This window comes from Ovis canadensis, chromosome 11 (assembly GCF_042477335.2).
Source record: "Ovis canadensis isolate MfBH-ARS-UI-01 breed Bighorn chromosome 11, ARS-UI_OviCan_v2, whole genome shotgun sequence".
NCBI classification, from domain to species: domain Eukaryota; kingdom Metazoa; phylum Chordata; class Mammalia; order Artiodactyla; family Bovidae; genus Ovis; species Ovis canadensis.
Genome location: NC_091255.1, coordinates 14,720,490 through 14,792,578, shown reverse-complemented (window position 1 = coordinate 14,792,578; position 72,089 = coordinate 14,720,490). Strand labels below are relative to the sequence as shown.

The 72,089-nt window shown below is 39.7% G+C and overlaps 1 protein-coding gene across 1 annotated transcript; it reads right to left on the bottom strand.

Moving 5' to 3' along the window:
- Positions 1 to 41,964: 41,964 nt before the first annotated feature.
- On the bottom strand, positions 41,965 to 70,855 carry LOC138447135 (phosphatidylcholine transfer protein-like). The gene is made up of 6 exons (XM_069602534.1): positions 70,646 to 70,855; positions 52,283 to 52,397; positions 48,616 to 48,695; positions 46,801 to 46,972; positions 45,791 to 45,858; positions 41,965 to 44,691 (listed from the first exon to the last, which is right to left on the bottom strand). The coding sequence occupies exons 1-6, from the start codon at positions 70,775 to 70,777 to the stop codon at positions 44,638 to 44,640; spliced, it is 621 nt and encodes a 206-aa protein (XP_069458635.1). The 5' UTR covers positions 70,778 to 70,855; the 3' UTR covers positions 41,965 to 44,637.
- Between the last annotated feature and the right edge of the window lie 1,234 nt (positions 70,856 to 72,089).

The following is a 72,089-nucleotide window of genomic DNA, read 5'->3' as shown; positions in this document are numbered from 1 at the left end:
GCAAAACTGCAGGACGGAGAAGGATTCTCTTCAATCTCACTGAGAAGGTTGTTGGTAGGACTCAGTTCACCCCAGCCTTTTGGGCAGAGGGCCTCAGCTCCTGACTGGCTACTTGTCAAAAGGTCGCTCTCAGGTCTTTGTCACAACATCCTCTCCAGACAGTAGATCACAAATGGCAACTTTCTTCATCAGAGCAAGTGAGGAGTGCCAGAGGAAGCAAGAAGAACATCACAATCTTTCACAACCTATGCTCTGAGTAACATCCCATCAGTCTCTCTTCTTACAGCAGGTGCATTCTGATCTGTTCTTCGGTGATTACTCAACCCCACCAGCAAGTTACAAACTAAAATGAGATGTGAGGAAACAGCCTCCCTAGCAGTCCCTATCCAGGAACCTGGCACCTTGGCTTCACAATCACATTTCTTAGCTTGTAATTGAAAATGAATGCTGTTTACAAGAGCTTGAAGTAGCTGGGAGGAGAGAGGAGCGAAGCAGTGAAGTGGAGGGAGAGCTCCTACTTGGATGCTTTCAGCAACACAGCAATTATGCAACACAGGCCTGAAATCAGGCTCCCAATGGGCAGTGCTATTCACTGTCCCTGGGAAAATGAAACTCCACATTCATTAGTAAGCAGAATTCATGACCACTTAGAAACAGACCCTCCTAAGCTTTTGACATAGAACAAAAGTTTCTCTATGTCCTTCACTGAACTCTAAGTATCATTTTTGTCCTCCTTGGTTTCCATTGGCTTTCTCCCAGTTTATGAACCACTAGAAAGGAATCGAGTAAAGTGGATAGGAGAAAATGGGCTTAATCACTGCCTCCACCCTCATCAACCTCCATATCTGTCCATAGGGGAATCATGTTTTCTTAACTTCCAGGATCTTGGTCTGCAAATGAAAAGCTCCTCTCTTCTTATCCTGCATTACCTCCTGCCTCTTTCCCTTTAAGTAGCTACATCAATAACACCTTTCTACTGTGTGGACTTCTAGACAGCCTGTATAAGTCCTTCAAAGATGTCCAGACAGAATGAAGAAGCAAAAATAATTTCTGTAAAAATTTTAAGTAATAGAATTAAGCAAAAATAACAAAGACCAAACAATTCTAGTTGCTAAAAATTCTAAAAATTTGATGGAAATGAAGAAGATGATGGGTGACTAAGACAGGGAGATCACCTTCCTTCCCACAGATTCATCAAAAATTCATCTAAATATGGAACAACTCCTACAGAACAACGTCTGAATACTAGCAGAAGACACTAGACTTCCAAATAGGCAAGTCAATCTGCTTAGAATGAGGTAGGGCAAAAGATAAAGATAAAAAGGAGACAAAGGATTTCAGGACAGGGACTTGTGCCCCAGGAAGGGAGTCATGAAGGAGTAAAAGTTTTCAAGCATTTCCCAGTACATCCCAACTGTGGCTGCCATATCCCTCCTTCTCCCTAGCTGGATTGAACAGGTGAGCCCTAATAAGCCTTGGTCTTTGCCCCATCGTGTCTGGGCAGGGGACAGTCACTGGAGGATGACATACAAGCAGAGCTGGGCTCAAAACCAAAGTGGAACACTAGGGACTACGTGACTGAAGGGAAAAAGAATTAGCACCAGCAGCCACAGGTTCAGCAGATCAAATATCCACAATTAGTGTGACTGTGGACATTAGGGGCAACTGTAGGGTTTGGGAGAAGGTACGAATTGGAGTGGGCTTCCCAGGTGGCACTAGTGGTAAAGAACTCACCTGCCAATGCAGGAGACATATGAGACACGTTCAATTCCTGAGTCGGGAAGATCCCTGGAGGGGGCATGACAACCCATTCCAGTATTCTTGCCTGGAGAATCCCCATGGACAGAGGAACCTGGAAGGCTACCATACATATGGTCACAAAGAGTCAGACATGACTGAAGTGAGTTAGAATGCACACAAAATCTGGAGTAAGGCCAGAACAATGACTGAGTGGACTTCAAACTGCCCGCAAGAGGGGCACACAATATTTCTTCCTAGAAATATTGGAGGACTTTAGTGTGAGTTTCCCTGAGTGTTCTGGGCTCTTGAGGATTGCTTTCACCAATAGTCTTGGGGTTTTGTCTTCTGTACTGGGTAGCTTCTAATATCTTGGTACCACAGTAAGGGGTTGGGCCTGGACCCTTGAGGTAGGAGACCTGAGTCCAGGACTTTGAACCACCAGAGAACTCCTGACCCCAATGGAACATTAATCAATGAGAGCTCTCCCAAAGGCTTCCATCTCAACACTCAAGACTCACCCAAAGGGAAGCAAGCTCCAGTGCCAGAAGTCCCATGCCAGTACATCAGCAAAACAGGAGCACATCCTTACACATTAGCAGATAGGCCATACCAAAGCCATCAGTTCAATTCAGTTGTTTAGTTGTGTCTGACTCTTTGTGACCCCATGAACCACAGCACGCCAGGCTTCCCTGTCCATTACCATCTCCCGGAGTTCACCCAAACCCACATCCATTGAGTCGGTGATGCCACCTAACCATCTCATCCTCTGCATCTCCTTTTCCTCCTGCCCTCAATCTTTCCCATCATCAGGGTCTTTTCAAATGAGTCAGCTCTTTGCATCAGGTGGCCAAAATATTAGAGCTTTAGCTTCAACATTAGTCCTTCCAAAGAACACCCAGGACTGATCTCCTTTAGGATGGACTGGTTGGATCTCCTTGCAGTCCAAGGGACTCTCAAGAGTCTTCTCCAACACCACAGTTCAAAAGCATCAATTCTTCAGTGCTCAGCTTTCTTTATAGTCCAACTCTCACATCCATACATGACCAATGGAAAAACCATAGCCTTGACTAGACAGACCTTTGTTGACAAAGTAATGTCTCTGCTTTTCAATATGCTATCTAGGTTGATCATAACTTTCCTTCCAAGGAGTAAGCGTCTTTTAATTTCATGGCTGCAATCACCATCTGCAGTGATTTTGGAGCCCCCCAAAATAAAGTCAGCCACTGTTTCCACTGTTTCCCCATCTATTTCCCATGAAGTGATGGGACCGGATGCCATGATCTTGGTTTTCTGAATGTTGAGCTTTAAGCCAACTTTTTCACTCTATTCTTTAACTTTCATAAAGAAGCTGTTTAGTTCTTCACTTTCTGCCATAAGGGTGGTGTCGTCTGCATATCTGAGGTTATTGATATTTCTCCCAGCAATCTCGATTCCAGCTTGTGCATCATCCAGCCCAGCATTTCTCATGATGTATTCTGCATATAAGTTAAATAAGCAGGATGACAATATACGGCCTTGACATAATCCTTTTCCTATTTGAATCCAGTCTGCTTTTCCATGTCCAGTTCTAACTGTTGCTTCCTGACCTGCATACAGGTTTCTCAAGAGGCAAGTCACATTGTCTGGTATTCCCATCTCTTTCAGAATCTTCCACAGTTTATTGTGATCCACACAATCAAAGGCTTTGGCATAGTCAATAAAGCAGAACCCTTAAACACCTCAAAACACACTACTGGATATGGTGCTGCCTTTCAGAGAGACAAGATCTAGCTCCATCCACAAAATATAGGCACAGATCTCACTATCTGGGAAACCTTCACAAGGCACTCAAGCAACTCCACCCGTAGGGAACAGACTCCACAAGAGAAACTACAACCTTCCAACCTGCAGAAAGGAGACCCCAAACACAGTGAATTAAACAAAATGAAAAGACAGAATAACATGCAGCAGATGAAGGAACATGGTAAAAACTCACAAGATCAAACAAATGAAGAGGAAATAACAATTCATCTGAAAACATTGCAGAGTAATGATAGTAAAGATGATCCAAAATCTTGAAAATAAAATTGAGGCACCGATGAATAGACTGGAGGCATGGATTGAGAAGATGCAAGAAATGTTTAACAGAAACCTAAGCAAATTAAAGAATAAACAATCAGCAATGAACAGCATAATAACTGGGATTAAAAATATACTAGAGGAAACCAATATCAGAGTAATTGAGGCAGAAGAATGGATAAGTGAGCTGGAAGTTAGCATAGTGGACATAACTGAAGCAGGGCAGATTAAAGAAAAGAATAAATAGAAATGATGACAGGTCTCAGAGACCTTTAGGACAACATTAAGCGTAACAACATTAGAATTAGGGGTACCAGAAGAAGAATACAAAAGGAAAGGGCATGAGAAAATATTTGAGGAGATTATAGGAAATAGATGGGGAAACAGTGGAAACAGTGTCAGACTTTATCTTTTGGGGCTCCAAAATCACTGCAGATGGTTACTGCAGCCATGAAATTAAAAGACGCTTACTCCTTGGAAGAAAAGTTATGACCAACCTAGATAGTATATTCAAGAGCAGAGACTTTGCTTTGTCAACAAAGGCCCATCTAGTCAAGGCTATGGTTTTTCCTTTGGTCATGTATGGATGTGAGAGTTGGACTGTAAAGAAAGCTGAGCACCAAAGAATTGATGCTTTTGAACTGTGGTGCTGGAGAAGACTCTTGAGAGTCCCTTGGATTGTGAGGAGATTGAACTAGTCCATTCTGAAGGAGATCAGCCCTGGGATTTCTTTGGAGGGAATGATGCTGAAGCTGAAACTCTAGTACTTTGGTCACCTCATGCGAAGAGTTGACTCATTGGAAAAGACTCTGATGCTGGGAGGGATTGGGGGCAGGAGGAGAAGGGGACGACCGAGGATGAGATGGCTGGATGGCATCACGGACTCAATGGACGTGAGTCTGAGTGAACTCCGGGAGATGGTGATGGACAGGGAGGCCTGGCGTGCTGTGATTCATGGGGTCACAAAGAGTCGGACATGACTGAGTGACTGAACTGAACTGAACTGATAGTAAAAAACTTGCCTAAAATGGGAATGGAAACAGCTACCCAAATCTAGAAAACCTAGAGAGTGCCATACATGATAAACCCAAGAAGAAACATGCCAGGACACATATTTATCAAGCTAACAAATATTAAACACATAGAAGAAATATTAAAACCAGCAAGGGAAAAGCAACAAATAATGTACAAGGGGATCCACATTAGGCTAATAACTGATCTTTCAACAGAAACTCTGCAGGTCAGAAGAAAGTGGTAGGATATACTTAAAGTGATGAAAGGAAAAAACCTACAACCAAGGTTACTCTATCCAGCAAGGATCTCATTCATATTTGAAGGGGAAATCAGAAGCTTTACAGACAAGTAAAAGTTGAAAGAATTCAGCACCATCAAAACAGCTTTAAAACAAATGCTAAAGGAACTTCTCTAGACAGAAAACAAAATATGAATTAAAGGTTTACACAAACAAATCCAAAACAATAAATGGTAATATGATCATACATATCAATAATTATCTTAAGTGTAAATAAACTATGTGCTCAGTCAAAAGAAACAGATTGGCTGAATGGATACAAAAACAAGACTGAAAGTGAGGGAATAGAAAAAGATTATGTGCAAACAGAAATCAAAAGAGGGAGTAGTAATACTCACATCAGATAAAATAGACTTTACAATAAATACCACTACACACACACACAAAAAAAAAACAAAGAAGAATGCTATATATATGATAAAAAGATAATGATAAATAGATAAAAAGATAAATCCAAAAAAAGATACAGCAATTATAAAAATATATGCACCCAAGATAGGAGCACCATAATACATAAGGCAAATTCTAATTAAAGGGGTAATCAACAATAACAATAACACAGAAATAGTTGGAGACTTTAATATACCACTCACACCAATAGACAGATTATCCAGATAGAAAATTAATAAAGAAACATAAGTTTTAAAAGATACATTGGATCAGTTGAACCTAATTGATATCTACAGGGCATTTCATCCAATTACAGTAGATTTCAGTTTTTTTTTCTCAAGTGCACATGAAACATTCTCCAGAATAGACTGCACCTTGGGTCACAAATCAAGCCTTGTCATATTTAAAAATACTGAAATCATTTCAAGCATTTTAATGGTCACAACACTATAAGATTAAACACCAACTACAGGGGAAAAAACTATAAAAAACACAAACACATGGAGGCTAAGCAATATCCTTCTGAAAAGCCAATAGATCACTAAAGAAATCACTAAAGAAATATACCTAGAAATAAATGGCAATGAAAACAAGACAATTCATAGCCTACAGGATGCAATAAAAGCAGTGCTGAGGGAAGTTTATAGCAATACAAACCTATCTCAATAAACAAGAAAAACATCAGATAAACAACCTAAACTTACACCTAAAACAACTAGAAAAAGAAGAACAAAGAAACCCTCAAAGTTAGTAGAAGGAAAGAAATCATAAAGATGAGAGCAGAAATAAATGCAAAAGAAATAAAGGAGACAATAGCAAAGATCAATAAATCTAAAAGCTGTTTTTTGAAATGATAAACAAAATTGAGAAACCATTAACCAGATTCACCAAAAAATGAGTTGATGAGAGAGAAGACTCAAATCAATAAAATTAGAAACAAAAAAGTTAGAAAATACAGCTCAGAACTACAAAGGATTGTAAGACATTATTATGAGCAGCTATATGCTGATAAAATGGACAACCTTGAAGAAATCGACGAGTTCTTAGAATAGTGAACCAGTAAGAAATAGAAAATATGAACAGCCCAATCACAAACAGAGAAATCAAAAGTACAATAATTTAAAAAAAAAAAGTCTTCCAATAAAAAAAAAAAAAAACTCAGAGTCAAATGGCTTCATGGACAAATTCTACCAAAAAAGTTTGGAGAAGAGCTAACACCTATACTACTCAAACTCTTCCAGAAATCTGAAGATGAACAAAAACTCCCAAAGTCATTTTATGAGGCCACCATCACCTTGACACAAAAACCAGAGAAAGTTGCCACACACAAAAAAGATAAAATTATAGGCCAATACCACTGATGAACATAGATGCAAAAATTCTCAACAAAATTCTAGCAAACAGAGTCCAACAACACACTAAAAGGATCATACATCATGATAAAGTGGGCTTTTCCCAGGGATGCAAGGATTCTTCAGTACACACAAATCTATCAATATGATACACTATATTAACAATTAAAAGATTAAAAACTATATGATTATTGCAGAGAAAGCTTTTGACTAAAAACCAATTTATGATAAAAAAAACTTTCCAAAAAGTAGGTATAGAAGGATCATTCCTCAACCTAATAAACACCATATACAACAAATTCCCTGCAAACATTATTCTTAGTGAAGAAAAGCTGAAAGCCTTTCCTCTAAAATCAGGAACAAGATAAGGGTGACCACTCTTGCCACTATTATGTAACACAGTTTTGGAAGTCTTAGCCACAGCAATCAGAGAAGAAAAAGAAGTAAAAGGAGTCCAGATCAGAAAAGAAGTAAAACTATCACTGTTTGCAGATGACATGAATTTATACTATACACAGAAAACCCTAAATATTCCACCAGAAAATTACTAGAGCTAATCAATGAATATAGTAAAGTCACAGGATATAAAATGAATACACAGAAATCCCTTGGTTTCTTATATACTAACAACAGAAAATCAGAAAGAAATTAAGGAACAATTCCACTCACCATTGCATCAAAAAGAATAAAATATCTAAGAGTAAATCTACCTAAAGAGACAAAAGACCTTTGTGCAGAGAACTATAAAGGCTCTGACCAAAGAAATCAAAGATGACACAAATAGATGGAGAGATATACACCATATTCTTGGGGTTCTCTAATAGCTCAGCTGGTAAAGAATCAGCCTGCAATGAAGGAGACCCTGGTTCAATTCCTGGGTGAGGAAGATCCCTTAGAGAAGGGAACGGCTACCCACTCCAGTATTCTGGCCTGGAGAATTCCAGGGACGTATAGTCCATGGAGTCTTAAAGAGTCGGACACCACTGACCGACTTTCACATTCACTGTGTTCTTGGACTGGAAGAATCAATTTTGTGAAAATGATTGTATTACCCAAACCAATCTAAGATTCAATGCAATCCCTATCAAACTATCAATGGTATTTTTCACAGAACTAGAGCGAAAAACTTCACAATTTGTATGGAAACACAAAAGACTCAAAGCAATACCCAAAGCAATCTTGAGAAAGAAAAACAGAGTTGGAGGAATTAACCTGCCTGACTTCAGGCTATACTACAAAGCTACAGTCATCAAGACAGAATAATACTGGTACAAAATCAGAAATATAGACCAATGGAACAAGATAGAAAGCCCAGAGATAAACCCATGCCCCTATACTCACCTTGTCTTGGAAAAAGGAGGTAAGAACACACAATGGAGAAAAGACAGTCTCTTCAATAAATGGTGCTGGGAAAGCTGGACAGCTACATGTAAAAGAATGAAACTAGAATATTTCCTAACACCATACACAAAGCTCATAATAGATTAAAGACTTAAATGTAAGTCAAGAAACTATAAAGCTCCTAGAGGACAACATAGGCAGCACACTTCTTGACAAAAATCACAGCAAGATCCTCTGTGACCCACCTCCTAAAATCATGGAAATAAAAACAAAAATAAACAAGTAGGATCTAATTAAATTTAAAAACTTTTGCACAGCAAAGGAAACTATAAATAAAGTGAAAAGACAACCCTCATAATGGGAGAAATTAATAGCAAATTAATCAACTGAGAAGGGATTAATCTCTAAAATATACAAGTAGTTCATTCAGCTCAATACCAGTGAAACAAAGAACCCAATTAAAAAGGCGGCAGAAGACCTAAACAGACATTTCCCAAAAAAAGACAAACAGATGGCTAATAAATGCATGAAAAGATGCTCAATGTCACTCATTATTAGAGAAATGCAAATCAAAACTACAATGCATTTACAAATGCAAATCAAAACTACTACAATGACCTCATGCTGGTCAGAATGGCCATCATCAGATGTACAAATAATATATGCTGGAGAGGGTGTGGAGGAAAAGAAACCCTCTTGCACTGTTGGTGGGAATGTAAATAGATGGAGAAGAGAGTGAAGAGTCCTTAAAAAACTAGGAATAAAACTACCATATGACCGAACAATCCCACCATTGGGAATATACCCTGAAGAAAACATAATTGAAAAAGATACATGTATCCCAGTGTTCACTGCAGCACTGTTTATAATAGCTAGGACATGGACACAACCTAGATGCTCATCGACAGATTAATGGATAAAGAAGTTGTGGTACATATCCATGTATACAGTGAAATATTATTCACCCATAAAAAGAAATGCATTTGAATCAGTTCCAACGAGGTGGATGAACCTGCAGTCTATTACACAGACTGAAGTAAGTCAGAAAGAGAAAAACAATATATTAATGCATACACATGGAATCTAGAAAGACGGTACTGATGAACATATCTGCAGGTCAGCAATGGAGATACAGACTTGTGAGAGAACAGACTTGTGGACACAGTGGAGGAAGGAGAGGGAGGGACGAATTGAAATATATACATTATCGTATATAAAATAGATAGCAGTGGGAATTGGCTGTATGATGCAAGGAGCTCAAACCTAGTGTTCTGTGACAATGTAGAGGGGTGGAATGGGACTGGAGGTGGGAGGGAGGTTCAAGAGGGGAAATATGTATACCTTTGGCTGATTCATGTTGAGGTATAGTAAAAGTTAACACAATATTATAGAGCAATTATGCTCCAATTAAATATTTTACAGAAAAATTCTAAAAATTAATTTGTTCTAAAAGCTCACTCTTTTGTTAAAAATGGGTGGAACACAAGTAAATTTAGTGTAAATAAAAATTTAGTGTAAATTTAAAAATAAAGTGTATATTTTTATATCATCTTTCTGCTGTAGGTTCAAATTGAGATCCTAGGGCTTAGGACTGTTGCACCGCCATTCATCCATTCAGCAGAGAGGTTAAATGCTCTGTGTTCTCTATGTTGAGTGCATAGCTGGGAACAAGACAAAGTTCCCTTCTCTGTTGGAGTCTTTATGCATATACAAGGGGGACCATGAAATGATCCAAGTATTCACAGGATTTAGAAATTGGTTAATATACATTCACTGTTATTAGGTATTATCTATTTCTGTGCTTTAACTCTAGATATCCCTTTTACCTCCTCAGGTTTCAAAGGAAAGTCTCTGCATGTTTTTCCAAATTTTTGTCCAAATTCAACGTTTATCACAAGGCATTGGCTTACATGATTATGTTGACTGAGAAGTCCAAAAATATTTTGGAAACTGTTTTTAAGTAATTTAATTTTTTTATATATGAGAATATGAAAGACACTGGACTCATAAAGTCTTTTGAAAAAATAAAAACAGAAAACTTCTGTAAAGCAATTATCCTTCAATAAAAAATAAATTAATTTTAAAATATATACATCTGATAGCCTATTCTGTCACATCTTTCTGAGCATAGAGTGCCTCATTCCTGACCTCCACTCTAAATTCCTTATAGCATTTGTTGAAGATCAGCAACTGAAGCTAGTACTTCATTCTTGTAATAACAGGTGGTGCCAGTTAATAGTTTGTAATACTCCCTCAAGATTATAAATTGGACCGTGGTTTTGGAGACACGTCATGATCAGTTTGTCCCATGGTGCTAGGAATGCTGATTCCTAAGTCGGGCAAAGATTTCATTGATAGGCCACTCAGTGTGCTAATATCAAAATAGTTAGTATACACACTGGGCAACTTGGGTCAGCTGTCTACTTCAGATATATATATCTACTTTTTCTCATTTTGGTCTGCTAGAATCTCCTCTGTTTGAGCATTCCTTTCAGGAGATTTTGAAGTCAGCAGTCCTCTTTATAGACCAGTTTAGTGCAGGGACCTTTTTTGAGTGGAAATATTAATCAAGAGTCAATTCCCTTCAGTGTTGCTGTGCAGGAGCAAGTTAAGCATACCTGATAACAGTCCTTCCATCGAGGTGGGTGGTGATGTCCAACTCTTGTGACCCCATGGACTGCAGCCCACCAGTCTCCTCTGTCCATGGGATTCTCCAAGCAAGAATGCTGGAGTGGGTTGTGATTTCCTTCTCTAGGTTGGAGATAGTCCTTTAAATGTTGTCTTTTTCAGTATGAATAATCTGCTGCTTGCAAATCATAGGGTTTCTGATCATCCAAATTTAGATTAATGAGATAAACTTCAGAAACAAACTTGATTGTCCTTTAAATAATTCAGTTGAACTTTACAATACTATAACAACTGGGAAGTAACTCTTAGTAAACTGCAGACCTTAATTAACAAAATTCAATGATTCATGATTCAGCAGGTTGCACGAAACAGGGTGAGTGGGGTGGTGGAAATCTGAGACAGCCAAAGAGGGCAAGGTAAGCCTCAGCCCCTGTTGCAGGCGGTCTGACTCACTGTCCCCAAGTGACTCTTGAGGAGGGTCTGCTGGCAAGAGGATGGCCCAAGTCCTGCATGCTTCAACCCCCTTCCCAGGGACTCCCAGCCCAACCCTCTCTTCAGGCCTTCCCCTCCAAAGTGCCTAGACCTGCCCTACTCTGTGGCGGTGCCTTAAGGCTACTGCCTTGATCTGGACTTTCTCAAGAACAAGTACTTGAAGTACATGGGGAAAAGGGCCACATGCTGAGGCAGGTGGTTGTGCAGCATGGGGCCTGGCCTCGGCTTCCTGCCAGGTTATAGCCCTGGCTCCTGGTGGATTCCTACCGCAGCTGCTGCTTTTGCCCGTGTAAGGCACCGGGCTGCTTGTGCCGGCTTCAACCGGCTTGTGCAGCACAAGCCGTTAGACATCAGTCACCACCTTGAGGATCAGAAGGCCACACCCACTGGCCTGGACTGCCTGACTGCCAGCATAGCAGGCTTCACATGCTCACTAGTAAGTGAGGGGCTGCCGCCGATGACGCCATGGGGACAGGGATTGTCCACACCTCTGCCACCCAGTGCTCTTCAGCTGAGCCATGTGTGGGAACAGATGTCCAGAGAAGATGTAGCAGCTAGAGGAGCAGGTGAAGCTGATCTCTGTGTTCTGAGTGAAGCAGTTGATGCTGCAGAAGTGGCAGCCCATGGTGCAGCTCAAGAGCCGGACATTCATAGGCACCCCGCAGAGCCGTAGGGGGAAGTGAGCTCTGCCTGGACCTCCCTGAGCCCCCCAGGAACCCAGTGGAGTGTGGGCACCTGGGTCCAAGAGCAGGGCTTGGGCATGCTGGAAACTGAGGCAACTTGCTGCTAAGGTTGCTGTGCTAGATATTCAGCTCAAGAAAATCCTCCAGGAACCGCTAGCAGCTCATGCATGGCAGGCTGACCTCCAGCCTCATACCTGGCCACCCCCAAAAGCCCAGTTCCTGCAGACACCGTTGGGGTGGCGGAGGGGCCGAGGGAGGTGGAGATGGTGACAGCACAACTGCTGGGTCCCCTGCAGAGTGGCCCCAGAGTCTGCAACCCTATGGGGCAGGGCCTGGTAATGTTAGCAGGGCTGAGAGTCCCACTGGGTAGTCATAAGGTGGTGGAGACAGTAGGTATGCATTGCCTACTGCACACACCAGCAACATCCACCTGGTGAAGATCAGCATCACAGAGCACAGCTTGCCATGTGGTGGCAGGCGAGTCACAATTGGCTGGGTCAGATAGTGGAGGGTCCTTTCTTATTCCTTTGAGTGCTGGGTTCTAGCCCCAGCCCTAAGTCCTTCAACCAGCTCTCAGAGCCTTGGTCTCTTCATCTGAGAATAAAAGGACAGTTGTGCAGTTGACTCAGTGCCTCTAGCGACCATGTGAAGAAACTGGGTGTCTGTTAAGTGAATGTGCTTATGTCTAGCACATTGTAACTGTTTAGAAAACAGGAGATATTTGGGGAGGTCCCCAAGGCTGTTGGTTGCTGGGCAAAGAATCATCTGTTCAGTAAGTGGCAGGAACCAGTCTTAGATCATGAAAAGGAAGTGTGTTGTTCATGTAACTTAGTTACAGCTTCAGGCAGAGTTGGATCCAGGCGTACAAGTACAGTCAGGATTCTCTGGCTCCCTCTCTTTCTTCTTCTGTGCACCCTGGAGGTTCTCAGACAGGCAAAAGTGTCTCCACCACTCTGGACATCTGTCCCTGCAGCTCAGTAGAAAGGGAGCCACTCAATCCAGATAGCACCAATAAAATTCCCAGAGGTGGTCCTTCTTAACTGACTTGGGTCATATGCCCATTACCAAGCTAATCACTGTGTCCCTCACTGACCAGGCTAAGGTCCTTGGGTAGAAGAGCCCCACCCTAGTCCTGAGGGAGGAAGGGAGTGCTCCCTGGAGGAAGTGCTGAGTCCTCATGCCAGAAAGGGCATGTGGAATGTGCAGAATGGCAGCCGCCCCACCACTGCCACCCTGAGGCCCCTGGGAGAAGCTGCCAGAATGGTTCATAATAATGACAGCTGCTCTTTATTGAACACCAGCCTGGTGCTAAGGGCTCTGATAAGTGTTCCACCCATGGAGGAGCTATGCAGTCAGACAACCTGGGTTAAAATTCCACTTCTTACTGTGTAACTCTGAATAAGCACTTCATCTCCCAGGCCTCAGCTTCCCTATTTGTGAAATGATATGTTAGTGCATACAGTAAGCACTTAGTCAGTGCTTGTTGCTATTTCCACTGATCATTTTTCTTTTTATCTCAGGTTACAGCTCAGAGATTTATTCAGCAAGCAAAGGAAAGTACACCCTCCAGGCATGGGGCGGGCGGACCCCAAAGGAAAGAGGCCTCAATCTGTCTTGGCTTTCTCTTTTTATACATTTTGTTTCCTCTCCCACCCCATCCCCCACCCCCACCCCCCATCCAGTTTACTGATCATTTTAAGGTCACATATTTATAGCTGAGAAAACAGACTAGAGGAGAAGTTTTACTTGCCCTTTATCACGCAGTCAGGATTCAAGCCCAGGCCAGCCAGACCCCCCAGAAGGATTCAAAGGTGGGGCCTGGATCCTCACCCCAGACTTGAATGTCAGGCCAGAGCCCCATGGAGGGACCAGAGGGCACAAGCTGGAGGGCAGGGAACCAGCTCTGTTTTCTTGATTCCCCTGCTATTCCTGGCCAGCTCCAGACTCCACCCTTCTGTTCTGTGTTTATATTAAACAATAAACACCCAGCCCTAAGACTCTGGCCCCCAGCCACAGACCCCACCTGGCCCAGCTTCAGAATTTTTGAGAGTCAGCCTCCATTCCAGACTTGCCTCCGAGGGCAGCCATGGGGCCTCCTACCTGCAGGGTACACAGACGTGGCTATACCCCCACCCTGTGCAAGCTGGTGTCTCCAAAAATTCAATCTTTGGTCCCACTTAACTCCCTCTCACTGTAACCAGACCCAGTCTATGCCTTGCTTGGGAAGAACAGTTCAGTTCAGTTCACTTCAGTCGCTCAGTCGTGTCTGACTCTTTGTAACCCCATGAACTGCAGCACACCAGGCCTCCCTGTCCATCACCAACTCCCGGAGTTTACTCAAACTCATGTCCGTTGTGTCCGTGATGCCATCCAACCATCTCATCCTCTGTCATCCCCTTCTCCTGCCTTCAGTCCTTCCCAGCATCAGGGTCTTTTCAAGTGAGTCAATTCTTCACATCAAGTGGCCAAAGTATTGGAGTTTCAGCTTCAACCTCAGTCCTCCCAATGAATATTTGGGACTGATTTCCTTTAGGATGCACTGGTTGGATCACCTTGCAGTTGAAAGGACTTTCAAGAGTCTTCTCCAACACCATAGTTCAAAAGCATCAATTCTTTGGCACTCAGCTTTCTTTATGGTCCAACTCTCATATCCATACATGACTACTGGAAAAACCATAGCCTTGACTAGATGGACCTTTGTTGGCAAAGTAATGCCTCTGCTTCTTAATATGCTATCTAGGTTGGTCATAACTTTCCTTACAAGGAGCAAGTGTCTTTTAATTTAATGGCTGCAGTCACCATCTGCAGTGATTTTGAAGCCCCCAAAATGAAGTTTGTCACTGTTTCCACTATTTCCCCATCTATTTGCCATGAAGGGATGGGACCAGATGCCATGATCTTAGTTTTCTGAATGTTTTTTTAAAATTAATTAATTTATTTTAATTGGAAGCTAATTACTTTAGAATATTGTAGTGGTTTAGCCAACTTTTTCACTCTCGTCTTTCACTTTCATCAAGAGGCTCTTTAGTTCCTCTTCACTTTCTGTCATAAGAATGGATGGCATCACTGACTCGATGGATGTGAGTTTGAGCAAGCTCTGAAAGTTGGTGATGGACAGGGAAGCCTGGCATGCTGCAGTCCATGGGGTCACCAAGAGTCAGACATGACTGAGCAGCTTAACCAAACTGATATTATAATACAGTGGAAATGAATTTGAAAATGTAGATGAAATGGATTCTTTTCAAGAAAAATACAAATGAATAAAATTAATAAAAATGAGTAGATATAAATAGACTAGTAGCTTTGAAGAAAATAGTAAAAGTTGTAAACAAACCTCCACTTCCCCCCCCTCAAAAAAAAAAAAAAGAATGGTGTTATCTGCATATCTGAAGTTATTGATGTCTCTCCTGACAATCTTGATTCCAGCTTGTATTTCTTCCAGTGCAGCATTTCTCATGATGTACTCTGCATATAAGTTAAATAAGCAGGGTGACAATATACAGCCTTGAGCAGAACAGGCATGTGCTAATTCACTTCAATATCTTCTCATCCTCCAAACATGTATTGAGTACTTGCTATTTGTCAGACTCGTCCAGGCATTGGGGACACAGCAGTGAACAAGACAGATAAAGACCTTAACAACAAACAAGAGACCACTGGAAGCAAGTGAAGAAATATCATTCAAAGAACACATGTTTGAAGCAAATAAATCAAGGGCATGGAATGGCTGGTGTTTGCATGGAGTTGTGGTCTGGGTTCAAATTCTGGTTTCCATGTACTCAGGCTCTGTGCCTTCTCTGTGTGGCATTTGCAAATTAGTGTTCCTGGCAGTCTGATGTCACCAGATCAGTGTAAGTTTAAAAGCATCAGTTGGTGCTGAATGTTCAGCACGGTACCAGGTGCTGGAGGTAATCAAAGTTTAGCTGTTGGCTCTTTGAACCAAGATGTGAAAGGAAAGAAACAGCCAGATGCCTGCTTGACAAATGCTTGGACTACTTTTTCTTTCAAGTCAGTAAGCTCAATGGATAGATCAAATGTAGGAGGCAGGGAGGAGCCCAGCCTTTCTTGCTGCAGCCAAGGGCAGGGGAGGTGACTGGCAGGCTTCCCCTCAGGCTGGCCAATGTGGGTGGGTAAGGTAGAGGCCTGGAGACCCTACAAAGTTTCCTTCACCCTTTATCTCTCAAAGGCACCACAGAGAGAGAAGGGGCAGTGGGATGCATGCATCCATGGGGTCTCTCCAAGGCTTTGACATTTCTCATGATTTTGTTTGAAACATTCCTATGAAAGCAATTCTTTGTGGAAATTTTGAAAAGTACAGAGGATTCTAGAATACAAAGTAAAGTGTCCATACCCCTTCCCCCCAACCACCAAAAATCCCAAAATCAAAACCCTTGAATCTAATATCCACTGAAACACAATCTTTTTCTCTCTAAAATAATCCTAATTTCTACCAAATATAGCAAAATTTTGATGAATTTTTTTTTGCAAAATAATTCTGGTTTCAGTACTTGGCCTGATGAGCTACAGAAGTGTAATTGATCATACAGGCTGTTTTAAAACTGGTTTTGTGGGAATCTTTTACAAGGAAACTCAAGAGTGAATTTTTTAAATGTTTATCAAGGCCAGGAAAGCCACACTAAAGGCTTGTCACAGATTCCACCTGAGATAACTACAAATTTGGGCAAATTCCTCCATGTTCAAGGTACCTCAAATGCTTTAGGATTCTTGTACGTGTTGGGAGATGAACCTCCTAATTTACATGATTTTTAAAGTTGTTGGGAACCTAAGAGTTTCCAATCAAAGGAAAGATCAGTTACATAAAAAAGACAAAACTTTTGATTCTGCTTATAAAAGGATAATTTACCAAATTGTTGTAAGTCATAATTAGCTTGAGAGGAAATCTCTCTTTATATCTAGAAAACACAGATTAAAAGTCAGTAATATTTCACACAGAAACCATAAATTTATAATGACATTTCAGTTCCCACAGTCCTATATAAGTGATCCTTTTGGTTAATAACTTTATAAAGCCATCAGATTTTCCATTAGAATTCTTTAATTTCTTATTCAGTTCAGTGGTACGATCAGAAAGTTGTCAGAATCTTGTACCTGTCAAAAAGTCCTTGCTAAGTGTCTTCTTTTCTTTTCTTTGCCTTTTTAATTTTTTTATTTTTTTTAATTTTTATTTTTACTTTATTTTGCTTTACAATACTGTATTGGTTTTGCCATACATTGACATGAATCAGCCACGGGTGTACATGAGTTCCCAATCCTGAACCCATCTTCCACCTCCCAGTTCAGTTCAGTTCAGTTCAGTTCAATCACTCAGTCGTGTCCAACTCTTTGCGACCCCATGAATCGCAGCCCTCCAGGCCTCCCTGTCCATCACCATCTCCCGGAGTTCACTCAGACTCACGTTCATTGAGTCCGTGATGCCATCCAGCCATCTCATCCTCGGTCGTCTCCTTCTCCTCCTGCCCCCAATCCCTCCCAGCATCAGAGTCTTTTCCAATGAGTCAACTCTTCACATGAGGTGGCCGAAGTACTGGACCTTCAGCTTTAGCATCAGTCCTTCCAAAGAAATCCCAGGGTTGATCTCCTTCAGAATGGACTGGTTGGATCTTCTTTAAGTCCAAGGGACTCTCAAGAGTCTTCTCCAACACCACAGTTCAAAAGCATCAATTCTTCGGCACTCAGCCTTCTTCACAGTCCAACTCTCACATGACCACAGGAAAAACCATAGCCTTGACTAGACGGACCTTAGTCAGCAAAGTAATGTCTCTGCTTTTGAATATACTATTTAGGTTGGTCATAACTTTTCTTCCAAGGAGTAAGCGTCTTTTAATTTCATGGCTGCAGTCACCATCTGCAGTGACTTTGGAGCCCAAAAAAATAAAGTCTGACACTGTTTCCACTGCTTCCCCATCTATTTCCTATGAATTGATGGGACCGGATGCCATGATCTTCGTTTTCTGAATGTTGAGCTTTAAGCCAACTTTTTCACTTTTCTCTTTCACTTTCATCAAGAGGCTTTTTAGCTCCTCTTCACTTTCTGCCATAAGGGTGGTACCTCCCACCCCATATCATCTCTCTGGATCATCCCCGTGCACCAGCCCCAAGCATCCTGTATCCTGTATCGAACATAGACTGGTGATTTGTTTCTTACCTGATAGTATACATGTTTCAATGCCATTCTTCCAAATCATCCCTCCCTCTCCCTCACAGTCTAAAAGTCCATTCTATACATCTGTGTCTCTTTTGCTGTCTCTCATACAGGGTTATCATTACCATTTTTCTAAATTCCATATATATGTGTTAGTATACTGTATTGGTGTTTTTCTTTCTGGCTTACTTCACTCTGTATCATAGGCTCCAGTTTCATCCACCTCATTAGAACTGATTCAAATGTATTCTTTTTAATGGCTGAGTAATACTCCATTGTGTATATGTACCACAGCTTTCTTATCCATTCATCTGCTGATGGACATCTAGGTTGTTTCCATGTCCTGGCTATTATAAACAGTGCTGTGATGAACATTGGGGTACATGTGTCTCTTTCAATTCTGGTTTCTTCAGTGTGTATGCCCAGCAGTGGGATTGCTGGGTCATAAGGCAGTTCTATTTGCAATTGACTTTTGCAAAAGCGTCATAATAAAACAATAACTGTATGAATGACTATTTAAGAAGGTGCAGTTGAAGACCTGTTCACAACGCATTTGACAAAGAAACCTGCTTACTGCTGTGACATACAAGATTTTCAGATAATGACTAGAATTATGACAGATAATATTTTACTAGGAAATATGAGAGTTTTAGGAGTTCCATTTAATTTCTAAAATATCTAGATTGATAACATTTACTCATATAATATAACCTAAGGAGATTTATTACTCATTTGACAATGCTTCTCATGTAATTTAACATAGCAAATACACCTAGTTAGTTTAATATCTCTCTTTGGGATGTTTCAAGGTCCTTTGAAGCATTCTAAAATCAGCTAGACTGGACAGTTACATGTAAAAGAATGCAACTGGGACACTTCCTAACACCATACAGAAGGATAAACTCAAAATGGATTAAAGACCTAAATTTAACTCCGAAATTATAAAACTCTTAGAGGAAAACATAGGCAAAACACTCTATGACATAAATCATAGCAAGATCCTCTATGACACATCTCTTAGAATAACAGAAAAAATTTTTTAAATGGTACTTAAACTTAAAAACTTTTGCACAGAAAATAAAACCATAAATAAGATGAAAAGATGAACCTCAGAATGGGAGAAAATAATTGTAAATGAATTTCCCAAACATACAAGAGTTCTGCTCATGAAGTTATACAGTTCAATATCAGAAAAACAAATAACCAAATCAAAAAGTGGGCAAAAGACTTAGACACTTCACCAAATAAAACATACAGATGGCTAATAAATACATGAAAAAATGCTCAACATTGCTTATTATTAGAGAAATGCAAATCAAAACTACAATGAGGTATCACTTCACACTGGTCAGAATGGCCATCATCAAAAAATCTACAAACAATAAATGCTGGAGAGGATGTGGAAAAGAGAAACCTTCCTCTGTTGAGAGGGCAAATTGGTACAGTCACTATGGAGAACAGTATGGAGATTCCTTAAAAAACAAGGAATAGACCTACCATATGACTCAGCAATGCCACTACTTGGCATATATCCTGAGAAATTCACAATTCTAAAAGACACATGTACCCCAGTGTTCACTGCAGCACTATTTACAATAGCCAGGACATGGGTGCAACCTAGATATCCATTACTGGATGAATGGATAAAGAAGTTGTGGTACATATATACAATGAAATATTAGTCATAAGAAAGACCGAATTTGAGTCAGTTGTAGTGAGGTGGATGTATCTAAAGCCTGTTATACAGACTGAAGTAAGTCAAAAAGAGAAAAATAAATATTGTTTATTAGCACATATATATGGAATCTAGAAAAATGGTAGTGATGAACCTATCTGCAGGGCAATAATAGAGACACAGACATAGAGAACAGACTTATGGACACAGCAGAGGAAGGAGAGGGTGGAACAATTTGACAGAGTAGCACTGAAACATATATATATATATATATATATTTGTGTGTGTGTGTGTGTATAATATATATAACCATATGTAAAATAGACAGTTAATAGGAAGTTACTGTGTAACACAAGTTCAATCTGGTGCTCTGTAATAACCTAGAGGGGTAGGCTCGGGTGGGAGGGAGTTTCAAGAGAAAGGGGTCATATGTATACCTATGGCTAATCCATGTTGATGTATGGCAGCAACCAACACAACAATGTAAAGAAATTATCCTCTAATTAAAAATAAATGAATGTATTAAAAAATAAAATTAGCTAGAGATCAAAGGAACTTCATTAGATTTTGATTTGTGAAATTTGTCAAAGATACCAAAAAGTTACAAAACACTTGCTCAAATAGGATCACAGATCACTGTGAATCAATACTTATTCACTTAACCAACCAAAGTGACAAAGATTTCAAAGCAAAATTAGAAAGCTCTAACAGATTAGTGTTGTTGTTTAGTCCCTCAGTTGTATCCAACTCTTTTGCTATGTCATAGACTGTAGCCCACCAGGCTCCTCTGTCTGTGGAATTTTCCAGAAATGATTACTGGAGTGGTTTGCCATTTCCTCCTCCAAGGGACCTTCCTGACACAGGAATTGAACTTACTTCTCTGCATTTCCTGCATTTCAGGCAGATTCTTTACCATTGAGCCACTGGGGAAGCCCCAACAGATTACTGGTTAAAGGTAAAATAAGCTTCATAATCTGTTATCAAAAGCAGATCAATATTTTAAGAAAACTGTTCTCTTAACAGAGGAAAAAACAAACAAACCAAAATTCTGGTTTTGCACCAGCCTACTTCTAAAATTTACTCAATTGAACTGATTCTAAGTTTTCTCTAGCGGTCCAGTGGTTAAAAATCTGCCTGCCCATACAGGGGACATAGGTTCAATCCCTGCTCCAGGAAGATAGCTCCTGCCCATGGGGAGATACCTCCTGCCCATGGGGACGACTAAGCCTCTGTGCCACAACTACACAGCCTGCACTCTAGAGCCCATGAGCCTCAACTATCAAGCCCAAGTGTCACAGCTACTGAACCCCGTGCACCCGAGAGCCCACGCTCTGCAACAAGAAACGCCACTGCAGTGAGAAGCCCGTGCACCACATCTTGAGAGTAGCCCCCGCTCACCACAGCTAGAGAAAGCCTGTGTGTAGCAGCAAAGACACAGCACAGCTAAAACTGAACATAAATGAATTAAAAAATTATTTGAAACTTAACTAATTCTGACCATGTGCAAAGCTCTTTTCTCAGAGTTCGTTTTCCACAAACCTTCCATAACTTTCTGCACCCTTATTACTTTGTCACTTATTTTTTTATATCCAGAAATTACTAGCTCGAAGACTATATTACTTACTTTTCTCTTAATAAAACGTAACTCCATTCCTCATACCTTCTTTATGAAAACACACATCTTACTTTGCTACTGTATACTGAAATATTTCTCTAATTTTTTCTAGTAGCTTTAATGGCATATTTTAAATTTGAATCCTCAACTCTTAGAAATATTAATTTCCAGTAAAAACGAAGACATAAGCAATTATGAACTGTTTTTTACATTAGCATTCCATAGACAAGTAAACATAAATACCAATAATAATTTCTAAAAACATGTGCTTTCTTATAAAAACATTCAGTTTAGCATTAAACATATTTATTAATGGTACTAAATACCTTTAGTTTGTTTGTAAAACGAAACCAATTGTTCAGTAATTAGTGTTTTGGTGTCTTATCTTATTTGGAAATGACCTTCCGATACCATAAACTTCTATCATTTAGCTTAATTTAGCACGACTCTAAGATTTCAAGTTACCAAAATCTGTAGAAGTTATTTTTAACTAAATACTCCTAAAGCACAATTATTCCTAAAGAATTCACACAACTGTTACATCATTTAGAGATAATTTACTTATAAAAATTTCATCATACCAAGTTTTTTTTTCTAGAAAATTTGGAACAGATATAATAGGATCTTATTTGACCTCTATTAAACCTAGGAAAAATAAAAGTATTATACAGAACGTTGATAACTCTAAAAACATTCAAATATTAATAAATCAATAAACTGTAACTTTAATACAGGTATTAATTTAATACCAACTATTTCACAGTTCATATGAACCTAAAATTCATTCTGTCCAGTTTTCTTTCATATTTCTTAGAGTTTACGCAAGCACTTAATTCCCTTTAAGTCAGTTGTGCATGCTAAGTTGCTTCAGTTCTGCCCAACTCTTTGCAATCCTGTGGACTGTAGCCCATCAGGCTCCTCTGTCTATGGGATTCTCCAGGCAAGAATACTGGAGTGGGTTGCCATGCCCTCCTCCAGGGGATCTTCCCAACCCAGGGACTGAACCCTCACCTCTTATGTCTCCTACATTGGCAGGCGGATTCTTTACCACTAGCAACACCTGGGAAGCCCTTAAGTCAATTAAGTAAAACTAATTTACAAATTAATTTTTATAATATTGCACACATAGATATAAATACAGACCCAACGAGAGATTTCATAGCTTCATTCTGTAAACCTAGTATGAATCAATATTACAATATAAAATTCTCTACTTTATAAATAGCCATTAGAATATGTTAAATTTTAAAAGTCCTCTTTCCCCCTTTTCTAGTCCCTTAGTTTCTAGATAAGATAAGCATTCCTGAGAAGTGTGGTAGAACTAAACACCTCAAGGCGCAGGGAGGGAAAAGCAAGTTCTCCTAGAAGGACTTGTTCCCTCAGAATCAGGATTCTGAAAAAGATGTTTAATCAGGCCAGCTTTCTCCAGCAACTTGTACAAAATAAAGGAGCTGATATCGTCCACTTTCAGGGCAAATTTATCCTTTGCTTCCCAACTGAGTAAGTAAGAGGTTTGTACATAGGTAAACCTAAATGAGTATTAGTCAGAGGCTGGTTTTTTAGCACCCTGCATCTCTCTATTGGATAAGCTTCATTTCCATTTTAGAGTTGTATTTGTTTGTTTGGGAATAAAACTTACTAATGAAATTGTGTGATGGGCTGGTGTGCTGCTTATGAGCTTAACTCCATTAACCATCACCCCAGAGTTATTTCGCTTCCTCTTAAAGTGTCTTAGTTTCTTCCTTTGGTGCTTAGATATTGGTTTCATCATGGGTGCTCAGATCACTGAATGGCCAATTCTTATTCATGATCCCTAGATGATCAAGTCTTTTTTATTAATGAATGCATTTCCCTATGGTACCACTGCAATGTATGAGGACTCTGCCTCCAGCACTCTTGTAAATTTCTCAGTTGGCTTGAAAGCCATAATTAACTGGGAGGAATCTTGTCACTCTTATTTTGAAAAAAATTAACATCTAATACTTCACTTTATCCCAGTGAATTCTATAAAGGCACCCAAATTGAGGAAATGCGTCAGATCAGCCTCTCTTACCACTCTGTCCCAGATCATTCAGGGTCTTTAACCTGAGCAAACTAATTTCTTTCAACTGGGTAGGCAATTTCCCCAGTGTCTATCAACTGCTCCCCTCCCCCCAGTACCTTTCAACTGGGGGCCAGATACCTGTTATAGACCACCAAATAGAACTCAGGGTCATCAACAGATACGAGAGATGCAAGAACCAGGAGAGACTCACTCTAAATTCATCTGAACTCTCTGAGAAGGTGGACGGGCACAGGAGGTCTCTATTGGTACCAACCTCTGGTTCTTCATAATGTTCAGAAAAAGGCAAGAAGTCTGCTCTGGGTCTCTGTTGATTGCCAAAGTTGTCAACAACAACAAAAAAAGCACAGTGTGAGAGCTGTGAGTTAAGTTTTACTTGAGACAAAATGAGAACTATAGCCCAGGGTCCAGCCTCTCGGATATCTCTGAGGAACTGCTCTGATAAGTAGGCAAGGGAGGTCAGTATATATGTGATTTTAGTGAAGAGGGATACATGCAGTCAAGCAAATATTTTGGTAGAGGGTTTCCACTAGTCTCAGAAAGATTGCTGCTATTCATGTGGAGCAGATGGATGTCCAATAATAGTTTTAGTGATTTTCTAGTTCCCAACCCAGGGATAGAACCCAGGTCTCCTACATTGTAGACAGATGCTTAACCGTCTGAGCTACCAGGAAAGTAGATATAAGAAAAAGCAAGAAATTGGGCTAATAAAATCTTCTCCTGAAAATAGACAACTATGCAAAAATCTATTTTGCCAGAACTTCCCAGAGCACTGAATGCTTCATTCTTAATTTCTGCCTCAAACTCCTTTCAAGGTCTATTGAAGGTCAGTGACTGCAGTAGCTGGGGACTTCCTTCTTGTAGTGCCAGCTGGCGAGTGACAATTTTTAGTTGGCAAAGGAAAAGAAAAGATTTATTTTATGGATGAAGGAATGTTTTATAGTAATTTAATTGGCTCCTATTGCTGAACTACTTCTTGGTTAGAAGTTTGGGCATATAACCAGATTAAAATGAGGGAATTTTCCACTGTTTTTGTAGCACCATTCAATTGTCCTTGTAAAATAGGTTTTATTTACCAAATATTATCCTAGGTCACATGAATCTGGAATACATTTGGGTTAGTTTCTATATTTCTGATAGTACACTTGATTTGTATATTTCTTGTAGAACTTCAAGTCAATTAACTGGAGCCTTTAAAAATAACTTTGGAAATATCATTCAGAAGTACAAAAAACTTACTATAGCATATAGATAGAAAAAGAAATAAACAAGCATAATAATATGAAACTCAGTGGTTTATAGAAGAAGACTTGAGTCCATTGTGATTCTGGAAGAGGGAATAAATTAAGGTTATTTGCTCAGATAGTTTTTTACTAATATTTCTGAGTGAGACTTTTAAGATGTTTCCTACTCCTAATTATCAAAATGGACTTTTTTCTCTCCTTTTTATGAGATTCCTTTGTATTCTAGAGAAGACTATGTAGAATATTTATTTCTCAAAGACACAAAGAAAGAATGGAAGTTGCACCAAGGACTTCTGTTCCTTAAGTTCATAACTTTTAGAATATCTGCAAACATTTTGAGATGAAAACGGTACATTTGGGCATTGGTAAAAAGGACAGGTGGGCTTTGAATTCTTCCTAGAGCCTCCTTTTCAGTTATAATAAAGGCCTGGTTTGTAAGATAATATAGGTTTCTTTAATTCCTCACAGAACTGAGTGACAACTTGAACAATATGGAGGCCAACCCGCCCATCCATCTTTATTATCCTCAATTTGCTTCTTTACATCGGTAGAATATCTTCAACTAAGATGGAAATCAAAAGATTCCTAAGTTCTCAACCTACAGGGGTGGGATGGGGAAGGAGATGGGAAGGAAGTTCAAAAGGGAGGATGCTGCTGCTGCTGCTAAGTCACTTCAGTTGTGTCCGACTCTGTGCGACCCCATAGATGACAGCCCACCAGGCTCCCCTGTCCCTGGGACTCTCCAGGCAAGAACACTGGAGTGGGTTGCCATTTCCTTCTCCAATGCATGAAAGTGAAAAGTGAAAGTGAAGTTGCTCAGTCGTGTCCAACCCTCAGCGACCCCATGGACTGCAGGCTTCCAGGCTCCTCCATCCATGGGATTTTCCAGGCAAGAGTACTGGAGTGGGGTGCCATTGTCTTCTCCATTAAAGGGAGTGTATGTATATATATATATATATGGTATATAATATATATATGGTATATAATATATATATGGTATAATGGTACATATATATATACACACACACACACACCATTCATGTTAAGGTTTGACAGAAAACAACAAAATTCTGTAAAGCAATTATCTTTCAATAAGAAAATAAGTTATATATATAGATAATTCCTATGTTCTTGATTTAGAATTGTATGTCTTTGGAGCATTTTGGTAAGTCCATCCACAAAGATTTCAGAGTTTTTCTTGGTGTAAAGTTTCATTTTAGCTTAGTAGGGAAGGCTTAAAAACAAATTCCCATCATGCACTTATCAGCTTCATATTTGGCCAGTTTCCTACAAGAGAGCCTACTTAAAAAAAAAAAGAAAGAAAGAAAGAAAGAAAGAAAGAAAGAAAGAAAAACCCTGCCAAATATATTGTCACGTTTGAGCTGGACAAGCAGTACATATTTCTGGTAGTATTGAACAATTCCCTGAGAACAAGAGAAGTCCCCAAAGAGAGTGCAAAAGACATTATCCTCCCAAGATCTAGAGCAAATCCCAAGGGTAAGCAAAGTGAAGAAAGGGCTGAGAGCTGGCAACAGGGACAAAACCACAGCTGCACATGGAGCACAACCCACATTCCTTCCAAGTCAAACATTTTGGGGATCCCAACCTGGCTTTTGCTAAGCCAAGTTCTCATAACAAAAGTTAGGCAAGCAAGAAGGAAATGACTGTCTTTGAGGTAGAAGGGATCTACAATGAATGAGGACTCAAAAGCAAATTTGAGAGTCACAGTTCAAAGATCTAATACATTTAAATGTTTTCTCCCTGTCAATCTAAATTTGGAAAGGAAGGGAGAAAGTGCAATTTAACCTTGCTCTGTTAAATAAGCACCAGAGGTGGAGATAGAGATGAGAGAGCTGACTTTGGTAGGAACCCTCACCTGTGCTGTCTGAAGGCTCTGGAGTAAGAAGGATGTCCCAGTGGGTCCCATCCTGATCACTGAACATTTTTAGAGAAGGAAAAATCATTTTTCCTCTACTTTTTATCATTAGATCACTTTTGTTCTAGAGAACATCATAAATAAGAAAATCTGGGGTAAAATTTCTCCCCTGTGGCCACCAAGATCAAGATTATTTTTGGTAAAGGGAGCTTATATGTCCAGCTTTAAAGCAAAAGTTTATTCTCCTGAGGACTCACATTGGACTCCGTCCAACTTGAATAAGACCCCGTCTGACTCCGGACTGACTCCAGTTTCTAAGCTGGACCAAGTCCAATCCGAGACCTAGACCAATTTCTAAGTCAGATTTAGTCTCTTTCTGGACAACTTTGGGGCCCCAGTCCAGAGAAACAAATGCTAAAATAAAGTATGAACGCTCATGTAAAACTGCAGAGCTAGAATTTGAGAAGGATCTGCTCACCACTTCCAGAAGCAGTGGGAGAGCAGTGAGCTCAAAACCTCAGCAGACATCCAAGTGTCCTTGCTTGTGCTGCTGAGATCCTTTTGGCTCAATTTATTCTTCTGACACCAGAGCTGTTAAAAGATAAACTGAAGAATATTAAGATTTTTAAGAGTTTGTTTGAGCAAAAATCAATTAGAACTGGCAGCATCCACCCTAGCAATAGAAAGGAGCCCCAGATGATACTTTCAGCCCCTGAGGAGAGGCAGACCCTGAGGAATACAGGTCAACCTCCAAAACACCAGTTCTATGTTTTTTAGGCCCCTGACATTTGCTATACGCCCCTTCATGGATCAAAGTCTTGTCTTGCATAAGGGACTCGCGTAACTCAATGAAGCTCTGAGTCACACCATGCCATGCAGAGCCACCCAAGACAGCTGGAGAGTTCTGACAAAATGTGGTACATTAGAGGGAGGAAAGGCAAGTAACTCCAGTATTTTTGACCAAAGAACCCTATGAGTGCCATGAAAAAGCAAAAATATATGACAATGGAAGATGAGTTCTACAGGCATCAGTAAGGTATCAGAAAGGTATCAGTAAGGACCTAACAGAAGCAGAAGAGATTAAGAAGAGGTGGCAAGAATACACAGAAGAACTATACAAAGAAGGTCTTAACAACCTGGACTCCCACAATGATGTGGTTACTCACCTAGTGCCAGACATCCTGGAATGCGAAGTCAAGTAGGCCTTAGAAAGGATTGCTACAAACAAAGCTAGTGGAGGTGATGGAATTCCACCTGAGTTATTTCAAGTCCTAAATGATGATCCTGTTAAAGTGCTGCTCCCAATGGCAGCAAATTTGCAAAACTCAACAGTGGCCACAGGATAGGTAAAGGTCAGTTTTCATTTCAATCCTAAAGAAAGGCAATGCCAAACAATGTTTAAACTACAACACAATTGCACTCATTTCACATGCTAGCAAGGTAATGCTCAAAATCCTTTAAGCTAGGCTTCAGAGTACACAAACCAAGAACATCCAGATATACAACCTGGATACATTCACTGGATGATAGAGAAAACAAGGGAAATCCAGAAAAAAATAAACAAAAAAGCATATGCTTCATATACTATAGCCTTTGACTGTGTGGATCACAACAAACTGTGGAAAATTCTGAACGAGATGGGAATACCAGAATAAGCACTTTACCTGCCTACTGAGAAACCTGTATGCAGGTAAAAAAGCAATAGCTAACACTAGACATGGAACAGATGGACTCGTTCAAAACTGGGAAAGGAGTATGTCAAGGCTGTATATTGTCACTCCGCTTAGTTAACTTATATGCAGAGTACATCATGTGAAATGCTAAGCTGGTTGAAGCACAAGATGGAGTCAAGATTGCCAGGAGAAATATCAACAACCTCAGATATGCAGATGATACTACTTTAATGGAGAAGGTGGAACCTCTGGATGAAGGTGAAAGCAGAGAGTGAAAAAGTTGGCTTAAAATTCAAGATTCAAAAAACAAAGATCATGCCATCCAGTGCCATCACCTCATGGTAAATAAAAGGGGGAAAAGTGGAAACAGTGAAAATTTTATCTCCTTGTACTCAAAAATCACTGTGGATGGTGACTGCAGACATGAAATTAAAAGATGCGGCACAAAGACAGACATATAGATCAATGGAACAAAATAGAAAGCCCAGAGATAAATCCACACACATATGGACACCTTATCTTTGACAAAGGAGGCAAGAATGTACAATGGAGTAAAGACAATCTCTTTAACAAGTGGTGCTGGGAAAACTGGTCAACCACTTGTAAAAGAATGAAACTAGATCACTTCCTAACACCGCACACAAAAATAAACTCAAAATGGATTAAAGATCTAAATGTAAGACCAGGAACTATAAAACTCCTAGAGGAGAACATAGGCAAAACACTCTCAGACATAAATCACAGCAGGGTCCTCTATGATCCACCTCCCAGAATTCTGGAAATAAAAGCAAAAATAAACAAATGGGATCTAATAAAAATTAAAAGCTTCTGCACAACAAAGGAAAATATAAGCAAGGTGAAAAGACAGCCTTCTGAATGGGAGAAAATAATAGCAAATGAAGCAACTGACAAACAACTAATCTCAAAAATATACAAGCAACTTATGCAGCTCAATTCCAGAAAAATAAACGACCCAATCAAAAAATGGGCCAAAGAACTAAATAGACATTTCTCCAAAGAAGACATACGGATGGCTAACAAACACATGAAAAGATGCTCAACATCACTCATTATTAGAGAAATGCAAATCAAAACCACAATGAGGTACCACTTCACACCAGTCAGAATGGCTGCGATCCAAAAATCTGCAAGCAATAAATGCTGGAGAGGGTGTGGAGAAAAGGGAACCCTCCTACACTGTTGGTGGGAATGCAAACTAGTACAGCCACTATGGAGAACAGTGTGGAGATTCCTTAAAAAATTGCAAATAGAACTACCTTATGACCCAGCAATCCCACTGCTGGGCATACACACCGAGGAAACCAGAATGGAAAGAGACACATGTACCCCAATGTTCATCGCAGCACTGTTTATAATAGCCAGGACATGGAAACAACCTAGATGTCCATCAGCAGATGAATGGATAAGAAAGCTGTGGTACATATACACAATGGAGTATTACTCAGCCGTAAAAAAGAATTCATTTGAATCAGTTCTGATGAGATGGATGAAACTGGAGCCGATTATACAGAGTGAAGTAAGCCAGAAAGAAAAACACCAATACAGTATACTAACACATATATATGGAATTTAGGAAGATGGCAATGATGACCCTGTATGCAAGACAGGGAAAGAGACACAGATGTGTATAACGGACTTTTAGACTCAGAGGGAGAGGGAGAGGGTGGGATGATTTGGGAGAATGACATTCTAACATGTATACTATCATGTAAGAATTGAATCACCAGTCTATGTCTGACGCAGGATGCAGCATGCTTGGGGCTGGTGCATGGGGATGACCCAGAGAGATGTTATGGGGAGGGAGGTGGGAGGGGGGTTCATGTTTGGGAACGCATGTAAGAATTAAAGATTTTAAAATTTAAAAAATAAAAAACTAATAGATAAAAAAAAAAAAGAAATTAAAAGATGCTTGCTCCTTGGAAGATGGAGAAAAATACCATGTTCATGGATCAGAAGAATCAATATAGTGAAAATGAGTATACTACCCAAAGCAATCTACAAATTCAATGCAATCCCTATCAAGCTACCAGCGACATTTTTCACAGAACTAAAACAAATCATTTCAAGATTTGTATGGAAATACAGAAAACCTCGAATAGCCAAAGCAATCTTGAGAAAGAAGAATGGAACTGGAGGAATCAACCTACCGGACTTCAGGCTCTACTACAAAGCCACAGTCATCAAGACAGTATGGTACTGGCACAAAGACAAAAATATAGATCAATGGAACAAAATAGAAAGCCCAGAGATAAATCCACACACCTATGGACACTTTATCTTTGACAAAGGAGGCAAGAATATACAATGGAGCAAAGACAATCTCTTTAACAAGTGGTGCTGGGAAAACTGGTCAACCACTTGGCAAAGAATGAACTAGAACAGTTTCTAACACCACACACAAAAATAAACTCAAAATGGATTAAAGATCTAAATGTAAGACCAGAAACTATAAAACTCCTAGAGGAGAACATAGGCAAAAAACTCTCCAACATAAATCACAGCAGGATCCTCTATGATCCAGCCCCCAGAATTCTGGAAATAAAAGCAAAAATAAACAAATGGGATCTAATTAAAATTAAAAGCTTCTGCACAACAAAGAAAAATATAAGACAACCTTCAGAATTGGAGAAAATAATAGCAAATGAAGCAACTGACAAACAACTAATCTCAAAAATATACAAGCAACTCTTGCAGCTCAATTCCAGAAAAATAAATGACCCAATCAAAAAATGGGCCAAAGAACTAAATGGAGATTTCTCCAAAGAAGACATACAAGATGGCAGAGGAATAGGACGGGGAGACCACTTTCTCCCTCACAAATTCCTCAAAAGAACATTTCAATGCTGAGCAAACTCCAAAAAACAACTTCTGAATACTGGCAGAGGACATCAGGCACCTAGAAAAGCAGATCATTGTCTTCAAAAACAGGCAGGGAAAAATATAAAAGATGAAAAAAGAGACAAAGAAGGTGGGGAGGGAGCTCCGTCCCAGGAAGGGAATTTTAAGAAAAGAGGTTTCCAAACATCAGGAAACACTCTCCCTGCGAGCCTTGGAAGCACAGAGGGCAACATAACAGGAAGGAAAAATAAATAAATAATTAAAACCAACAGATTACAAGCCCAACAGTAACTCCCCCAGCAGCAAAGCAGCACAGACGCCTGCATCCGCCACTAACAAGTGGGGGCAGGGCAGGGAGGCACGGAAAGCGCGGGCTGCAGTGTAAGAATCGGGCAGGAATGCCCCACATGTAACCAGAACGAACTAACTTGGGCTAGCAAACCAGACTGTGGGATAGCTACCACGTGAAAAGCTCGAACATAAGACACTGCCAGGACCGCGCACAGAACAAAGCACAGAACGGAAATAGCCGGCTGCAGACCATCCCCCGCCGGGGACAGGCAGCCAGAGCCCTAAGGGCTGGAAAGGGGCAATCGCAGCCCAGGAGAGACTTTACATACCAAACTGCAAGCAGCCTTCTTTGCTAAGACTTCTGGGGGTGCTGGACAGTCACCATCTACCTCACAAGGGGCGCCAGCGGTACACCCAGAAAACTGAGCAGCAGAGACATGAAAGGTGACAAGTCACAGTGACTGCGCTCACCAAACTCCTGAGCTACTCGGACCTGGGAAGGGCACAAAACGCAGTCCCAATCGAATCTGCGCCTCTGAGGGCTACCTGAGCGCCGAACCTGAGCGGCTTAGACTGGGGAGGTGCATGCAGCCTAGGGCAGGCCTCAGACGGTTCCCGGCTGAGCATCATAGAGCTGGAGCGGTTTGTGCACCGTGAGCAGGGACAGGCCCAGCGGAGCTGAGACACCGCGTGCACACGACAGTGTTATTTGTTTGCAGCATCCCTCCCTCCCCACAGCGCAACTTAACAAGTGAGCCTGAAAAAAAAAAAAAAAAAAGTGTCCACCACCGCCCTCCCGTGTCAGGACGGAAATCAGACACTGAAGAGACCAGCAAACAGAAGAAGCTAAACAGAGGGAACGGCCTTGGAAGTGATCCCACACTGCCCACAACACCAGAGAAAGGGCCAGATATATCTTTACTATTTTTACAATCATTCTTTCTTTCTTTTTTTTTTTTTTTTTTTTTGCATTGATGCTGTTGTGGGGTGGTTTTTTCTTCTTTTCTTTTTCTTCTTCTTTTTTGTCCTAACTTTTTAAAATTGTTAAGTCCTCTATTTCTCCTCTAATTTTTATTTCTATAACTTACTATTACTTTTCAAAAAAAAAAGACTTTTTTAAAGTAAACACCATATATAGTATTTGTGTGGTTGTTGTCGGTGTTTTGTAATAATTCTTGTGGCTTTGTTTTTTTTGTTTTGTTTTCTTGTTTTTTTTTTTCTTTTCCTTCTTCTTCTTTTCTTTAATATTGTATTTTTGAAAATCCAACCTCTACTCTAGATTTTTAATCTTTGCTTTTTGGTTTTTGTTGTCAATTTTGTACATTAAAAAAACCCAAACTTCACTACCCAATTTTACCTGAGAGTGAGATTACTGGCTTGACCACTGTCTCCTCCTTTGGACTCTCCTTTTTCTCCACCAGGTGGCCTCTGTCTCTTCCCTCCCCCTTCTCTTCTCTATCCAACTCTGTGAATCTTTGTGTGTTCCAGACGGTGGAGAACACCTAAGGAACTGGATATTGGCTGGATTTATCTCTCTCCTTTTCATTTCCCTCTTTTATCCTCCTGGCCACCTCTGTCTACTTCCTCCCTCTCCTTTTCCCTGTATAACTCCATGAATACCTCTGAGTGGTCCAGACTGTGGAGCGCACATAAGGAAGTGATTATTAGCTAGCTTGCTCTCTCCTCTTTTGATCCCACCTCATCTCATTCCAGTCACCTCTAACTACCCCCTCCCTCTTCTCTTCTCCATGTTACTCAGTGAACCTCTCTGGGTGTCCTTCAATGTGGAGAAACTTTTCATCTTTAACCTAGATGTTTTATCATTGGTGCTGTATAGATGGAGAAGTCTAGAGGCTACTATAAAAACAAAACTGAAAACCAGAAGCAGGAGGCTTAAGTTCAAAGCCTGAGAACGTCAGAGAACTCCTGAATTCAGGGAACATTAATCAAGAGGAGCCCATCAAACACCTCCATAACTACACTGAAACCAAGCTCCACCCAAGGGCCAACAAGTTCCAGAGCAAGACATACCACGCAAATTCTCCAGCAACACAGGAACACACTGCTGAGCTTCAATATACAGGCAGCTCAAAGTTATTCCAAAACCATTGATGTCTCATAACCCACTACTGGTCACTCCATTGCACTCCAGAGAGAAGAAACCCAGCTCCACCCACCAGAACTCCAACAAAAGCCTCCCTAACCAGGAAACCTTGACAAGCCACTGATACAACCCCACCAACAGTAAGGAAGCTCCGTAATAAAGAGAACTCCACAAATTCCCAGAATATAGAAAGGACACCCCAAACACAGCAATATAACCAAGAGGAAGAGACAGAGGAATACTCAGCAGGTAAAGGAACAGGAGAGTTGCCCACCAAACCAAACAAAAGAGGAAGAAGTAGGGAATCTACCTGAGAAAGAATTCCGAATATTGATAGTGAAAATGATCCAAAATCTTGAAATCAAAATGGAATCACAGATAAATAGCCTGGAGACAAGGATTGAGAAGATGCAAGAAAGGTTTAACAAGGACCTAGAAGAAATAAAAAAGAGTCAATATATTATGAATAATGCAATAAATGAGATCAAAAACACTCTGGAGGCAACAAATAGAATAATGGAGGCAAAAGATAGGATTAGTGAAATAGAAGATAGAATGGTAGAAATAAATGAATCAGAGAAAAAAAGAAAAATGAATTAAAAGAAATGAGGATAATCTCAGAGACCTCCAGGACAATATGAAAAGCTCCAACATTCGAATTATAGGAGTCCCAGAAGAAGAAGACAAAAAGAAAGACCATGAGAAAATCCTTGAGGAGATAATAGTTGAAAACTTCCCTAAAATGGGGAAGGAAATAATCACCCAAGTCCAAGAAACACAGAGAGTTCCAAATAGGATAAACCCAAGGCAAAACACCCCGACATACTAATCAAATTAACAAAGATCAAACACAAAGAACAAATATTAAAAGCAGCAAGGGAAAAACAACAAATAACACACAAGGGGAATTCCATAAGGGTAACAGCTGATCTTTCAATAGAAACTCTTCAGGCCAGGAGGAAATGGCAAGACATACTTAAAGTGATGAAAGAAAATAACCTACAGCCCAGATTACTGTACCCAGCAAGGATCTCATTCAAATACAAAGGAGAAATCAAAAGCTTTCCAGACAAGCAAAAGCTGAGAGAAATCAGCACCACCAAACCAGCTCTCCAACAAATTCTAAAGGATATTCTCTAGACAGGAAACACAAAAAGGGTATATAAACCTGAGCCCAAAACAATAAAGTAAATGGTAATCGGCATACTTATCAATAGTTACCTTAAATGTAAATGGGTTGAATGCCCCAACCTAAAGGCAAAGACTGGCTGAATGGATACAAAAACAAGACCCCTCTATATGCTGCTTATAAGAGACCCACCTCAAAGCAAGGGACACACATAGACTGAAAGTGAAGGGCTGGAAAAAGATATTCCACACAAAAAGAGGCCAAAAGAAAGCAGGAGTGGCAATACTCATATCCGATAAAATAGACTTTAAAACAAAGGCTGTGAAAAGAGACAAAGAAGGCCACTACATAATGATCAAAGGATCAATCCAAGAAGCTTTAACAATTATAAATATATATGCACCCAACATAGGAGCACTGCAATATGTAAGACAAATGCTAACAAGTATGAAAGGGGAAATTAACAATAACATAATACTGGGAGACTTTAATACCCCACTCACACCTATGGACAGATCAACTAAACAGAAAATTAACAAAGAAATGCAAACTTTAAGTGATACAATAGACCAGTTAGACCTAATTGATATCTATAGGACATTTCAACCCAAAACAATGGATTTCACCTTTTTCTCAAGTACTCATGGAACCTTCTCCAGGATAGATCACATCTTGGGCCATAAATCTAAACTTGACAAATTTTTTAAAAATCTAAATCATTCCAAGCATCTTTTCTGACCACAATGCATTAAGATTAGATTTCAATTACAGGAGAAAAACTATTAAAAATTCCAACATATGGAGGCTGAACAACACGCTTCTGAATAACCAACAAATCACAGAAAAAATCAAAAAAGAAATCATAATATGCATAGAAACGAATGAAAATGAAAACACAACAACCCAAAACCTGTGGGACACTATAAAAGCAGTGCTAAGAGGAAAGTTCATAGCAATACAAGCATGCCTCAAGAAACAAGAAAAAAGTCAAATAAATAACCTAACTCTACACCTAAAGCAACTAGAAAAGGAAGAAATGGAAAACCCCAGAGTTAGTAGAAGGAAAGAAACCTTAAAAATTAGGGCAGAAATAAATGCAAAAAATAATAATAATAATAAAAGAGACCATAGCAAAAATCAACAAAGCCAAAAGCTGGTTCTTTGAAAGGATAAATAAAACTGACAAACCATTAGCCAGGCTCATCAAGAAACAAAGAGAGAAAAATCAAATCAATAAAATTAGAAATGAAAATGGAGAGATCACAACAGACAACACAGAAATACAAAGGCTCATAAGAGACTACTATCAGCAATTATATGCCAATAAAATGGACAATGTGGAAGAAATGGACAAATTCTTAGAAAAGTACAACTTTCCAAAACTGAACCAGGAAGAAATAGAAAATCTTAACAGACCCATCACAAGCACGGAAACTGAAACTGTAATCAGAAATCTTCCAGGAAACAAAAGCCCAGGTCCAGACGGCTTCACAGCTGAATTCTACCAAAATTTTTGAGAAGAGCTAACACCTATCCTACTCAAAGTCTTCCAGAACATTGCAGAGAAAGGTAAACTTCTAAACTCATTCTATGAGGCCACCATCACCCTAATACCAAAACCTGACAAAGATGCTACAAAAAAAGAAAACTACAGGCCAATATCACTGATGAACATAGATGCAAAAATCCTCAACAAAATTCTAGCAATCAGAATCCAACAACACATTAAAAAGATCATACACCATGAACAAGTGGGCTTTATCCCAGGGATGCAAGGATTCTTCAATATCCACAAACCAATCAATGTAATTCACCACATTAACAAATTGAAAAATAAAAGCCATACGATTATCTCAATAGATGCAGAGAAGGCCTTTGACAACATTCAACATCCATTTATGATAAAAACTCTCCAGAAAGCAGGAATAGAAGGAACATAACTCAACATAATAAATGCTATATATGACAAACCCACAGCAAACATTATCCTCAATGGTGAAAAACTGAAAGCATTTCCCCTAAAGTCAGGAACAAGACAAGGGTGCCCATTTTCACTGCTACTGTTCAACATCATTCTGGAAGTTTTGGCCACAGCAATCAGAGCAGGAAAAGCAATAAAAGGAATCCAAATTGGAAAAGAAGAAGTAAAACTCTCACTGTTTGCAGATGACATGATCCTCTACATAGAAAACCCTAAAGACTCCACCAGAAAATTACTAGAGCTAAGCAATGAATATAGTAAAGTTGCAGGATATAAAATTAACACACAGAAATCCCTTGCATTCCTATACACTAATGAGAAAGTAGAAAAAGAAATTAAGGAAACAATTCCATTCACCGTTGCAATGAAAAGAATAAAATACTTAGTAATATATCTACCTAAAGAAACTAAAGACCTACATATAGAAAACTATAAAACACTGATGAAAGAAATCAAAGAGGACACTAATAGATGGAGAAATATACCATATTCATGGATCGGAAGAATCAATATAGTGAATACAAGCATACTATCCATAGCAATCTACAAATTAAATGCAATCCCTATCAAGCTACCAGCGATATTTTTCACAGAACTAGAACAAATCATTTCAAGATTTGTATGGAAATACAAAAAACCTCGAATAGCCAAAGCAATCTTGAGAAAGAAGAATGGAACTGGAGGAATCAACCTGCCGGACTTCAGGCTCTACTACAAAGCCACAGTCATCAAGACAGTATGGTACTGGCACAAAGACAAAAATATAGATCAATGGAACAAAATAGAAAGCCCAGAGATAAATCCACACACCTATGGACACCTTATCTTTGACAAAGGAGGCAAGAATATACAATGGAGCAAAGACAATCTCTTTAACAAGTGGTGCTGGGAAAACTGGTCAACCACTTGGCAAAGAATGAACTAGAACAGTTTCTAACACCACACACAAAAATAAACTCAAAATGGATTAAAGATGTAAATGTAAGACCAGAAACTATAAAACTCCTAGAGGAGAACATAGGCAAAAAACTCTCCAACATAAATCACAGCAGGATCCTCTATGATCCAGCCCCCAGAATTCTGGAAATAAAAGCAAAAATAAACAAATGGGATCTAATTAAAATTAAAAGCTTCTGCACAACAAAGAAAAATATAAGACAACCTTCAGAATTGGAGAAAATAATAGCAAATGAAGCAACTGACAAACAACTAATCTCAAAAATATACAAGCAACTCTTGCAGCTCAATTCCAGAAAAATAAACGACCCAATGAAAAAATGGGCCAAAGAACTAAATAAACATTTCTCCAAAGAAGACATATGGATGGCTAACAAACACATGAAAAAAAGCTCAACATCACTCATTATTAGAGAAATGCAAATCAAGACCACAATGAGGTACCACTTCACACCACTCAGAATGGCTGTGATCCAAGTCTGCAAGCAATAAATGCTGGAGAGGATGTGGAGAAAAGGGAACCTTCTTACACTGTTGGTGGGAATGCAAACTAGTACAGCCACTATGGAGAACAGTGTGGAGATTCCTTAAAAAATTGCAAATAGAACTGCCTTATGACCCAGCAATCCCACGCTGGGCATACACACCAAGGAAACTAGAATTGAAAAAGACACATACCCCAATGTTCATCGCAGCACTGTTTATAATAGCAAGGACATGGAAGCAACCTAGATGTCCATTAGCAGACAAATGGATAAGAAAGCTGTGGCACATGTACACAATGAGTATTACTCAGCCATTAAAAAGAATACATTTGAATCAGTTTTAATGAGATGGATGAAACTGGAGCCAATTATACAGAGTGAAGTAAGCCAGAAAGAAAAACACCAATACAGTATACTAACACATATATATGGAATTTAGAAAGATGGCAATGATGACCCTGTACGCGAGACAGCAAAAGAGACACAGATGTGTAGCATGGACTTTTGGACTCTGAGGGAGAGGGAGAGGGTAGGATAATTTGGGAGAATGGCATTGAAACATGTATACTATCATGTAAGAAACAAATTGCCAGTCTATGTTTGATACAGGATACAGGATTCTTGGGGCTGGTGCACGGGGATGACCTAGAGAGATGTTATGGGGAGGGAGGTGGGAGGGGTGTTCATGTTTGGGAACGCATGTACACCTGTGATGGATTCATGTCAATGTATGGCAAAACAAATACATTATTGTAAAGTAAAATAAAGTAAAAATAAAAAATTTTAATCTAAAAAAAAAAGAAGACATGCAGATGGCTAACAAACACATGAAAAGATGCTCAACATCACTCATTATCACAGAAATGCAAATCAAGACCACAATGAGGTACCATTTCACACCAGTCAGAATGGCTGCAATCCAAAAGTCTACAAGCAATAAATGCTGGAGAGGGTGTGGAGAAAAGGGAACTCTCTTACACTGTTGGTGGGAATGCAAACTAGTACAGCCACTATGGAGAACAGTGTGGAGATTCCTTAAAAAACTGGAAATAGAACTGCCTTATGACCCAGCAATCCCACTGCTGGGCATACACGCCGAGGAAACCAGAATGGAAAGAGACACATGTACCCCAATGTTCATCGCAGCACTGTTTATAATAGCCAGGACATGGAAACAACCAAAATGTCCATTAGCAGACAAATGGATAAGATAGCTGTGGTACATATACACAATGGAGTATTACTCAGCCATTAAAAAGAATACATTTGAATCAGTTCTAATGAGGTGGGTGAAACTGGAGCCAATTATACAGAGTGAAGTAAGCCAGAAAGAAAAATACCAATACAGTATACTGACACATATATATGGAATTTAGAAAGATGGTAACTATAACCCTGTATGCGAGACAGCAAAAAAGACACAGATGTATAGAACAGTCTTTTGGACTCTGTGGGTGAGGGAGAGGGTGTGATGATTTGGGAGAATGACACTGAAACATGTATAATATCATATAAGAAATGAATCGCCAGTCTAGGTTCAATGCAGATACAGAATGCTTGGGGCTGGTGCACTGGGATGACCCAGAGAGATGGTATGGGGAGGGAGGTGGGAGGGGAGTTCAGGATTGGGAACACATGTACACCCATGGCAGATTCATGTGATGTATGGCAAAACCAATACAGTATTGTAAAGTAAAATAAAGTTAAAAAAATTAAAAAGCAGAGACATTATTTGCCGGCAAAAATCCATATAGTCAAAGTTATGGCTCCTCTGGTAGTAGTATACAGATATGAGAGTTGGACCATAAAGAAGGCTGAGCACTGAAGAATTGATGTTTTCAGATTGTGGTGCTAGAGAAGACTCTTGAGAGTCTCGTGGACTGCAATGAAATGAAACCAATCAATCCTAAAGGAAATCAACACTGAATATTCTTTAAAGGACTGATGCTGTAGCTCCAATACTTTGGCCACCTCATGCTAAGAGCTGACTCATTGAAAAAGACCCTGATGCTGGGAACAATTGAGAGCAGGAGAAGCAGGCAACAGAGGAGGTAATATTAGGATAGTATCAAATAACTGAATGGATATGAGTTTGGGCAAACTCCAGGAGATAGTGAAGCACAGGAGAGCTTGGTATGCTGCAGTCCATGGGGTCAAAAGAGTTAAACATGTGTTAATGACTGAATAACAAGAAGTTTACTGTTTGCTCAGGTGTTCTCAGTTTCCCATGTAACCTCAAGTTTCAATGCTGTGTAGGACTATCTTCCCTGATTCAGAAATCTTGAATGCCAAAAGAACCTTAATTTTTTTAATGAGAGCAATCTTAGTGACTTAAAAAAAATCTCCTACCTAGAATGTCAGTATTCTTAGTAATCTCAGTGTTTTTAGCAGATCATCAAATACTGTTTAAATATATAGTTTGCCTGATAGCATTTCATGTCAACTCTCTACTCAAAGGCTATAATTTCAGTACTTGTCTTTCAGTGACAAATGACTGGCAACTTGACCTCAAGTACATGAGACATTCACACTTACTTTACCTAAAATTAAATTCCAGCCACCTTACTGATAGTGGTATTTCAATGACACATTTATGAAGTAATTGTTAATTTGCATAGTTCTATCCATGTGACCACAGTGACTATAGCAGGGATTGACATATGCTTTAGAGGGAAACATAGGATGGTTCTGGATCTACTGGAAAGAAATGCTGTCTTTTGTTGACTTGGCATGAACCTGGGAAGATGCAGGCTTACCCTTTGCTAACAGAATTGATTCTGCCAGCAAAAACAGCCTAACATTAAAGAAAGCTTAAAGAACAGAGTTGATCCCAAATGCCAGTTTGAGCACCCATAAACCCCTACCTGAGACCACTCTATATTTGATCTTACATGTAAGTGAGTCTAAAATATCTTTTCTATTCAAGTATATGAGTTAGATAGAATGTGACTTGCAAACCAAAGAGACTAACAGATGCATTCACACAAAAGGAACAAAACAGGAAGGAGACTAAAGACAGGACAACTATAAGTCACTATTTATTTGGTATTCAATGCACTACCCCTTCTAAAGAGAAAAGACAAAATCTAAGGTATCCCATTAATATTTTTGCTGCTTCTGGGAATTAATTGCTGAAATTCTATGCCCATTAATCAAGGTGTAGTACCATCGCACACAGTAATTAAAATGTTACCAAATATTTTAAGACTGTCCCTTTGTACAGACTATCTTTCCTTCCAAATTTCAAGAGAAAATTAGAAAATCGGAAAGTCTTCTGGTGGTGGGAGAAGTGGACAACTTAGGTAGAATTCCTGAGAAAAAACTATAGAGTCAACCACAATACTAATTCAATAATAAGGGAACTATTATCCCTTTCCAAGGCTAGAATGCTGAAGTGGTTTGCCATTCCTTTGTCCAGTGGACCACATATTGTCAGAACTCTCCACCGTGACCTGTCCTTCTTGGGTGGCCCTGCATGGCATGGCCACCTGCCTGGGTCCAACCCCAGTGGATCCAGGGAATTCGAAGTGGGGACAGAGTCGGAGTCTGGGAAAGGACTATTAGAAATATAAAGAAATTAGGAAAGAATAGTGTAGTAGGAAAATTAGTGGAGAAAAGAGGCTGAATAACTTGGTTTACGCAGAAAACTAGTAAAACCTCAAGACAAGAGGTTTGCATCATCTATGTCAGGCCACTGGCGCCCACTTGAATAGCAGAGGGTGCCCCACCTTGGGCTCCCTCTCGAGTGGATCTTAGAAGCCAGGGCAAGTAAGTAGACTTGGTGAGCTTCCGCACTCCAGATGGGAATTCAGCCGGAAAAGGGGAGAAAAAAAACAACATGGGGGAGCCCAGCATTGGTGCAAGACTCACAACTTTATTTTCAAAAGCAGCTTATATACCCCAAGTTGTACATAAAGAAATAATGGAATATGCAGAGTTATGCAGGGGCAGTAGTCCTGACCCTCATTGAGACCAGGCTTTCTTTTTGCATACCTTCCAGTATACAAAAGGTCTCAGATGGTTTACATTATCTTCTGGCCAAGAGGCCTGTTAACATTTTTATGGCTTCTTCCTGGATAAATGTCTATCAACAAGAAAAACTCTTTTTCCCTAGAAGAGTTTTTTCTTTACTCTGCATCACCCTCAAAGTACTAAATAAAGTTACATTCCTGTAGAACAAAGGTGAAATGGGTTACAACAAAGAAAGTACTTAACTCAAAGATCTAATGTTGCTAATACCAGGTCTACTACCTGTTTTTTCTACATACCAACTATATCTACAAATAAAAGATATGAAAACTTGGCAGCAAGTATTGGCTCAACAAATGAAACCTTTAATCAGTCCTATTCTAATGATTTTGACTCCTTGGAAGCCCCTACATTCCTAGGATGTTTTAAGCTTCCTGAGCCTCTCGCAGTCGGGAGGCCACAAACAATCACATGAGCAGCTGTAAGAGTCTGGCAGCCAGGCTAGAAAGCCATCAGAGGGGCTTTTGGATTGAAACACTCTTATAATGCCCAGGAGATTTATTATCTAAAAGCTCTAAATTAACTTTTTCCAGAAAATGGTGGTGGGCGGACAGCCCCCTGTTAATGTCAGAAGAGTAGGTGGAAAGCGTAACACGGAAAAGCAGGCAGACTCTTGTTTTGGGGGGTGGATACTCAGGAAATTCTAGGGGGAACCCCTGAAGCCTGATCACACCCTTGCATTCTGTCAGGCTTCTTTCCTCATGACCTTTGCCATGGGCGGGATTTCTCACACTGGCTCCCGGCAGCCACCTGAGAAGGTGGTTCAGTTTCACTGAGTTACATAAGACTGTGATCCATGTGATCATTTTGGTTAGTTTTCTGTGATTGTGGTTTTCATTCTGTGTGCCCTCTGATAGATGAGGATAAGAGGCTTGTGGGGAAAACTGGGACTTGTTCTGGTGTACAGGGCCATGCTCAATAAATCTTTAACCCAATTTTCTGCTGGTAGGTGAGGCTGTGCTCTCTCCCTGTAGTCTGGCCTGAGGCAGCCCAGTCCTAGAGTTTGCACTCTTTATGGTAGGCTATAGGCTCTATGATAGGGGTAATGGAAGCCTCCTCCTAAGGACTTATGCCAATATGCCTGCCATGCCTCCCAGGACTGCTGCTGCCAGTGCTCCTAAACCTGCAGCAGGCCACTGTCAACCCAGTGAGATATCCAGACAATACATTAAAAAGCAGAGACATGACTTTGCCAACAAAAGTCTGTCTAGTCAAAGCTATGTTTCCTATCCAGTAGTCATGTACCAATACAAGAGTTGGACCATAAAGAAGACTGAGCACCAAAGAATTGATGCTTTTGAACTGTGGTGTTGGAGAAGACTCTTGAGAGTCCCTTGGACTGCAAGGATATAAAACCAGTCAATCCTAAAGGAAATCGATCCTGAATACTCATAGGAAGGATTGATGCTGAAGCTGAAACTCCAATACTTTGGTCACCTGATGCAAAGAGCCAACTCATTGGAAAAGACCCTAATGCTGTGAAAACTGAGGGTAGTAGGAGGACAGGGACACAGAGGATGAGATGGCTGGATAGCATCATTGACTCAATGAACATGAGTTTGTACAAACTCTGGGGGATGTGTGAGACAGGAAGCCTGGCATGCTGCAGTCATGGGGTTACAAAGAGTCAAACACAACTGAGCCAACTTAACAACAAAAACAATTATCCCTCCAACATCTCCAAACATTCTAGAAGAGAAATTCATTTCTTGCCTAAAAGAAAATTTATTCAATGCTGTGTGTAAAACAGGTTAGTTTCTGTTAACTGCCAGAGCTGTCTTGATACCTCAATGTTCAGAAATTCAGAGCTAATGAGGTACAGACAGCCTTCTCCAGTGGCAGAGAAAAACCTAGACACCAGTATTGAGATAACTGTCATCACACTATACATGTAGTCAGGTCTGCAACATTTTTCAAAGTGATTTGAAATTGAAACTGCTCATGATCCTCTACAAATAGAAATGGGGAGAGGCTTAGTAGGTTATTGTCTCAAATCAGGCAAATCAAGTCAGCAAAGCAAAAGGGAAATGGACATGAGTCTTCCATTCTTTCTGTACTGCGAGTCAACTCTGAAGGTAATGCACCTGCAACAAGAAGTCACCCTCTTGTGTTGCAAAAACTCACATGTGGGAAGGAGACAACTTGCTTGGGTCAGTCACTCTTAGGCAGTGTTACCACTCCTCCACCAACCATCCCCCGAGAATGCAACAATGGAATGACTGGGTTCCTTCCTGAGGATTCCCCTTTTAAAAAATAAACAATCAAGGGTTTTCCAAATCTGATCCACATTCTACAGTGAAACAAGGCAGTGTGTCCCAGAGTGGGGTGAATGGGAAAGGAAGCTAGGCATCAGGCTGGCACACTTGGGCACAAGGTGCTGGAGAGTGTGCAGGCTTCTGAGATGGAAAAATGACAGGCATGCTGAGCATCATAGTTGTGGCACTTCCAGGGACATCATGCATGAACAAAAAGCTTCCAAATCTCTCTTAGGTTCTTCTCTAGTACCTCAGACAGGCATCCTCCAGGTCAGCCAGGAAGCCAGGAATTCCATTCTGCAAAGAAAAGGAGATTGTCATTACTCTGTCCTCACAGCAACTACTCTTGATTCTCAGGATGTGGCAAAGGTGAAGGAAGATGCCTTGGGGAATAATAAATATGACAATAGGGCTCCTGATAAGATTTCAACAGAAGGTTGTGACTGATGATGAAAAAGGTAAGACTCGGGGCACAGGTAAGGTAGAGGCCACAGTTGTCAGACCTTGCATGTTTTAGCTTTTACTAGTAGAAAGCTATGACAATTCTAAGATACTATTTTTGAAAAGAAAAAGAAAAACTCAGGAAATGGGACTGGGCTGGGCTGTGTGATTCTTCCAAAAAGATGAAAGAAAGGACTTGTTTTACAAAATTAGAATTTGGTAAGAATTGGGAGCAAGAGGTGGGATATGTCACCCCTTAGGTAGCGTTGAACATTGCCCAGACTTTCCCCAAATGTTGTTTTGGTCACTCCTTCTCTACATTGTGGAAATATCCATTCCCGTTTTTTCTGGAGGTAAGAAATTGATAGCTTCCCTAGATTACATAGTCAGAAGTAGGGACCAGAATTCAAACTATGATGTGTTTTATTCAAGTTTGTGTACTTTTTCACTCTCCCTGGGAATTGGTGAGCCCACCAGCCCATAAGTAGGACCTCATGAATGGTCTCCATGGGTGATCTGCATACCACTGAAGTCCCTTCTCCTTATAGAAAGAAAACACAAAAATGAAACTGGAGGCTTCCTCAAGCTTGAACATATCTCATTGTCTCCCAAGCCATGTTGGCCTAACTCCTCCATAAGCAGATACAGGGTCCACAAGCACCCTTGTTCCTACAAGGAGCAGGTTATTGCCCAAAGGTTCCAGAAAGTGATGCTGGCAGGATCTTGGTGGGAAATTAGTAGGGGAGATGATATTCCAGGTTAAGATTTTGGTCTTTTGTCCCAACCTCAGTCCTGGGTGTTGGCAACCCCAGTCCTAACCAGAGTCAGTCAAACATGCTGCTTCGTAAAACAGCATCATGAGGCCTGAGATTGCACGTCTCTTCAGTCAAACAGCCCCACAGGATAAGTCAACATTTGTCAAACACACTTCCCCTCCTGCCTCTGGGGGTCTCACCTTGACAACCAAGTTGATGATCCAGGATGGAATACGGCCACCAGGGTTTATGAAGCAATAAATTAATACTAGAGAGGGAAAGAAAGGACAATTCAAAAGGAGGAAAAATACAGCAGCAAACATCCAGGTTTATATTCAGGCCAAGAAATTAAGGAGGGAGGTAGCACACAATTTAAGTGGACTCTCCCATCTCCTTTATGGGAGACTTATATACACACTTTGGCAAAGAGTCAAGGCACATTCTGCTGCTATTTATTAAACCCATGGCAAGTGCTAGATGGGGAGGGCATGGCAATCCACTCCAGTATTCCTGCCTGGAGAATCCTCATGGACAGAGGAGCCTGGTGGGCTACAGTCCATAGAGTTGGACATGACTGAAGTGACTTAGCATAGCACTGCATAGCATAGCATAAGTGCTAGATATTTGGATATATATCTCACTTCGTTATTCCTCTCAATTATCTTAATTATAAAAGTTGATAGGGGGTAATGCATCCAAGGTGGCAGATCTAACACACATCAGAACAACTGTTCAGATTTTACTGCAGTCTCAAGGCCACACCCATTCCAGTCCAGCAGGTGGCCACATGAACCCCTCCCAGATTCTCTCCTGAGTATGGAACTCAAGGCAGACAGGTCCTGAGTCCTTTAGTTTTGCTGAGTGAGAGGTACCTCCTCAGAGATGATCCCATTAGCCTTCCTGCTCACCTCCAGCCAGAATGTGCAGTACAAGGGCAGCCTGAAGTGAATTCCTAACCCTTTTGTTTCACTTCGATGTTCTGATTTCATTCGGACAATGCAAAAGTAAGTAAAAAATAGATTGATCAGATTTAAACATCCACGTTGCATTGTAGCCAAACTTCAGGGGTGAACTGAATCTCCTCTGTTTCCTTGGAGCCCATGCCACGTTCTCTGACCTCAGGGAAAACGCATCATGCATTTTCTGAGCCTCACAGTCACCACAGCCTTCACAGGGTGCACCAGCACACCGACAGCTGCCTTCTTTTTACCTTTGCTCCGGTTACTGCCATCACTCTCCATGGCCAGCTTCACCTGGCACTGCCTCACCCGGATGAATCCTGACCTCTCTGGAAACTGTGGCACTGAGGTGCCCTTGGCCAGGACCACCTGAATCTTCCGCCCTCTGAAGTCCAGTTCTCGCCACTGCTGCACATAGACGCACTACACTGCCAGTCAAGGCAAGACCATCAAACCTCTCAGATGGATAAAAGGAAAGCCCACCAGTCAGAAACAAAAGACAATTATTTTGTTGCCTCCACTTGGTGTTTGCTCCCTTAAACTGTCAGTTCACTTCCTGCTTGGTCTGCCTAACTTCCCTGCAGAGCCCTGTCGCCTCCCACCTGGTGTTCTCTTTTCATAGCAGGTTTGGTGTATTTACTCAGTTCCCAGCTGGTGTCTGACTCTTTGTGACCCCATGGACTGTAGCCTGACAGGTTCTTCTGTCCATAGGATTTCTCAGGCAAGAATACTGGAGTGGGTTGCCAGGTCCTCCTCCAGGGAATCTTCCTGAGCCAGGGCTCAAACCCACAGCTTCTGCATATCTTGTACTGGCAGGCAGATTCTTCACCACTGAGCCACCTGGGAAGCTCAAGAGCATGCATTGCCTACCTGTCAATGATTCCTTGCTGCTCTAATTATGAGGGAAACCCACTCCTCCTTTCTCCAATAAAGCAATTAGATCTCAGAGGATTGGTCATTTATCAGCTGTTATCCTGGGTAACTTAATTTTTCTGAGATTCAGCTTCACTTCACTTCCCTGGTGGCTCAGAGGATAAAGCATCTGCCTGCAATGCAGGAGACCCGGGTTCGATCCCTGGGTTGGGAAGATCCCTGGAGAAGGAAATGGCAAACCACTCCAGTATTCTTGCCTGGAGAATCCCATGGACAGAGGAGCCTGGCGCGCTACAGGCCGTGAGGTCGCAAGGAGTCGGACATGACTGAGTGACTTCACTTTCACTTTCACTGTGTAAGAAAACAGAGTAACACTGCCTGTAGACAGTCTTGGTGGGGGCATTGGAGAAAGACTGGAGCAGACTCTCACTCAGGAAACAATGGGGTCATTGCTCTCTGTCCTCCCCTTAAGCCCTAATCATTGACCTCTGGGCACAGAGGATGGCCAGGCAAGCTTATTTACACCTGGTGACCACAGAAAGATATGTAGATATACAAATATTAGTAGGCAAATGTCCTCAATGGTTCTGGTTCAGGTTCACCAAGAGTAATATAATCATTTCATCTCAATAAAGATTCACAGACCAGCCACTATGTCTATGGCACTATTACAGGGAAGGTAATTCAATTTAAAAAAACTGAACAGGAAACACACACACACACACACGAGGCCCAGAGCCAATGCTGGGGGAGGAGGGGTGGTGGAGAGAGCTGGAAATGCGGGGCCTGAGTTCCATCCCCGAGTCGGCTGCTAACCACCTGACTGTGCGCCTCAGTCATCTTAACTCTCTGGGTCCCAGCTTCCTCCTCTACAGACTGAGGGAGTGTATTGAATACTCTTAAAGAAAAGTTGTTTTCAGGCCCCCAAATCTGTGGTACAAGGATTTTCTAGGTAAATTCTCAGGAAAGTATGAGCTGCCTTCCCACAATTATAGATGCTCCATGTCATCAGACCCAGAAATCACACTGAGATGTCTGAAAGCTACACAAGAAGTAGCAGCTTTAGTAGACGCTTATGCAGGAGACAAAGACAATGTTGTCCACACCTTCTGGATATACTGCCATTGGGTCATGGCCATGGGGAACAAAAACACTTAGAAAGCTGAATAATAGTATGTGTTCAAAAAGGATACATCTCTGTTGGACAGTAAAAAAGGGAACACCATTTTCATGTAGATCACTGTTTCTCCATTGCATTCTGTTTCATAGGCTTCTATTAGACAAAGCAAAACAAAAAAACAACAACACAAAAGACGTTATTGCATCTGGCAGTCCCTTTGGCTTCAATTAACAAGAAGATTTGATATGACAACCTTGTAGGGTGATAAACCACTAACTCACGAGGCATTGAATTTTAGAGAAAGTCAGGTATTTAGAACAACTGAAATCTTGTTGTCCAGGGACAGTGTCTGGTAGATAGAAAGACACAGTAAAAATAAAAGAACCCAACAAAACTTGTTCATTGTATAGCACAAATAGCATTCTAAGACAGAATGCAGTGAAACAAAATTGGGCATCCAAAAATAAATTTTGAAGTTCTAAAATCTTGGTAATCATCAGGTGTCACTACAGTGCCAATAATTTTTCTGTTGTGACCTTTCTTCTCATCTTCAATTTTGTGACATATTACAGGTGTCCTGGAACTGAGCAACCCAGTTTAGAAATGAAGTTTCCAGAGAGGTTACTGTTCTTCCCAAAAAGCTAGAAAGTGGCTAAACTATGTTAACTGTAAGATTTTTGCCTCTCTCCCATGTTGCTTTATGTCACAGTTACAGGGACCAAATCTCCTTAATATCCACCATGCTACTGTGTGCAAATAGCATCAGCTCTTGGAGAAAGAGAGCAAAGCGACACTATGAAGTGCACACCCTCTGTGCTCAAGCTGTGTGGGAAGATTCCAACTAACCATTTAGAGAAGGAGCCAAGCCTAAGTTTCTGACGGGAACAAGAAAATCCCTTGAGAAGGTGCTGACAGCACAGAAATGTATTATCTAATTCAGCTTTTGAAAGAAAGAAAACCTATTAGAAGCAGACCATGGAGTAAAGAATTTATCAGTCCATTACTACAAGAGGTTGAAGATGACCTTGAAAGGAAGGGAGTGAGTAGACATCTGTTGCTTTTGCCTGCTCAGCTATGACTCTCCCCTTCTTGCACCAGACTCTCATTCTCCTTCAGGGCATCACCTTTTGCCTCCTTCTCCACTATGTGGTTTAAGCAGGACTGCTCAGTTCAGTTCAGTCACTCAGTCATGTCCGACTCTGAGACCCTATGGACCACAGCACAACAAGCCTCCCTGTCCATCATCAACTCCCGGGGTTTACTCAAACTCATGTCCATTGAGTCGGTGATGCCATCCAACCATCTCATCCTCTGTCCTCGCCTTCTCCTCCCGCCTTCAATCTTTCCCAGCATCAGGATCTTTTCAAATAAGTCAGCTCTTCCCATCAGGTGGCCAAATTATTGGAGTTTCAGCTTCAACATCAATCCTTCCAAGGAACACCCAGGACTGATCTCCTTTAGGATAGACTAGTTGGATCTCCTTGCAGTCCAAGGGACTCTCAAGAGTCTTCTCCAACACCACAGTTCAAAAGCATCAATTCTTCAGCGTTCAGCTTTCTTTATAGTCCAACTCTGACATCCATACATGACTACTGGAAAAACCATAGCTCTGACTATGCAGACTTTTGTTGGCAAAGTAATGGCTCTGCTTTTTAATATTCTGTCTAGGTTGGCCATAACTTTCTTTCCAAGAAGTAAGTGTCTTTTAATTTCATGGCTGCAGTCACCAACTGCAGTGATTTTGGAGCCTCCCAAAATAAAATCAGCCCCTGTTTCCGCTGTTCCCCAATCTATTTTCCATGAAGTGATGGGGCCAGATGCCATGATCCTAGTTTTCTGAATGTTGAGCTTTAAGCCAACTTTTTCACTCTCCTCTTTCACTTTTATCAAGAGGGTCTTTAGTTCTTCACTTTCTGCCATAAGAGTGGTGTCATCTGCATATCTTAGGTTATTGATATTTCTCCCAGCGATCTTGATTCCAGCTTGTGCTTCATCCAGCCCAGGGTTTCTCATGATGTACTCTGCATATAAGTTAAATAAGCAAGGCGACAATATACAGCCTTGACATACTCCTTTCCCAATTTGGAAGCAGTCTGTTGTTCCATGTTCAGTTCTAACTGTTGCTTCCTGACCTGCATACAGATTTCTCAAGCAGCAGGTCAGGTTGTCTGGTATTCCCAGACTGACTCAGTGTTAATTTCAAGGCTGGGAAAATCAGCAGAACATGGTCACAGTGATTAGTTCAGGGAAGGCATATGTGGACAGAATCCTGGCTTGCCACTCTAGCAAGTTTAGGCCCAAAAGGTTCTCAGGTAGCTTATAGAAGATCTGGGAGGACCAGAGTTAGGTTAAGAACCCCAGGATTATTCCAGAAAAGTCAAAGTACTGCAGCCTCTGGACCATCCTCCATAGTGTGGACTGTTGATAGCAAGTACCACATATCAGAGGCCCTGTAAATGGCTACAGCACATGACTGAATCACAACTGGTAGGGAGATGGACAGAGAACATCCGGCTTCTCCCTCGACTATATGGCACCACCATTACCCATAAAGTAAGAGTATTTGAAAACAGTTTGTGGCCCTAAACCATGACAAACATGCCAAAGGAAATAATATATGATCCAGGCTGAGGCGAGAAGAGCCAATCCTGAGACTCTGGATGCCATCAGTAGGAAAGTTCCTGTTCCTCGGGAGTTGTGTACCTGGTTAAAATGTAAGCCTGCATCTTCTTGTGGCCTCTCTGCATGACATAGAATCTGCCTTAGAATTTGGTCAATACAGAAGGAAACAGAGTCAAGCTGGAGAAATGAACTATTATGTGTAGCTATCGTGGAAGCCAGACAACCATGGATTTTCTATGTCCTGAACCAATACACACTTTTTCCTTTCATTACACTGCAATTTGTTAGCTTTTCTTCCTTACAACTAGGATTCCTTACCACAGCAAGTGCCTGTCAGGGTTTCTGGCCCCTGAGCTAGCTGTATCTGTTCCACTGTGCCTGGAACAGTAGAGGTCACTCTCTACTCTAAGTGCCAGAAATATTCCCTATCTAATGCCACTCATAATTCTCCATCATTTCTGGGAAAAATAAGAAGTGTAGCCAGGTGACCAGCCTAGACCCTTGGGTCTCTGGGCTCTCCTCCCAGGCTAATTCCAGATTCTGCTACCCCAACAAATCCAAAAGCATCCAACTGCTCACAGATTAAAAAAAAAAATTCATGTTGTTTCATGACTTCCTCATTTTACTCATACTGTTCCCTGGGCCAAATGTCCTTAAACCACTCACACTTCACTTTTCACCTCACCATGTATATATATGCTTGCTATTTATAAAACTTTGATTCAATTTGTTAAACAAAGCTCAGACACCACTTCCTCCAAGAAGCCTTCCATGCTCTTCCAGGTATATGTGTGTGTGTGTGTGTGTGTATGTATATGTATATGTATATGTATATGTGTGTGTGTATATATATATATATATGTATATGTATGAGATGACAACAAACTTGTAGTAAGTTCAAACAGGAGCAACAGGACAATGAATCTATTAAAGTATAAAAAGGAAGTCCTAGAAATATTGAAGGCATATTTCAGCATAGCACCTCAGATATTTAAGCCAAAATTTAAAATGAAACATAGTATAACAGAAAGTAAACCTATTGATCTCTGCTGGTTAGAGAAAATAGCAATAGATCCTACCTTCTAATTGCTTTTTTTAAAGGAATACATGTCACTCACCTGTAACTTGTGGGATCCGCCGTTTTATATAGCCTAAATTTGTAAAGTTATCTGCAAGTAGATCTGGTGGAGCTCTCAGAGTACCAATGAGCTTATACTCATAAAGTCCAGTTGGCTGTAAAATAAGAACAGATAGAAACAGCCTATTGATTCCCAAGTTGCTATTACACAGCATATGAAAAATAGTTGCTTGTGCCATCTCACTACTGGGCATCTCCTCTGCAGTCTTGGAAATGCAATGGTGAAAAAACAGGTGAAGATCTTGCTGATCTTGCTGTCATAGTTCTATTTGTTCTTTGCCACAGGTGCTGGTGATAGCTATCCAGGTAATTTAAGTAGGATAAAAGAAGGTTATGTGATAAATGGTGTCTAGTTTTGGGGGGCTGGTGGTTTGTTGCATATCACCAGGTGTTCAGGGAATGTCTCTATGAGGAATTTATCAGAAGAGTTTGCTCTGAGTATTAGAAGGAGCTGGCCATGGGAAGATGAGAAAAGCCCATTCCTGGTAGAGAGAAGGCCCACAGGCTGATGGATTGATTGTCTTACTCAAAGAACAGAAAGTCAGGGAGACCACAGAACTGTGATGGGGGAAAGTGATAGGAGCTGCTCTCAGAGAAGTAGTGGGGGCTGGATCCAGAGGGCTTTGTGAACCAAGGCAATGGGCAAAAAGATTTTATTCTAGTAGCTATGGAAAGCCAGTCAATAACTTAAAATAGGGAATTTATTTTTTTAATAGTTCTTGCTTCTTGGTAGAAAATAGAGCATAAATGAGTAAGGATATGGGTTAGAAGACCAGTACAATGATCCAGAGAAGAGAGGTTGATGATTGGCCAGAGCAGTAACAATAGTGATGGGGAAAAGTCAGTAATTTGGGGAAACATTTTGGAAGTAATGTCAACAGAAATTGCTGACAGGTTGGCTGTAGAGACAGAGATAGCTAGAACAAATCTTGTAACATTTGCTTAAACAACCAGGTAGATGGGAGATTCATTTTCTGAGAGAGAGAAAGCTTGCAGAGGTGGTGATCTGAGGGCTGACCAAAAGTTCTATTTTGAGCATGTTGAGTTCGAAGCGCTTATTAAACACTCATGTGGAAATGTCACATAGGCAGAGTTCAGACTATTTTAGATAACCATGGGCCATAATGAAACCCAAAACATTATTGTTTTACCAATTCCAAGATGGAATTTTTCAGCAACTGCTTTTTTTTTTTCTATAAAAATCTTGCATATTAAAGAAATAAATTTTTTAAGAATGAAAAAGGTATACATGTAGATAGAGAACAGATTTGTGGATAGAACAGAAGAAGGAGAGGGTGGCACAAATTGGGAGAGCAGCACTGAAACATATATATTAACATATGTGGAATAGAAAGCTAGTGGAAGCTGTTGTATAACACAGGGAGCTCAGCCTAGTGCTCTGTGACAACCTAGAGGGATGGGATGAAGTGGGGGAATAATGGAGGAGATGTATAAGAGGGAGGGGATATATGTATGCACGGCTGATTCATGGTGTTGTATTGCAGAAACCAACACAACATTGTAAAGCAATTATCCTCCAATTTAAAATTTTTTTAAAGATTAAAAAAAAGAACAAAATGGGGGAAGAAACGCCAGCTTCAAACCATACTGGTCCTTTTTATTCAGAAAAAAAAGATTATTTCTAAATTTCTAAGTACAAGAGATTTTCTTTGTTTTCAAGCCATATTCTGTGAGGATGTAGGCTGGAGGGGATACACTTCACTCTCTGTACAATGGCAGCTAATTCCTGACACCCCTGCCAAAAGGTTTATTGTACAATTCCTGAACCTCTTAGCAAAGGGTTCTGTGTTAAGATCAAACTAATGACTTAATTCCGATACAAAAACAAACAAACAAAAGAAACAAAGATGAACCTTTTAAATGTACCTATACTTCCAGATGCTAACGCAATCCTAATGGCTAACCAAAGATGAATGAACCTACATTCTTGAACACTGTTCCAAGAACATATGTGAAGTCAAGGTGTAAACGTGAAAATCTTTCTAGAGATCCTGAGGCTTCAAGGGTCTCCTGACTTAGGTGGCATAACAATAATTCTCAGTTTAGGAATCTCAGATGTCTATGAAAGTACCTGGCAAAAAATGGAAAGTAAAGTTGAAACTGAATTCATAAGGATGTTTCAGCTCTAAGAGTATGTGGCATTATACCAAGACTTTTCAATCAGCAAATGAGAAACTGGTAGGTCTGACCTCCATGTGTGCTGTGCTATGGATGCCCCACAGGAAGAACAGGATTCAAGAGAAAAGTCCTCCTTCTCCTTCTGTCTCCTCCCATCAGCTTCACAGATGGGAAGAGGATGAGGCTTTATACCCAGCACACATCTACACCCACACACATTTTAGTTAGCTTGGGAAGACAAAGAATTAGCTTCTGTTCAAGAATAGTGTGGCCCCATTTTCTATACACAGTGAGCAAGAAAGATAGCTAGGTATAGAGATTATGATCTCCCCAACGTCACATGAATCAGCTTTGGTTATCTGGATAAATGAAGACAGACTGCTTCCTGGAACTAGTTCCCATCCCTCCTGAATGTATTGATAATTTTAACCCTTAGTGACTTCAGTCCTGTCATATTACAGAAAAGAAAAAGTCCTTAAGGAAGAGAAAAACAAAACAGTGTGATTTATGTGAATACCCAAGAATGAACTATTATGACAACTTTCTTTAAAAACTCCCTTCATGGCAGGACTGAGAAATGCCAGAACACCAGAGGACAAATTGTGGGATGACATCTTTCCTTGTCCATCAGCAAAATGTTCTTTACAGGTATTTAGAAGCCTCATCCAAATTCTTGCGTCAAAGACTCATTTCCTTTGAAAGAGGACATATTCACAACTTCATTTTGTCTTTGAAACAATAAAGTGAATTTTTACAACTATAAAACTAATTCATATTCATTAAGAAAAATTATAAAATCTGAAGAAAATTTAAATAACATGTAATGCTAAAGTCCACAAATATCTAATTGCAATATATGATATATTGCTTCTCTTTTGAAAACTTTTTATTGAAGTACAGTTGATTTACAATGTTGTATTAAATTCTGTTTAGTAAAGTGACTCAGTTATAGATATACATACCTTCTTTTCTATAGTCTTTTCCATTATGTTTTAATGTATCACAGGATATTGAATGTAGTTCCTGGGCTATACGGTAGGATTTTGTTGTTTACCCATCTTATATGTAAAAGTTTGCATCTGCGAGCCCCAAACTCCCAATGCTTCACACCCTCTCTCCATCTCCCCCAGGCAACCACAAATCTGTTCTCTATATCTCTTAGTCAGTTTTTGTTTCATAAACATGCTCATTTGTGTCCTACTTTAGAGTCTATATATAACTGGTAATATATGGTATTTGTCTTTCTCTTTCTGACCTGAACTTCACTCAGTATAATCATCTCTAGGTCCATTCTTGTTGCTGCAAAGGGCATTATTTCATTATTTATAATGGCCCAGTGATGATTATATATATACACTTACATATACACACCACATCTTCTTTATCCATTCATCTGTCGGTGGACATTTGGGTTGTTTCCATGTCTTGACTATTGTAAACAGTGCTGCTATGAACATACAGATGCATTTATCTTTTTGAATTATAGTTTTTCTGATTATATGCCCAGGAGTGGGATTGCTGGATCATATGGCAAATCTATTTTTAGTTTTTTGACATCCTCCATAATTTTTTCCATGACTGCATCAAATTACATTGCCACCAACCCTGTTAAGAGGTTCCTTCTTCTCCACACTCTCTTTAGGATTTATTATTTGTAGATTTTTAATGATGTCCATTATGACTGATGTAAGGTGGTACCAGTGTTGTTTGGATTTTCATTTCTCTAATAATTAGTGACGATGAGCATCTTTTCATGTTCCTATTGGCCATCTGTATATATGTTCTTTGGAGAAATGTCTATTTAGGTCTTCTGCTCTTTTTTTGGTTGGGTTGTTTGGTTTTTGGTTTTGGTTTGGTTTTCATTATTTCAGAAGTTAAGTCATGTCAGTGGTATCATTTGCAAATATTTTCTCCAAGTCCATATTTCATCTTTCTGTTTTGTTTATGGTTTCCTTAGCTGTGAAAAATCCTGTAAGTTTCATTAGTTTCCAATTGTTTATTTTTGCTTTTATTTCCATTGCCTTGGAAAACTGAACTAAGAAAACATTGTATATTTTAAATCAGAGAATGTTTTTCTTCTTCTAGGAATTTTATGCTGTCTTGTCTTATATTTAAGTTTTAAGGTATTTTGAGTTTATTTTTGTGTATAGTGTGAGGATATATTCTAACTTCCTTGATTTACATGTGGCTGTCCAACATTCCTAACACTGGCTTGCTAAAAAGATTGCATTTTTCCCATTGCATATTTTTGTTTCCTTTACCAAAGATTAATTGTCCATAGGTATGTGGTTTTATTGATGAGCTGTCTATTCTGTTCCATTGACCTGAATGATTTAATTACTGTAGCTATGTAGTATTGTCTGAAGGTTATGCCTCCTGCTTTGTTCTCTGTCCTCAGAATTGTTTTGGCAATTCTTTGTCTTTTATGTTTCCATATGAATTTTAGAATTATTTGTTATAGTTCTGGGAAAACTATCATAAATATGTTGATAAGCATTGCATTAAATCTGTATATTGCTTTGGGTAGTATGGCCACTTTAACAAAATTCTTCCAATCCAAGAGCATAGGATATCTTTCTATTTTTTTAATCCTATTTAATTTCCTCTATTAATGTTTTATATTTATCAGTATGTAAGTCTTTCAACTCCTTGGTCATGTTTATTCCTAGATATTTTACTTTTCTGCTTCATAATTTAAAGCTTTTTTTTAAAAAATCCCCTTTCTGATATATGACTGCTAGCATAAAGAAATGCAACTGATTTCTGTATGTTCATCTTATATCCTGCTACTTTGCTGAATTCATTTGCAAGTTCTAACATTTTGCTGTGAAGTCTTTAGTGTTTTGTATATGGGGTATTACGTCACATGCGTATAATGACAATTTTATCTTTTCCCTACCATTCTGAATTACATTTTATTCACTTTTCTTGTCTGATTGCTATGGCTAACACACATGTCTTCAATAATATGTTGAAGAGAAGTGGTGAGAGTAGGCATCCTTGTTTTGTTCCCTATTTTATTGGGAAGGCTTTCAACTTTTCACCATTGATTTTTATGTTGGCTGTAGGTTTGTCATAAATATCTTTTATTATATTGGGACTTGTTCCCTCTATATTCACTTTCATAAGGGTTTTTATCATGAATTGATGTGAAATTTTATCAAACTCTTGTTTTGCATCTATTAAAATTATTATGTGGTTTTGTCTTTTCTTCTGTTGATGTGGTATATCAGATTTATTTCTATATGTTGTGCCAGCCTTGTGGCCCTAGGATGAATCCCACTTGGTCATGGTGCATGATTTTTTTATATGTTGTTCAATTCAATTTATAAATATTTTATTGAGCATTACTGCATGTATATTCATCAAAAGATATTGGTCTGTAATTTTCTTTTTTGGTAGTGTCTTTGTTTTGTTTTAGTAGCAGGGTGACGGTGGCCCTATAGAATGCCTTTGGGCATGTTCCTTTCCCTTCAAACTTTAAGATGAGTATCAGAATGACCAGTCTAAATTCTTCTTTGTGTGTTTGGTAGAATTTGCCTGTGAAGCCATCTGGTCTTGGACTTTTATTTGTACAGATTTTTTTTTTTCTGATTAAAGATTCTGTTTCACTTCTAGTGATTGGTCTGTTCAAGCAATCTATTTCTACTGGATTCAGTTTTGGTGAGCTGTACGCTTCTAGAAAGTTGTCAGTTTCTTCTAATTTGTCAAATTTGTTGGCATATAATTGTTCATAGTCATATATATACATATATATATTTCTTCAGTATCAGTTGTTTTTCCTCTTTCACTTTTATTTTGTTTATTTGGTCTTCTTTCTTTTCTTCTTCATGAGCCTGGCCAGAGGTTTATAAAATTTTTTTATCCTTTCAAAGAACCAGGTCTTGGTTTTATTGATTTTTCCATTATTTTTATCTCTATTGATTTCTTCTCTATTAACTCCTTCCTTAAGCTTCCTTGAAGTTTTGTTTGTTCTTCTTTTTCTAATTATTTTAGATGGTGAGTTTGATTATTCACTTGAGATTTCTTATTTCTTAAAGAAGGCCTGTATCAATACGAGCTTTTTCTCTGAGAACTATTTTGCCACATTCCATAGTGTTTGTATAGTTCTGTTTTCATTGTCATTTTCCTTGAAGTATTTTTTAGTTTCTTCTTTGATTTTATAATTTAAACACTTTTTAGTAGCATGCTGTTTAGTCTCCATGTAATTGTTTCTTCCCTTTTTCGTTTTTCAGGGATTGATTTCTAGTTTCATGTCATTGTGGTCAGAAATGATGCTTGAAATAATTTCTATAACTCTTAAATTTGTGGGGGCTTGTTTTGTGCTCTAGCATGTGGTCAGTTGTAGAGAATGTTCCCTGTGCACTTGAAAAGAATGTGTATTCTGCTTTTTTGGAATAATACATATTTCTTTTAAGTAAATAAGTAATTCTTTGTAACACATGTTACATAATGAAAGTAACATGTTATAAATGGGTGGTGTTCTTATTTTGAAAGTGAAAGTCACTCAGTCATCAACAAAGATCATGGCATCTGGTCCTATCACTTCATTGCAAATAGATGGGGAAACAATAGAAACAGTGACAGACTTTATTTTCTTAGCCTCCAAAATCACTGCAGCCAGGAAATTAAAAGATGCTCACTCCATTGAAGAAAAGCTATGACCAACCGGGATAGCATATTAAAAAGCAGAGACATTACTTTGCCGACAAAGGTCCATATAGACAAAGTTATGCTTTTTCCAGTAGTTATGTACGGGTGTGAGAACTGGACTATAGAGAAGGCTGAGTGCCAAAGAATTGATGCTTTTGAACTCTGGTGTTGGAGAAGACTCTTGAGAGGCCCTTGGACTGCAACAAGATCAAACCACTTAATCCTAAAGGAAATCAGCCCTGAATATTCATTGGAGGGACTTATGCTAAAGCTGAAACTCCAATACTTTGGCCACCTGATATGAAGAACTGACTTATTAGAATAGACCTTGATGCTGGGAAAAATTGAAGGCAGGAGGAGAAGGGGACAACAGAAGATGAGATAGTTGGATGGCATCACTGACTCAATGGGCATGAATTTGAGCAAGCTCCAGGAGTTGGTGATGGACAGGGAGGCCTGGCATGCTGCTATCCATGGGGTCACAAAGAGTTGGATATGACTGAGTGACTGAACTGACTGACTGTTCTTATTTTAAAGAATATAATTTTAAAGCTATAGAAAGATCATGCCTAATTTATTTTCATTAGTTATTTCTGTTTCCAAACAATTTTACAAATGTGAATATTGTGAAATAATTATTCCATATAAGCCTGGTCCATAATTATATTTTTTTCATTTTGAAAGCGATAAGTTTTATTAGAGATAAATTTTAGAGTAGAGGACATTAATATTTGAAGTGTCTTTATACATTTCATAAATCTTTAAGATAGTTGTTTCCTCTATACAGTCACCAGTATCAAAGGAGCATATCATCAAGATTGAGTACCATTGTTTGTACCAAAGAAAAGACAATAAATCAGTTTATTTGGGCAATGTTTTTAGTATTGATGTGTAAGTCTCTTTCAAATTATATAAACTCTTTCAAACTGGTTGCTATACTTGTCAACTATATTAACACTTCAATGACTTCAAACAAGTTTACTCAAGATGTTCTTGGCTTTTCCTAAAGCTCCTCCAGCAAACCAGTCCTAAGAATGGTTCATTTTTTCTTAATTTAAAGTAAAACATATTGCATGGCTTTCTATATTCCATTTATAGGGTATTTCATTTGCTATACTTCATATATCTAGATAATTTTTCAATAGTAGAGAGTCAGTGACTATAAAATGTATAATACAATTAATAGAAGAAATAAAATATTTGTTAGAGCACATACTATCTTTCTTAGAAAGAAACCTTATGGTCCTATGCATAGTTAATAAATTTTCTGGTTTCCTACGCAGGTAGAAGTGGCTATATGGCACTTCCTTTCTGTTTTGAATATACACATGATATCTACAACTGCAGAAGCTATTTTGTGACAAGAGAAAAAAGGATGGGGACTAAAACGATTTAAAGAGTTTTCCCAGCCACATTGATAAGCTGATCCGAATCAGAAACTGCTGACCTTTAAACTACTTGTTAGCTAGAAAAACAAACCTCTCTTTGATTGTCATTTTTAATTCAGTTTTATTTTACTTGCACCAATAAGCAATTCTAATTATTGCAAGTGGATATTACTGGTGATTAATTTTACTTCAGTTCTGTGATCCTGGAAAACAGTAGTTAAGAAACTCTTACTCACCCTTTGTATTTAAAAAAAAAAAAAAAAAAACAGTTTACCACTAAAAAGTCACCTTTCCCTCATGATTTGGATGAGAGTCATATACACACCCCTTGTTCACTTGTCACAAGGCCAGACACAATGCTTCTACATTCCCTTTCCATGTCCCATTAGTGATCAGCTAAACTGCCTACTCTACTGACCAGTAGGGTCAAAACGCTTGTTAACTGAACTAAAGTGTCTGTCCTCCCTCCAGAACCCTAAACTTGGCCCAGCCTCGGTCTGAGCAGCATCACATCCAGCCACCACTGAGAATAGGTTGGCTCTAGGGTAAGAAAGTCTCTGTTACATTTTCCAGTTATATCACCTCATTTCACTCCCCACATGTGGCTTCAACCTTGCTGACTTAAAAAAGACTTTTCTGCCTCACTCCTGAGATACTCTGAAGTTGATGGTCAAAGCACTCTCCCTACTATGATAATCCCCAAACTCTTGGCAAATAATCGTTTTGAATGAAAGTCCTCTTACTAAGTGAAAGTTTTTTTTATTTGACTTTAAAATATACTGTTAAATACTTTAAATATAAATACTCTATTAAAATACTTAGAGAAACACTGCTGCCTATAGTACATTTATTTATCCTAAGAAGAATAAATTATGTAAGAGGTAATATGTTTATATATGAGAAATGTCCAAATGTCATAAAGCATGCATTTGACATTTGCAATTCCTGCATGGGAGTAATTTCTACAGAGGAGTAATCCCCACTGTTCCTACACCCTGACCTCGAGAAAGGCATCACTCATTTTCTTCAATTATGGTGTTTATCTGCATTTACATAACTAACTACAAGATAGCCTTGATAAATCACATCTCTCTAATCCTGTCAGTATGTACTTGAGTGTACACTGAATTTCCTTTGCCTCTCCTAGAAGAGCTCATTTCCATTCTCCATGGGCCAGGAAGCCTCTCAAATCTACCACTGTGGCAGCTATCCAGCACCGACTTTCTATGGCATGTAACAGGCTCAGAAGGTATGAAAAGTAAACATTTTTCATTAAGGAAAATCACTCCTAATGGCAGGTGTCAAAGCTGCAGCTGCTATTGGGAAGTGTGGACCATGACAATTAAGAAGAAAGACAGCTGACTAAATCTGATTCAACATTTGATATCTCTCCAAAAAACACATGGCAAATTTAATCCTGAAGGACTGCAGAGAAATAGATAAAATAACACTGATAGTTAATGTTTACTGCATCCTTACTGAATACCTTACCCTGGGTTAAGTGCCTGACAGGGTTCACTCCACTTAATGTACACAATGAAAACATGAGGTATAGACCATTAGTAAACTTAATTACAGACAACAAAAAAGAGGTTTAAAGAAGTTCTGAGAAATTCCCAGAAAAGTTAATTCTGTAGAGATAAGAAGTAGCTTGGTGTTTGTCTGGAATTGGAAATGGGAACAGCAAGGGACTGCAAATGAGCAAGACATTTCTTTGGAGATTACACAAATGTTCCAAACTTAAACTCTTGTGAATGTTGCATAACCCCATAAATTTACTAAAAATCGTTGAATTGTACACTTTAAATGAAAAAGAATTTATAGGACTTAATAAATCTGTAAGGCTTTTAATTATATTATGAAACTCACCCAATGTCACACAACTAAGGAACCTGACTTGAAGTTCATTAGTTGCAACAGAACCTGGACTTGAAGCCAGTGATGTGATGACAGAGATCAAAGTGTGTTATCCTGCCTTCAAAGAGTCACCGACCTCTCCCAACATATTATTAGTTAATTAATAAGCAGCTGGACTAGACACAGCCATAGCCAGGGCACCTTATAATGTATCATTTCAACCATAACTTTTTCAAATAATAGGGGTGTGCTGCAATCCATGGGGTCACAAAGAGTCAAATATGACTGAGTGACTAAACTGAACTGAACTACCAAACTCACTCCCATAATATAAATTTTAAGATAACAGAATTAGTCACAAGGTTTTCACGAAGGGGAACTGTCCTAAACACTATACATTGTTGTTATATAATCTTTAGTACAGAGCTAAGCTGAGTTGTTTTGCTGTGTATCATCACCTCTGGGCTTAAAGAAATATGTTTTATGTGACTAAGACTAAGGAATGTAGAAGAAGAAAGAAAAAGTTTGCCCTTTTCTCTTCCTTTGAATTCCAGACCCCTATCCCCTCTTCGAGAGCCCCCGACCCTCTCTCCTCCTCAAGGACCCCAGACTTCTTATCAACCTATCTAGAAATTGAGTCTTTCATTGCTATGAGTTTATTCTCATCATCAAATATGCTTTATTGTTCATTCATTGAAACAGCAGCTCTGACTTCCTGCTCTCAGGCAGTGCCTGCCAAGGCAGACTACATAGGAGGCATTTGATGAGTATCTCCTGAGTAAATGGCAACCCACTCCAGTATTCTTGCCTGGAAAATCCCATGGACAGAGAATCCTGGCAGGCTACAGTCCATGGGGTCTCAAGAGTCAGACACGACTTAGCAACTAAAACACCACCACATCCTGAATAAATTCATGAGAGAGTGAAAGTGTGGTGCAGCAGAAATGACTATGTGACTCTAACCCTTGTTCTTCCCCCAGTACCACTTGGAATAGCATGTAGCAGCTTCGCATTAGTTTTGCTTAGTTTGGGGAAAGAGAAGATACTTCCGAATTGAAGAAAGCTTTATATTTCGGTACTGAGTTTATCAAAGTAGACTGGTTCATATCTGGTTACTAGTTATGAGGTCTTAAATGGCTCACTTAACAACCCTGGGTCTAATACCATCTGTAAAGTAGGAAAAGAAGCCTATATCTGTCTATCTTCTAGAATTATTAAGAGGGATAAGTGAAAACATATGCAATAGCATTTTGTATATTAAAACACCATGTAAAGTTATTACCATTGATAATGGCAAGTTATTACCATTACAACATGGAGAGGAAAAAAAAAGGAAAGGTGAGAACAGGGAAGCTGAAAAAAGAAAAGAAAGTAAAAGAAAAGTGAAAAGAAAATGTGATGGTATTGGACAGAATGGTTTCTAAGATTTTCTAAGTCTAAAATTCTCTGATTCAATAGAAAGAGAAATTTAAAATATTATCAAAATATTGTGTATCAAAGCAGCTATTTGTCCAAGAATAAGGTTCTGTATTATTTGTATCTACTTAAACCACAATCGGTTTTACTTTAAAATATATATATTTTTGTTACATTGCAAACCCTTTCAAATGCCTCTACACTTATTTTAGTCTCTTTAATTCATGTAAAAGTAGCTTTCTTACAGCATCATTTAGCTCATGGTCACATCTCCTTGTGGCTTCTTAGCTAATTGTACATAGCTATACATGATCCCAACTCATAGCAGATTATTCCCTAGGGAATACCCAGCTTAGTTCTACTGGATAAAGGCCACTGAAAAGTCTGAGAAGGGAGACTCTCTGATTCTTCTCAACCTACAAATTCCAAATAATAAACCCCTGATGAAGCAGATGATATGATTTGTATGTAAGCCATGATGAACTGCCTTTATCATGATCAGGACATTCATCCATTGACTATCCGCCTTACTCAGCAAACATTTGGCAAGAACTTTGATGACAAGGGTAGCCTACTGCAGCAAACTCCAGCAATCCAACAAGCCTTCTTGGATTACCTGTCTCAGCCTCCCCTTATAGGTCTTACATTAACAAAAATGGGGAGAGACAGTAAAATCAAGGGACTCATTACAGCAGGAAATCTTTTGATGATTATTAAGAAATAAGATGATTGATGTGGTTATTGATGGTTGGAAGTAAAGATGCTAATGTAGACTTTCAAACGTCAGGTGGTATAGTCGTTTTCACAATATTGATTCTTCCTACCCAGGAAAGTGGAATATCTCTCCATCTCTTTATGTCATCTTTGATTTCTTTCATCAGTGTCTTATCATTTTCTGTGTGTAGTTCTTTTGTCTCCTTCATTTCAGTTCAGTTCAGTAGCTCAGTCGTGTCCGACTCTTTGTGACCCCATGAACTGCAGCATGCCAGGCCTCCCTGTCCATCACCAACTCCCAGCATTCACTCAGACTCACATCCATCAAGTCAGTGATGCCATCCAGCCATCTCATTCTCTGTCGCCCCCTTCTTCTCCTGCCCCCAATCCCTCCCAGCATCAGAGTCTTTTCCAATGAGTCAACTCTTCGCATGAGGTGGCCAAAGTACTGGAGTTTCAGCTTTAGCATCATTCCTTCCAAAGAAATCACAGGGTTGATCTCCTTCAGAATGGACTGGTTGGATCTCCTTGCAGTCCAAGGGACTCTCAAGAGTCTCCTCCAACACCACAGTTCAAAAGCATCAATTCTTTGGCACTCGGCCTTCTTCACAGTCCAACTCTCACATCCATACATGACTACTGGAAAAACCATAGCCTTGACTAGATGGACCTTAGTCGGCAAAGTAATGTCTCTGCTTTTGAATATGCTATCTAGGTTGGTCATAACTTTTCTTCCAAGGAGTAAGTGTCTTTTAATGTCATGGCTGCAATCACCATCTGCAGTGATTTTGGAGGCCCCCAAAATAAAGTCTGACACTGTTTCCACTGTTTCCCCATCTATTTCCCATGAAGTGATGGGACCGGATGCCATGATCTTCATTTTTTGAATGTTGAGCTTTGGGCCAACTTTTTCACTCTCCACTTTTTGTCTCTTTAGGTAAGTTTATTTCTAGATATTTAATTCTTTTTGTTGCAATGGTGAATGGAACTGATTCCATTATTTCTATTTCTGATTTTTCATTGTTAGTATATAGAAATGCAAGTGATTTCTGTGTATTGATTTTGTATCTTGCAATTTTGCTAAATTCACTGAATAGCTCTAGTAATTTTCTGATACTATCTTTAGGGTTTTCTACATGCAGTATCATGTCATCTGCAAACATTGAGAGCTTTACTTCTTCTTTTCCAGTCTAGATTCCTTTTATTTCTTTTTCTTCTCTACTTGTTTTAGCTAGAACTTTCAGATGTATGCTGAATAATAGTGGCAACAGTGGAGACACTTGTCCTGTTCCTGATCTTAGAGGGAATGCGTTCAGTTTTTCATCATTGAGAATAATGTTTGCTGTAGGCTTAACATGTATGGCCTTTACTATGTTGAAGTAGGTTCCTTCTATGCCCATATTTTGAAGTTTTACTCATAAATGGGTGCTGAATTTTGTCAAAGGGTTTTTCTGCATCTATTGAGATGATCATATGGTTTATATCTTTCAATTTGTTAACATGGTGTATCACATTGATTAATTTGCATATATTGAAGAATCCTTGCATTCCTGGAGTAAACACAATTTGATCATGGTGTATGAAATTTTTGATGTGTTGCTGAATTCTCTTTGCTAAAATTTTGTAGAGGATTTTTGCATCTATGTTCATTAGTGATATTGGCCTGTAGTTTTCTTTTTTGTGTTGTCTTTGTCTGGTTTTGGTAGCAGGGTGATGGTGATCTCATAGAATGAGTTTGGAAGTGTTCCTTCCTCTGCAATTTTTTGAAAGAGTTTTAGAAGGACAGGCATTAGTCCCTCTCTAAATGTTTGATAGAATTCTCCTGTGAAGCCACCTGGTCCTGGGCTTTTGTTTTTGGGAGATTTTTGATCACAGCTTCAATTTCAGTGCTTGTAATTGGGTTGTTCATAATTTCTATTTCGTCCTGGTTTGGTCTTGGAAGATTGAACTTTTCTAAGAATCTGTCCATCGCTTCCAGGTTATCTGTTTTATTGCCACATAGTTATTCATAATAGTCTCTTATAATCCTTTGTATTTTTGCATTGTCTGTTGTCATCTCTCCTTTTCATTTCTAATTTTGTTGATTTGATTCTTCTCTCTTTTTCTTGATGAGTCTGGCTAAAGTTTTGTCAATTTTGTTTATCTTCCCAAAGAACCAGCTTTTACTTTTATTAATCTTTACTATTGTTTCTCTCATTTCTTTTTCATTTATTTCTGCACAGATCCCTATGATTTCTTTCCTTCTACTTATTTTGGGTTTTGTTGTTGTTGTTGTTGTTCTTCTTCTTCTTCTTCTTTTTCTTCTTCCAGTTGTTTTAGGTGTAAATTTAGGTTGTCTATTCATTTTTTTTCTTATTTATTAAAGTAGGGTTATATTGCTATAAACTTCCCTCTTAGGACTGCTTTTTCTGCATCCCATAGGATTTAGGTTGTTGTGTTTTTAATATGATCTCTATCAAATGACCAATGGCATTTTTCACAGAACTAGAACAAAAAAATTTCACAGTTCATATGGAAACACAAAAGACCCTGAATAGTCAAGGAAGTCTTGAGAAAGAAGAATGGAGCTGGAGGAATCAACTGTCCTGACTTCAGATTATTCTGCAAATCTACAGTCATCAAGACAGTATGGTACTGGCACAAAAACAGAAATATAGACCAATGGAACAAGATAGAAAGCCCGGAAATAAACCCATGTGCCTATGGGTACCTTGTTTTTGGCAAAAGAGGCAAGAATATACAATGGGGCAAAGATAACCTCTTCAATAAATGGTGCTGGGAAAACTGGACAGCTACATGTAAAAGAATGAAATCAGAGCACTTCCTAACACCATAATAAAGATAAACTCAAAACAGATTAAAGATCTAAATGTAAGACCAGAAACTATAAAACTCTTAGAGGGAAATATAGGCAGGACACTCAATCAAAGCAAGATCCTCTATGACTCACCTCCTAATATAAATAAGAAAAACGAAAACAAGTGGAACCTGATTAAGCTTAAACTCTTTTACACAGGAAAGGAAACTATAAGCAAGATGAAAAGACAACCCTCAGGATGGGAGAAAATGATAGCAAATGAAACAACTGACAAAGGATTAATTTTTAAAATATACAAGCAGCTCATACAACTCAATACCAGAAAAACAAACAACCCAATCAAAAAGTGGGAAAAAGACCTAAATAGACATTTCTCCAAAGACATACAGATGGATAACAAACACATGAAAAGGTGCTCAGCATCACTCATTATTAAAGAAATGCAAATAAAAACTACAATGAGATATCACTCACACCGGTCAGAATGGCCATCATTAAAAAGTACAAACAACAAACGCTGCAGAGGTTGTGGAGAAAAGGGAATGCTTTTGCACTGTTGGTAGGAATGTACATTGATACAGCCACTATTGCAGACAGGATGGAGATTCCTTAAGAAACTAGGAATCAAAGTACCACATGACTCAGCAATCCCACCCCTAGGCATACACCCTGAGGAAACCAAAATTGAAAGAGACACATGTATCCCATTGTTCATTGCAGCACTATTTACAGTAGCTAGAACATGGTAGCAATCTAGATGCCCATCAACAGATGAATAGACAAAGGAGGTGTGGTACATATACACAACGGAATCCTACTCAGCCATGAAAAGGAACACATTTGAATCAGTTCTAATGAGATGGATGAGCCTAGAACCTCTTATACAGAGTGAAGTGAGTCAGAAAGAGATAGATAAATACCATATTCTAATGCATATTTACGGAATCTAGAATAACAGTACCAAATAATTTATTTACAGGGTAACAGTGGAGAAACAGATATAGAGAATAGACTTACAGACCTGGGGAGAGGGGAGGAGGGGGCGAGATGTATGCAAAGAGTAACATGGAAACTTTCATTGTCATATACAAAGTAGATAGCCAATGGGAATTTGCTGTAAGGCTCAGGAAACAAACAGGGGCTCTGTATCAACCCAGAGGGATGGGACAGTGAGGGAGATGGGAGAGAGTTTCATAAGGGAGGGAATATATATGTATACCTATGGCTGATTCATGTTGAGGTTTGATTCATGTTTGACAAAAAACAACAAAATTCTGCAAAGCAATTATCTGTCAATAAAAAATAAATAATTTTTTTTTAAGTTGGGTGGATCATTGAGACCCTCTGCTTGTCCCCCAATATTAGTAAACTTTAAACAAGTCTACTCTGAGTACGCTATTGGAGGAATTTATAAAGAAGGCAAAGATTGCAAAAACCTGATTTGGAATTTTATAGATAATAGTCTGGTATGTTAATCAAGGTAAAGATTGCCAGAGGGGGCAAGGCTCTTCTGTTTGATCTCCAATCAAGGACCTGGAGACCAAAAGACATACCTACATGCATAGGTAAAATGGCTGCAAGCAGGGAAGTGCATGGCTGTGGAAAAATGACATAATGTTAACAACATACATGGTAGGTGAAACCACACAGATCTAGAAGACAGAAAAGGGCAAAGGCCTTTAGAGGAGATAAGTGCAGGCCTAGAGACAGTATGGGACAAGCTGAATTCACTTTTGGTTTGGAGTGGTATTTGGAAGGCAAGACTTACTAACTGGAGATTAGAGGGAATTCTCTTCCAGGAGGAAAGTGAAGGATAGACTTTACTTGGAAAGAAAATGAGGCTCTAGCAAATGGGTCAGGTAGCATATAATACTAGATGTGGACTAAGGTTGTAGGAAAGGGCTTGCACCTGATACAACAGGGCCTGTTGATATTTAACACAAACGGAAATCAAGGTGGCATGGTACAGTGGCCCTCCAACCTAGCTGCTAAAGCTCAAGGGCACACTTATAGGACCATATGGCCTCCAACATCTGGAAGTTCTCTGGAAAGACCTGTAGCTTGCATCAATGTACCACGACTGCTCTCATGCCCAGGACAGGTGGAAATAAGACTTATATTATAGTTGATAGGGATAGGAACCATTCTGAATACCCATCCTCCCCCCAAGAGAGAGGTGGGCCTTGCTACATATCAATACACAATGGAAACAATACACAGTACAAAGCCAGACACTCTGTCTCAGTTCAGGGGATGAAAGCCACAAAAATAAAGGAGCAAAAACCCTTCTGGGGGAGGTGGGGGGAATGGTCAGTGTTGACTAGAGGGCAGAGGGAGATGGGTTAGTCATGGGAGATATAGCACCTAGTTCCACATGCATAGCCCACCTGACAGCAATTGCCCTGTTTCAGAGTCAATGAAAGAGCACCTTTATGGCACAAGTCTGGAGTTAGACAGCCAAGTCAGTCTTGAGAAATCAATTTAACTGTTTCACATATTCATTTCCATATAAGTAGAAAGGTGACAATCCTAGTACTTTATATTGGGATTGATTTGAGGATTGAATAAGTCAATGTCTGCAAAGCATTTGAACAATGCCTGGAACCTAAGAAAGCATACAATACATTAGCTGTTATAGTCACTACTAGTATCAATAATTCTATAATCAACAGTGCCACAGGCAGGGGATCGATTGATCACAGCCTCTCTCTCAGGTGCTTGACTGAGCTCTACAATGTAGGATGGAAGGGATAGAGTGGGGGAAGGCCAAAAAGCTAGTTAGAAAGTCATTGGATTTCTTCATGCACATTGCCCTGCACACCCATTCTCTGAAAAGTTCAGTCTCTTCTCTGCTGCTGCTGCTAAGTTGCTTCAGTCATGTCCAACTCTGTGCAACCCCATAGACGGAAGACCACCAGGCTCCCCCATCCCTGGGATTCTCCAAGCAAGAACACTGGAGTGGGCTGCCATTTCCTTCTCCAAGTCTCTTCTCTACCTGTATTTAAACCTAAGATATGCTATGCCATGCAAACACCACAGGCATCAGCCAAACAGAGTGGTTCCATATCTTTTGCAGGCAAGTGCATGGGGCTGAGAATCAGGCACCCACACATGTTAAGTTTACCATTAACCTCTCTTACAAACCACTTGCCCTTGTCAGGCAGGCCTCAGATATGAGAATAAATTCAATTGTCCTCTCCACCCACTACGACCCAAAAGTGGCAAAGCCAGCTGGAGGCACCACCCAAGTGCTTGTCCCTCCTGGCTCCAGAAGGTGTCTAGGGCCCAGACAGGCTGCAGCTTTCCAGTATCCCCTGTGTGCTGCCACCCTAGCGGCCTGCAGTAGGCCAACGCCTACCCTGTTTAGCTTCCGGTAGACGGTAAAGCCCCTGGATTCCACCTGCCAATTCCAGCCTGATAGCCTGGGATTCTGAAGTTCTGCACAAGCCTCCTGGAATTGCTTCTCAGAAAAACTCCTGGCAGAGGCCATTCTTCCATAGCCACAATTTTTCTGCCTGCAAGGGAGGCCACACACAGCCTTAGTATGTGTTAAGGATCAGGGCAGCAGCGTGGCCAAGCATGATTGGCAGGAACCAAAGAAGAGATAGGGTAGAAGACGGACTTTATCTATGCACTTGCTGGCAATGTAGCCCACTTTGCTAAGTTAAGAGACATCTGGTTCTCTAAACAAGCTTCTGAACTTCACTTTCACTTTTCTCCCAGATTCCTTCTTCCCATTCACAAATTTGTGCACCAAAGTTTTTTTTTTTTTTTCAAGGAACCATTAGAACAGGGATGAAAGAAAAAAACTGGAAACATTAAAAGGACTGGTGATTATATGAAATCTATCCCATATTATGGATGCACCAAAGAATCTAGAGTTGTGGTTCCCAGGAAGTTCCCAGAGGAAGACTAATGGGGTCTTGAATTAGCCCCAGAGAAGCCACTCCTGTTTTCAATGCCTTGACCTTCTTCAGGAAGCTGGGATAAATATAAAATCCAGATCTGTCTATTTCTATGATCAGGGACAAAGTGATCTACAGAATATTTAACAGCTAATAAATGTTGACACCAAAAGCATCTGTCACTATCATGAGGTAAGTCCTATTATAGATTATCCCCACTTGAGATTTGGAACTTGGACACTTTTTACTGATATCTACAGTATTATCAGCTGGGGATGGAGCAGTTGTTAGCTTGAAATGAACACCGATGTGAGACAAGGGACAACTCCAGAGGCATTAGAAGTCAGGTCATGCCCAGTTTTGCTAGGGCTGTATCTGTCTCCATCTTTAATTTCAAAATGGCTTTCACAGTGATTTGCATCTAGAGAGTGGAACAAGAGTTAGACTGGTGGAAACTGACCAATCTAACAAGCCAGGTGGACACAATCTCTAAGGTCTTGTTCACAGCAAGAATATCCAGAGTAGTAATTAGATAACTACAGCGAGAATCTTGACTAGTAAACTAGAGGTGTAATCTCGTTTGGAAAAGGAGCGGGCATCAGAACTGCAGCTCTAGATTGCAGCCTGGGTGCACATAGGGGAAAAAGGTAGAAGTGAACTGCAACACAGATGTACACAAGTCCTCCGAGTAACCAATCTTGCTAGTACACCTCAAAGCAAATTAGCAGCAAGTAGGAGTTCCTCAGTCATCTAGGGTCATGAATTTGGGGCCAAGGGTAATATAATACCAACCTGGAATGGGAGTGGTGATACATTATTCATCTTCATCAGGAAAAGGTAAGAAGCTGACCCTGTACCTGGGGAGCATCAGCAGAAGCAGCTGTGACCAGGTGGGAA

Coding starts and splice junctions, on each gene's coding strand:
- LOC138447135 (XM_069602534.1), bottom strand. CDS start 70,777: ATGGCCTCTGCCAGGAGTTTTTCTGAGAAGCAATTCCAGGAGGCTTGT. Junction 48,696..52,282: donor GCGGATCCCACAAGTTACAG/GTGAGTGACATG, acceptor TTTGTCTAATAG/AAGCCTATGAAACAGAATGC. Junction 44,692..45,790: donor TCATCAACTTGGTTGTCAAG/GTGAGACCCCCA, acceptor TTTTCTTTGCAG/AATGGAATTCCTGGCTTCCT.